The 51,621-nt window shown below is 42.4% G+C and overlaps 1 protein-coding gene across 1 annotated transcript; it reads left to right on the top strand.

The window, feature by feature from the left end:
* Positions 1 to 220: 220 nt before the first annotated feature.
* CACNG8 (calcium voltage-gated channel auxiliary subunit gamma 8) lies at positions 221 to 44,441 on the top strand. The gene is made up of 5 exons (XM_060780419.2): positions 221 to 670; positions 18,093 to 19,473; positions 26,629 to 26,712; positions 37,012 to 37,152; positions 42,996 to 44,441. The coding sequence occupies exons 2-5, from the start codon at positions 19,251 to 19,253 to the stop codon at positions 43,652 to 43,654; spliced, it is 1,107 nt and encodes a 368-aa protein (XP_060636402.2). The 5' UTR covers positions 221 to 670; positions 18,093 to 19,250; the 3' UTR covers positions 43,655 to 44,441.
* Positions 44,442 to 51,621: the final 7,180 nt, after the last annotated feature.

Below are 51,621 nucleotides of genomic sequence, written 5' to 3'. Positions count from 1 at the left end.
AAGAAGAGAAAGAGGGATGGAAAGTTGGCCACAGCAATGCGTGGCGGGTACAGCTATTATCTTGTAAAATGATAACTTTGGGGTTGGGGTTAGGGGCTGGAGCTCTGAAGAGCAAACGCTAACCACTGAACATCATGTTCACAAGAACACTTGAGTGACACCTCATTGTGTGCATGGAAACACATACACTCTGGATATAGCAATGCTTGAGAGATAGATCTGTACCACACACCGCTACCCATTCCAGGATGCTGTGGTGACCCAATGCAGAGAGAGAACGAGAGATACACACACACATAATGCCTAACAACGCTCTGGCATCACACAGCCCACCCCACCCCTCCTTCCCTACATACACACATCCCAACCCCATATGCCTCTCCGTTCCTTTAACCAGCCTCTTTCGTTTGCTGCTGCTTCCTTTTTTTCTCTCCTTCCTCCAATGGTTTCTCCCAATGACATAATAACAGCATGCTAGCATCTCTCTCCTATACAGCAAAATACCCCTCGATATAAAACGCCATTTCGCAGAATCTTCTCTGGCTGGTGCCATCAACAACCCACTGCCGGGTGGGGGGACAGCGAGAGAAGCCGTCTCTCACCTCCCCCAGTGTGTGACACCTTTGGGAAAGCAGACCTTTTTGATAGTAGTTGTTGTTATTGCTTTAAGGTAAGCCTGCTATCTCTCTCTCTCTCTCTCTCATGCTGCAAAAGATGTATGTGCAAGGCACTGGGGGCAATGTATTGGAGCAATGTGTGGTGTGTGTTGGGGGGGACTTGCCTGTGATTTATAAGAGAAGGTTTTTATAACTGTGTCAGGATTCACTATCTCAGGCACTAATAAATCCAACATACTAGATTTGCTAGAACGAATTCCTGCTTGCAGGTACTGCTTTTTTCGCCTTCGTTCAGGTGGCGATGGTGATGGTGACCACCTCCAAACTGTCTTTACTAAAGCCTGAATGCAACAGATCTATTAGCATACATATTTATATCCCTTCATGTGGATTTCCTCTCCTCCTTCTTCTTGTTCTGAATATATGTGGAATTCCCATTACCTTTAATGCTTTGCACACATGTTTGTATATGTATGGGGTCGGGGAGTATGGGGAGAGAAGACATTGATGGTGGATTAAATTAAATTGCATGCTGCTGGGCAGGTTTCTGCATTGGTTTTGCTTCCCTCCCAACCTTTCTCTCTTTTTCTCGTGGGGGCTTTTTTGTGAACCCAGGGGGATAAAAATGACACTCAGATTAGGAATGGCAGCATGGGTTGAGAAGACTTGTGGGGGTTCAGGGCTGGAGGAAATCTTCAACGATGCTGCAGGGGTTTTGGCCTGACTGAAGAGAACTGCTGGTTGGAGCAGCTGTTGAATGAATGGGGAATTCAGCAGGAAGGGAGGGAAGCAATCAAGCACAGGAGGGGAGATGCCCGAATGTGAGATTGAACTAGGCATGGAACTGCCAGTTGGATGCCCGTTCCGCCTGGTATTTTGTGTCCTGACAAGGAGGGATGTGCCTTAGTCCAGAAATGGGGGATCACAGCTCCCTCCACTTTTATAAAGAGTTTGGCAGCCAAAGTTAAGGCCCTATTCCACAAAAGAGTAATGCACCCAACAAGTTGTTTTGGCTTCCAAGGTTCAGACTCATCCCTGTCTGTCATTGACATATTTTTCTTTGAAAAAACTAATAAAATGTTGGGAGAATGGGGTAGGACTGCACCTGGAAGTACCTGGAAGGGCAGCTGTTTGCAAAAGGTAAATGAGGAATCATTCCTTGTTTATGATTCCTATAGGAAAAGAATGAAGACTGCTGTTGTAGATCAGGGATTCTTGGATTTTATAGGAAGGCAATAGAGCAATGTGTCTCAACCTTGGGGTCAGGGTCACAAGGGGGGTGTCAGAGGGGTCACCAAACACCATCAGAAAACACAGTATTTTCTGTTGGTCATGGGATTCTGTGTGAGAAGTTTGGCCCAATTCTATCGGTGGAGGGGTTCAGAATGCTTTTTGATTGTAGGTAAATTATAAATCCCAGCAACTACAACTCCCAGTTTCAAGGACTATTTTCCTCGAACTCCATCAGTGTTCACATTTGGGTATATTGATGACTCATGCCAAGTTTGGTCCAGATCCATCATTGTTTGAGTCCACAGTGCTCTCTGGATGTAGGTGAACTACAACTCCAAAACTTAAGGTCAATGCCCACCAAACCCTTCCAGTATTTTCTGTTGGTCATGGGAGTTCTGTGTGCCAAGTTTGGTTCAATTCCATCGTTGGTGAAGCTCAGAATGCTCTTTGATTGTAGGTGAACTATAAATCCTAGCAACTACAACTCCCAAATGACAAAATCAATCTGCCACCAATCCCACCAATATTCAAATTTGGGTGTATTGGGTATTTGTGCCAAGTTTAGTCCAATGAATGAAAATACATCCTGTATATCAGATATTTACAGTTATGAAGTAGCAACGAAAATAATTTTATGGTTGGGGATCACCACAACATGAGGAACTGTATTAAGGGGTCATGACATTAGGAAGATTGAGAACCACTGACATACACCCTAATGGTTTCTAACAGAGGGCCAGCAGGTTCTCCTGAAGAAGAAAAAACAGCAATATGCAGATTTTAGTCATGTAAAACTAAGGGCCAAACATCCCGGGTCTCCTGTTGTGTGAACTGCAGGACTTCTGGATTCTATTGGGATGCTTTATCATCCAGTCCAGAAGGCCAGAGATTGAGACACAACTGCTTAAGATGGGTTTCAATCCTCAATACTTTACAGATCCTCTATTCAAATGGGCACTCATGAATTGCTTTTGACTGCAGCATGTACGTCTGTCTGCTGATGCAATTGACACTAGAAAGTGGACGAGAAAGAGAAGGAAAAGAGCATGGGGTACCCTGTAAGATCTTTCTATTGGAAACCTGTAATACAAAGACCTGTAATACAAGGACCTGCATTGTATATACTTAAAATGAGGTTGGAGGAGTCTGGAAGGGGGTTTTGTGTGTCTAAAATTCTATTTCGACGTCTTGGTTCTTGTTGTGATTACAGTACTGATTTTACTCAGTGATTATCTTTTGGTCTGATTTGTCTGTATGCAGGAATATGTAAAAATTGTAATTTTCAGTTAAGAAAGGTATTTGAATTAATACCTGTGGTATGGAGACCTGCATTGTGTATACTTATAGATCAGGCATGGGCAAACTTTGGCCCTCCAGGTGTTTTGGACTTCAACTCCCACAATTCCTAACAGCCTACCGGCTGTTAGGAATTGTGGGAGTTGAAGTCCAAAACACCTGGAGGGCCAAAGTTTGCCCATGCCTGTTAGAGATGACCTCTAAAATGGATTAAGGAAATCTGTGGGTTTCTTTTTTGTCCAAAATCCTAGTTCAGTGACTTGGTTCTTGTGATTACAGCATTAATTTTACTCCTGAGATTGGCTGTGTATAGGAATATGTAAAAATTATAATAGGTCAGCAAATTATATTGTTATTGTTGTTAATGGTGATGTTGATGGTAGCTGGACACAGGGTAAAGGAAACACAGACAGCAAACAGATCTCACTTAAGTGTCCATTAGGACAAGACGGGATAATAAGGTCAATCAACTCTGTCCATGACTCACATACCCTCAAGTTAAATACATTCTATCACCCCATCTACTAATTAATAACTCTACATGCACCTTTTTAGGTAAACACATTCCTTATTTTCCCTCTGTGGATCTCCCTTTCCTAATCACGGTATCCATTCATTTTTTCCTATCTGTCCAGTCACTGTAAAACCTACACTTCATTCATTCATAAAGCCTCAGCTATCTATTTACCTATCTACCTTTTGCTCCTCCACAGAGTCTAATTCTTCCTTCGATTGCATCCGCTCTTTCATTGATGTGCAAATCTCCATCTGTCCTTCACTTTTCTCCTGTCTCCGTGGTTCACATCCAGATGTGAGCGGCTCATTCATTTAGCTTTTTCTTTTCCCAAGCAAAGTTTTCACTTATCAAACAAAATGGCTGAGCGGATTGTATGAAACAGCTGAAAAGAAATAAACAAAAACTGTCTAAAGGGAAATTCAGACTGGTCATAAAATGTAATTTTACCAGTCGATATTAGGTACGGTAAGTGAAACTACTGATCGCAAAGAAAAGATATAGATTTGTTATGAACCCTGTTAGGCCCTTTCCACACAGTTATATAAAAACACACATTATTTGCTTTGAACTGGGTTATGTGGTAGTGTGGACTCACATAAAAAGGTAAAGGTTTCCCCTGTCATTAAGTCTAGCCGTGTTCGACTCTGGGACGTGGTGCTCATCTCCATTTCTAAACTGAAGAGCTGGTGTTATCTGTAGACACCTCCAAGGTCATATAGCAAGCATGACTGCATGCAGCACCGCTACCTTCCTACAGAAACGGTACCTACTACTACTTAAATTTGCATGTTTTCAAACTGCTAGGTTGGTAGAAACTGGGGCCAACAGTGGAAGCTCACCTCATTCCCTGGATTTGAACCACCAACTTTTCAATCAGCAGGTTCAGCAGCTCAGCGGTTTAACCCACTGCACCACCAGCCCCCCCCCCCATTAAGTTAATTGAGTGCAAACTACTTTTGTGCTTAAACTCTGTTTGCAGCAATGAAAGCAAGCTGAGGACAAAGGGAAATAGTGGGAGAGAGAAACTGGAACATTTTAAAAGAAACTGAAAGAGTGGGGTGATAGAGAATTAATAGGGATTGTGTTGTTGTAGGTTTTTTGGGCTGTATGGCCATGTTCTAGAAGCATTCTCTCCTGACGTTTTGCCTGCATCTGTGGCAAGCATCCCCAGAGTTTGTGAGGTCTGACCTCACAACCTCTGAGGATGCTTGCCACATATGCGGGTGAAACGTCAGGAGAGAATGCTTCTAGATAGAGGTGGCCCTAGGTAATTTCAAACAGTATTTTGGTGCCCCCCCCCCCCCCAACCAATCACTGATATATATTTTCTGTTCGTCGTGGGAGTTCTGTGTGCCATATTTGGTTCAATTCCATCATTGATGGAGTTCAGAATGCTCTTTGATTGTAAGTGAACTATACATCCCAGTAACTACAACTCGCATATGTCAAGGCCTATTTCCCCCCAAGAGCACCTCAAGAATGCCCCTGGGCTAAATCAACTATACTGCAAATGCTTACTTTGTGTAACGGGTTGAGCCGCCCCTGCTTCTAGAACATGGCAATATAGCCCGAAAAACCTACAACAACTCAGTGATTCCCAGCCATGAAAGCCTTTGACAATAATTGGGATAGTCCCTTCTGATTTGGTCAGCAAATTCAGCAGCTCAGCAGTTTAACCCGCTATGCCAGCAGGTGGACTCAGATAACCCAGTTCAAAGTCAATATTGTTGATTATCTGCCTTGATATTCTGGGTTATATGGCTGTGTGGAAGGGCCCTCTAACAGCATCGGTATCTGAATGTCATGCACAATCTGAATCAGAACTGGTTATCCATCCATCATAACTGTAAAGTATACAGGCAGAATATTTTTGATTATCTTGTATGTTTCCGTCATCCACCGCAGAATGGTAGGTTCCCCATTTACAAATGTATCTCCAAGGTCATGAAAGATGGCATCAAACTGAAGTACTTTGGTTCATGCCTATCCTATTAATTTGCATCTCTACAAGCTGTTATTCTCTAGGCCTCAAGGCTCCTATTGATGGGAGGGGGGAAGAGAGAGAGAGAGAAAAGCTGGTACCAACATTTTATAAATGGTATCCATGGATACTGTTAAGACAAATTGCTTCCCACCCACCAGGGGCACTCTAGCAAAAGAACAGACACTGTGGGTGGGGGGCTACGAGCTGCAACTCTTGGCTTCCCGAGAGGCCGTGTGGAGCCGAAAACCGAAGAATAAAACCACAAAAAGGGTCCTTCAGAACCCCGACTTCTGAATTTTCTACCAAGCCACTGGGGGTTTTGTGTCCTTTTTGAAACAGGTGGTGTGAAGGTCAGGCCTCATCGATTTTCAGAAGAGGAATGAGGCACAGAGAGTAAAAAAAGCTTGATGATAAACCTTGAAGCTTTATACAGAATGAATATCCCTTATCCAAAATGCTCGCAACCAGAAGGATTTTGGATTTTCCCTTAGATTTTGGAATACCTGTGTTTGCACATATTGCAAAATCCTGGAGATGAGATACAAGTCTAAACACGACATTTATTTATGTATCGTGTACACCTTATATATCAGTTGTTCTCAACCTTCCTAATGCTGTGACCCCTTAATACAGTTGCTCATGTTGCGGTGACCCCCGATCATAAAATTATTTCCGTTGTTACTTCAAAACTGTAATTTTGCTACTAGCATGAATCGTAATGTAAATATCTGATATGCAGGATGTATTTTTATTCACTGCACCAAATTTGGCATAAATACTCAATATGCCCAAATTTGAATACTGGTGGAATTGGGGGGGGGGGGGTTGGTTTTGTCATTTGGGAGTTGTAGTTGCTGGGATTTATAGTTCACCTACAATCAAAGAGCATTCGGAACTCCACCAACAATGGAATTGAATCAAACTTGGCACATAAAACTCCCATGACCAAGAGAAAATACGGGAAGGGTTTGGTGGGCATTGACCTTGTGTTTTGGAGTTTGAGTTCACTTATATCCAGAGAGCAATGTGGACTCAATGATGGATCTGGACCAAACTTGGTACGGAGCATCAGTCTAGCTCAGGCATGGGCAAACTTCAGCCCTGCAAGTGTGTGTTGTGTGTTAAGGCTCTTCCAGCCCTTATGCCTTAGGTCAGTGGTTCTCAATCTTCCTAATGCTGCGATCCCTTAATAAAGATCCTCATTTTGTGGTGACCTTCAACAATAAAATTATTTGTGTTGCTACTTCATAACTGTAATTTTGCTACTGTTATAAATCATAATGTAAATATCTAATATGCAGGATGTATTTTCATTCGCTGGATGAAATTTGGCACAAATACCCAGTATGCCCAAATTTGCACACTGGTGGAGTTGAGGGGGATTGATTTTTGGGAATTGTAGATGCTGGGATTTATAGTTCGCCTACAATCAAAGAGCTTTCTGAACTCTACCAATGATGGAATTGGGAATTGTAGTTCACCTACATCCAGAGAGCACTGTGGACTCAAACAATGGTGGCTCTGGACCAAACTTGGCATAAATACTCAATATGGCCAAATATGAACACTGGTGGAGTTTGGGGAAAATAGACCTTGACATTTGCGAGTTGTAGTTGTTGGGATTTATAGTTCAAAAAGCATTCTGAACTCCACCAATGATGGAATTGAACCTAACTCGGTACACAGAACTCCCAGGATAACAGAAAATACTGGAAGGATTTGGTAGGCATTGACCTTGAGTTTTCGAATTGTAATTCACCTACATCCAGAGAGCACTGTGGACACAAACAATGATTGCACAAATACTCAATCTGCCCAAATGTGAACACTGGTGGAGTTTGGGGAAAATAGATCTTGACATTTGGGAGTTGTAGTTGCTAGGATTTAGAGTTCACCTACAATCAAAGAGCATTCTGAACCCCACCAATGATAGAATTGGGCCAAACTTCCCACAATGAACCCCTATGACCAACAGAAAATACTGTGATTTCTCTGACACTCTCCTTGTGACCACTCCCAGGGGTCCCGACCCCCAGTTTGAAAAACACTGTTATACATGTAGTCTGAAGGTAATTTTAAGCCCAACATTTTTAAAAAAATTGTGCAGACTAAACCTTTATCTACAAATAATTTCATTGAATTGTTCGAAGAGACCTCGTGGGCCATCCTGTCCAACCCCCTGCCAAGAAGCAGGTATATTGCATTCAAATCACCCCTGACAGATGGCCATCCAGCCTCTGTTTAAAAGCTTCCAAAGTAGGAGCCTCCACCATGCTGTGGGGCAGAGAGTTCCACTACTGAACAGCTCTCACAGTCAGGAAGTTCTTCCTCATGTTCAGATGGAATATCCTCTCTTGTAGTTTGAAGCCATTGTTCCGTGTCCTAGTCTCCAGGGCAGCAGAAAACAAGCTTGCTCCCTCCTCCCTGTGCAACTTACTTGTGAATGTAAGTCGCCCTGAGTCCCTTCGGGGAGATCGAGGCAGGGTATAAAAATAAAGTTATTATTATTATTATTATTATTATTATTATTATTATTACTTACATTCAAGTTTGTATCTTTCACAGATGTACAACATGTTCAATCTACACATAATAGGAAAATCTCTCTTTTTATCTTTCTGTCTTCCATAGAAATAAAATAATATGATGAGAAAGGGAATGGGTAGCCAAGGTGGATAGGGATATAGAAGGTTAAAGATGAGGAGACCAGGACTGGAGTAGATTTTGTATGTTTACTTTCCAGTTGAGCCGCAGGCTGTCTTTGGAAAAGTGTTCTCTTCTTAATCCATTAGTATTTCCTCGTTAAAACAACACAAAACAGGAAAACCACCCTCAGGTACTTTGTAAAGCTTTATCTGCCTTTGGGTCTCTTTTCTGACTTATTTTATATATTTCCAAAATAAAAACAGATTTGGGAAACACATAGATTTCATAGAATCATAGAGCTGGAAGAGACCTCATGGGTCATCCAGTCCAACCCCGGTTTATCCAGTTTTCCTTAAACTCATAATGTCTGATGACTTCATTTAATCAGGAAGGCAAACCAATTCTAGATTTTAGCTGGTACTTTAAAGGAGTTGTCCAGAGTGCTGAACTCCACCTTCAAAATAGGCTCAATATACAATCTTACGTAGAATCATAGAGTTGGAAGAGACCCCGTGGACCATCCAGTCCAACCCCCTGCCAAGAAGCAGGAACATTGCATTCAAAGAACCCAAGACAGGTGGTCATCCAGCCTCTGTTTAAAAGCCTCGAAAGAAGGAGCCTCCACCACACTTGAGGGCAGAGAGTTCCACTGCTGAACAGCTCTCACAGTTAGGAAGTTCTTCCTCATGTTCAGGTGGAATCTACTTGATGCCATTGTTTCATGTCCTAGTCTCCAGGGCAGCAGAAAACAAGCTTGTTCCCTCCTCCCTATGACTTCCCCTCACATATTTATACATGGCCCTCCATCATGTTTCCTCTCAGCCTTCTCTTCTGAAGGCTAAACCAGCCCAGCTCTTTAAGCTGCTCCTCATAGGGCTTGTTCTCCAGACCCTTGATCATTTTAGTCACCTTTCTCTGGACACATTCCAGCTTGTCAACATCTCCCTTCAATTCAGGTGCCCAGATTTGGAAACAGTATTCTTGGTCTGACCAAGCTAGAATAGAGGAGTAGCATGACTTCCCTGGATCTAGACACTATACTCCTATTTTGTGGGCCAAAATCCTATTGGCTTTTTAAGATGCTGCATCCCATTGTTGGCTCATGTTTAACTTGCCCGTGAAGATCTTTTTAAAACACATATACTCAGCAGGAAACACACACATGTAAACAAACTTTTAAAAAAAGATAATTTTGTATCACTGTGAAGAGAAAAGTAGCATGAACCTATTTTTTTAAAACTCTAGGCTGCCTTTGTCCTAGTCAATGCATGCAAACCCCTTTAAAGCCTCAGAAATGGTAACCATTGTAATAAATAAATAAAATTTGTCCTCATTCCCTTCCTGTTATGATTGCCAAATACTGAAAGAAAATATTCTGGAAGCAGGTTCTGGAGGTGAAGGTGGGGCTTTTGTTTTAGTTGATTTAATAGGTCTGAGGCAAAGCTCCATAGGGACGAGAGGCAGGGCCTTCACAACAGTGGCCCCCTGCTTATGGAACGCCCTCTCTAGAGATATCAGATTGTCCACCTCCCTCTTGTCTTTTAGAAGGAAAATCAAGACCTGGTTATGGGACCAAGCATTTGATCAGTGAGCAGCAAGTGGAAGAAGGTCACACAACTTATGGCAATGAATTGACCCGGACTAGTTTTTGGATTTCGATTTTAATGGATGTGTCTTAATTAATTGTTCTGATTTTTGTTTTAATTTTTAATATTTTGATTGTACTGTGGTTGTTTTTATGATGCTAGCATCGTATGATGCTTTCGTTAGGCCGCCCTGAGTCCCCTTTCGGGGGGAGAAGGGCGGGGTATAAATATAGGAAATCAATAAATAAAATAAATAAGATGGAGGCCAGGTCACTCAAAGAAAGGAAGAGTATCTCAGGCCCCTTGCACACAGCTGAATAAAATCCCACATGTATCTTTTTTGAAGTGGAATATATGGCAGTGCGGACCAACCGAGTAGCTGAGAGAGTGACACCTTTGCTTTAGGATGGTTCAATAAGCGCAAGCTTTGTTTCATGCACAAAATTATTGAAAGTATTACAGGCAGCCCCCAAGTTACAAATATCCGATGTACAAATGACTCATAATTAAGAATGGGGTGATACAACAGGAAATGGGAGAAATTACCCCTCACAAGGGAAATCCACTCCTGAAAGAGTTATCAGAGAAAAGGTGTCGCCACTGAAATATGATCACCAATTCTTGTTGCTGATACTGGTCAAAGGACATTTAATCAACTACCAAACTTGCAAATTTTGTGTTTTGTCTGTTTCTTTGTTTTGTTCCGTTAGAAATGTAATACAATTGACTGGTTGCCCTGACACGACAAATAAATACCAATTCTTGTTTCCACAACAAGCCAAATTTTCAAATTCCAATTATCACAGGGACAGAAAGTGAGGTGAAATCTTCTCAACAGGGGCACAGAAAGCAAAACAAACACTACAGGGGTGTTAACCCTTCCTTATGATATCCAAAGATTGAAAAATTATATATTTAGATAGAGCTTCACTTAAAAAAATGTACCTATTCTAATTTATATACAAATTCAACTTAAGAACAAACCTACAAAACCTATCTTGTTCAATGTATTGTCGAAGGTTTTCATGGCCAAAATCACTGGGTTGTTGTAGGTTTTTTTGGGCTATATGGCCATGTTCTAGAGGCATTCTCTCCTGACGTTTCGCCTGCATCTATGGCAAGCATCCTCAGCGGTAGTGAGGTCTGTTGGAACTAGGAAAATGGGTTTATATATCTGTGGAAAGACCAGGGTGGGACAAAGGACTCTTGTCTACTGGAGCTAGGTGTGAATGTTTCAACTGACCATCTTGATTAGCATTTGATGGCCTGGCAGTGCCTGGGGCAATCTTTTGTTGAGAGGTGATTAGATGTTGAGAGGTGATTAAAAATGAACAAAATCTGGCTACCAGTATTAAAAAAAACTCTAAAATTTCAACAGCAAAACAACAGAGAGGAAACAATCAAGGACATCTAATCACCTCTCAACAAAAGATTGCCCCAGGCACTTCCAGGCTATCAAATGCTAATCAAGGTGGTCAGTTGAAACATTCACACCTAGCTCCAGTAGACAAGAGTCCTTTGTCCCACCCTGGTCTTTCCACAGATATATAAACCCATTTTCCTAGTTCCAACAGACCTCACTACCGCTGAGGATGCTTGCCATAGATGCAGGCGAAACGGCAGGAGAGAATGCCTCTAGAACATGGCCATATAGCCCGAAAAAACCTACAACAACCTATCTTATTCGTAACTTGTGGACTGCCTGTATATGAAATTATCTTTCAGTCATGAGTTTCATGTTTAGACAGTGTTTCATGCACAAAAGTGTTTAAAAGGTTGTAGGAAACTACCACGCAGCCATGCGTGTAAGGTTTATATGAAACATAAATGAATTTCATATTTAGATTGGGTCCTCTCTGCAAGGTATCTCATTATGTTTAGAGATATGGCATACTCGACCTGTAAGGGCAAAGCAAATAAAGCCAGGAGAGGGTAGTGTGTGCAATGAGTGGGGAAAATATCTGGGAATTTCGATCATGGCTTCTTAAACTGTGGATCCCAACCCCAAATGGGATTCCCTTAACTCAATGTTGGGGGTCACAAAAGATTGGATACAGTAAAAGGTTTCTGAACGCATTCACACAAATCTGTTTGCAATAATGTGCGATGTTTTCAGTGGACTCTGCAGAAAAGGTTTCAGATGTTCCTCACAAAAAAGGAAAATTAGCAAGCTTTGCAAATGCAGATTTATTTTCAGTAACTTTTGACTTTGAAACCTAATTTTTATCCCTCTTTAATTGGAGTCACACAGACATTTCAGAGGTGGACAAGGGTCATGAGTGGAAAAAGTTTAAGAAGCTCTGATTTAGATTTTTTTTATCGTGTCAGAAGAGAGTTGAGAAACTGCAAGTCACTTCTGGTGTGAGAGAAATGGCCGTCTGCAGAGATGTTGCCCAGGGGACACCCGGATGCATTATCATCCTGTGAGAGGCTTCTCTCATGTCCCCGCACGGGAAGCTGGAGCTGACAGGCGGGAGCTTACCCTATCTTGTGGAGTCGAACTGCCGACCTTCAGGTCAGCAGTTCAGTCGGCACAAGGGTTTAACCCATTGTGCCACCATGGCTCTGATTTAAATGATATCCCTGATCTGTGCTCACATCAGCAAAAGACCCCTGTTCTGTGTTTCCAGCTTGGTGCTTAAACAAAATCTTTAGTTTGTAAAATCTGATCAAGATATCCCTTGTAGAGTTTGCTAGAATGACCTTGGAGCTAATCTATTCTTTTATTCAAGCAAGGAAATTGGTAGCTTGTTAAGTGCGTCCTAAAAACTAGTTTAAGTTGGTGTCCTGCAGAATTTTTCATCATTTCACTCATGAAAATGAGAAAATGCAGAGTCAAAACAACACAAAATATCAGTGAGAAAGAACACAAACTAGGGGCAATTTTCTTTCTGCCTGAATCCACACCAAAGAACAAGAGGTTTTCTTTTTCTCTCCTTCCTGTTGACTACAAACTACTTTTTCCACTCTGAACTCATTTTTCAGCCATGGAAATAAGATAAATTCTAAGGGGTGGAATGGAAGGAAGTCAACTTGTGCAATTCAGCTGGAGGCCGATCCGTTTTTAGTATCCAAATTTCATTGGGTACCCAGATCCAGAGTTTGGGAGCTTCCCGAAAATTGGCTAATAGAAACATCTGTTTATGGCTAGGCAGCCAAATATCCAGAAAGATCTGGTGCATTCGTGGGAATGGGGAACTGTTCCTGGAATCCTACCTTCCTTTCAAGGGAGTATGGGTTTGAAGAATAGGGTTAAGGAAGCATCCTTCCTGGGACTTCTTACTTTCCTCCTTTCAAGGGGGGTCTGGATTTGAAGAACGGGGTTAAGGAAGCATATTTCCTGGGACCACTTTCTTTCCTCCTTTCAAGGGGTCTAGATTTGAAGAACAGGGTTGAGGAAGCATCCTTCCTGGGAGCCTTTCCTATCTTCCTTTCAAGGGAGTCTTGGTTTGAAGAACGGAAGCATCCTTTCTGGGACCCTTTCATATATTTTTTCAAGGGGATCTGGGTTTGAAGAATGGGATTGAGTAAGCATACTTCCTGGGACCCTTTCTTGTCTTCCTTTCAAGGGAGTCTAGGTTTGGAGAATGGGATTGAGTAAGCATCCTTCCTGGGACTCTTTTCTTCTTCCCTTCAAGGGAGTCTGGGTTTGAAGAATGGGGTTGAGGAAGCATCCTTTTTGGGACCCTTTCCTATCTTCCTTTCAAGGGAGTCTGGATTTGAAGAAAGGGTAAATGAAGCATCCTTTTTGGGACCCTTTTCTTTCAAGAGAGCCTGAGTTTGAAGAATGGGGTTAAGGAAGCACCCCTCTTGGGACCCTTTCCTAGACACAGCTTGCATAAGACACATCACAGCATTCTTCTGTTCTGATTGGCCCAACAGGCAGTGCTCACAGGAAAGCCCTATGTGAGCAGCACATAACAGCCTCTTTGCGCGCCACGTAATGATGAATAGGGGAGGAGGAGCCATTATTGGCTGCAACGTGATCCCGTTACAGATGAAAAAATGTGATGGCTGGGCCCTTGCCATTACAGCTATCCAACCAAGCCGAAAAAGCCAGAATCCGTGCACAAGCCCAGAAGGAAGTGGGTTACACTGGGACATTTTAAAAGTATTTGAAAAAGTGGGATTAATTGGGACTGTTCCAGCCAAATCAGGGTAGCTGGAGAGTATGGTGCCAGAGACTAGTACCATATGTGTAACCATTAGCTACAATTATTTCTGGCATTAATGTGAGGTTCCTATGGACAAGCAACTGATAACTCATGCACCAACACAAGTCCATGGATTGCCACTTTGCTTAGTATAGGTTGACCACTCTTTATTCGGACTGTTCAAGAATCTACAATTGTCTAGGGTAGAGACACTTTTGCTTTCCAAAGTTTTAATATACTAAAGTTTTGTTATACACTCACAGTTATTTTAAAAATATTGTGTATAACATGACCCTCAGGCTACATAGACATTATATACATAGCTGATGGCCATTTTATACACACTGTTTTCAATGAAGGATCATGTGGTGTTTAGACTTGGATCCCAGCTCCAAGATATATGTAGGTATAAGTAAACACAAGTACTCCACAATCTGGAAAAAAAATCCAAAATCAAAAACACTTCTAGTCCCAGACATTTTGGATAAAGGATGCTCAACCTGTACTGACTTAATCCACTTTCACAGTCACCAGAAGCATACGTACCATTAAAAGTGACCACAGATAACCAGTTATTACAGTGGCTCTCAACCTTTGGGTCCCCAGATGTTTTGTCCTTCAACTCCCAGAAATCCTAACAGCTGGTAAACTGGCTGGGATTTCTGGGAGTTGTAGGCCAAAACACCTGGGGACCCACAGGTTGAGAACCACTGACTTATTAAATGATAACTACATTTTCTCCTAGTATCTGCTTAAAATACATTCCACTATCCAATATACTGATAGTAGGAGAAAGAAAGAGAAGGTATAAGATGATGATTCTCAACCTTTCCTTTGTGCTCCCTCCGTACCGTAAATGTGTGTCAGAGTTTCAAGGGAGGCGTGTGTGGTTTAAAAAACATATTTGGTATCATTTTAAACTTGGAAAACAGGAAAAAACCAATTATGTCTATTGTTTTCTTAGAACACAGATTACTGCATCATCCTATGACGCACAGTAAAACATCTATCATTTCCCCTTATCTCTGAATTACACTGCAGTGTAAAGTAGATTGTAGAATCATAAACATTGGAAGGGACCACAAGATGGAAGGTTTCACCTCTTTGCCATGTAGCAATACACAGCTAAAGCACGCGTAGGAAATGCCCATCCAATCTCTGTTTAAAGATCTCCAAAAATAGTGGTAGCGTTTATCTCCACTAAGTCGGCTATGCCCCTAGTGTCAAAAACAATATCCCAACCAAAAAAATGTTTTCCAAATGGAGAAATGTTTTCTTTTTTGTGCATTTGTTTTCTCATATGCAGGTCATGAACTGGTTCTTGTTGTGTGCCTTCGAAGTCATTTCTGCTTTATGATGACCCTAAGGAGAACCTATCACAGGGTTTTCTTAGCAAGATTTTTTTGGGGGTGCTTCTGTCTGAGGCTGAGAGAGTGTGACTTGCCTAAGGTAACTTGGCCAAGATCAGGCTATTGGTTTCCATGGATGAGTAAAGATTTGAGAGTTGTGGAGAAACACACCTCTACAGCTTTTATATTAGGACCTATAAAAGCCTATACATCCCATGTCTACACTCACTAAAGCAGTGGTTCTCAACTTGTGGGTCCCTAGGTGCTTTGGCCGACAACTCCCAGAAATCCCAGCCAGTTTACCAGCTGTTAGGATTTCTGGGAGTTGAAGATGAAAACATATGGGGACCCACAGGTTGAGAATCACTGCTCTAAAGAGAGAGAGTTCCCATATGAGCCTCCTTGAACTCTTAAGATCTTGCAGAAGGTCTTGCAGAAGGTCTCAGTCTTGCCCAGGAAATGATGGACTTCTCAGTGCCTGCTCCTAGATTGGGATTTGCTTCCTGGAGGAAAGGGTTGTTAGAATGAAAACTGGAGATGATTCCTGTATTTTAATAGCTGCAGGGGGGGGGGGGGGGATTTCAGCTGGCATTGTTTGTCACACATCAGGTAACAATTGGTACCTGCTGAAATGCCTCCTTCTACACAACCATTAAGTGCAAAAGTGCTGTTTCCAGTTTTCACTCTGACAATTTCTGTTTTAGGATTGTACTGTTTTTAATCTATGCCTTTAAAGTTTTACATGATCTTTTATTCTACAGATATTTTAATATCATTTTAATTGTGATGTTTCAAATGTTTTAGTTATGTGTGATTTTCCTCGTATTTCTTTTTATTCTGTAGCTCTTCTTTAACCCCACTTTGGGGAAAAGATGAAACATAAATAAAGCAATTGAGTGGTTGATTTCAGTGAATGAATTTCAAACAAAATTATGATTTGGATGATAAGTTCATTAAAAGGGAACTGTTTTTTAAAAGGTGGAGAAACATTGCTATACGATAAGTTTAAGGACCGCCCTGAGTCGCCTGCGGGCTGATATGGGCGGGATATAAGTGACGTAAATAAATAAATAAAATAAATAATAAGGAGAAAAGAGATTTATAGTGTAAGTGAAATAAGAAATTAAGCAACGTTTCTATATCCTCCACAGCTAGACAACAAGGATAGGATATGACCCAACATATTTACAAACCAGAGTGGAGATAGACCAGGCATGGGCAAACTTGGACCCTCCAGGTGTTTTGGACTTCATCTCCTACAATTCCTAACAACCTCAGGAAGGGGTTGAGGCTGTTAGGAAATGTGAGGGTTGGAGTCCAAAATACCTGAAGGGCTGGAGTTTACCCATGTCTGAGATAGACACACAGACACACAAAACTATAGTCAACCATCAAAGATGCATCTCATACTACAGGTTTCATACATTTGTGTATATGTTGACCTTATATATAGGTTGAGGGGAGGTTATGAGGCCAAAATTATGGATTTTGATATGACCCATGGATAAGTCGAGGGTCATTCTACAGAAAAGAGAAAGCACAGTTCCACTTCGAGGGACCAGCCACCCCTTCACCACTATTTTTCTCTTAAGTCATTCAGAAAGGCCAGATGAGTCAGAGTTTCTTTTAGGTTTCCCCAGGATGGGCTAAGCTCCCGTGGGCTAAGCTCTCGCTTTCTGCCATTCCAGTCAGAGAAGGCAATAGTTTCTTTTTAAAAATAAGAATTAAGGTGCAGTAATTACCCGTTAATAGGTTGGCTCACATTGTAGCTTTTGAGCAAAATTTCTAGACTTCTACCTGAAAATATTCAGTAAGTTTTGCATATTTTAATCAACCAAAACTTAAAACTTTTCCCCCATAAATCAAGACTCACAGGAGCCAGCCATTGTGTTTTTGTTTTTTGATTTTCTTTTCATGTCAGGAGTGACTTGAGAAACTGCAAGTTGTTTCTGGTGTGAGAGAATTGGCCGTCTGCAAGGACATTGCCAAAGGACACCCAGATGTTTTACCATCCTTGTAGGAGGCTTCTCTCATGTCCTCCCATGGGGAGCTGGAGCTGACAGAGGGAGGTCATCCACGCTCTCCCCAGATTCTGACCTGTCAGTCTTCAGTCCTGCCAGTGGAAGGGTTTAACCCCTTGTGCCACCAGAGGAATAGAGGAATTGTGTCTAGGAAATAACATATTGGTCTATGCTCAGAGGCCCTTACCTCTGGGCACCCAGTTTGTGAAATATAATTTGTTTCTCCTGAAGTGTGCTAGATTCCTCATGCCATGGTAGCTCAGTTATACACTTAATGCATAATAGTGCTGGAAATGTAACATTGCACTTGTAGACTGCATGCAATAGATGGGTCAGGAATCTATATGGTTGCCCAGTAGTAGGTACTTATATGCCAGCCAGAGACACTCCTTTTTAGTCTCATTTTATGCTGAAATGGGTTTTCAATACTGAGGCACACTAATGTAAACATATCCGTGTAAAATTCTTGTGAGAAACAGCAAAGTAGGAAAGGAAAACCTTTTTCTAAGAGCCAATAGGGTATAGAAATTTGAGTGTTCAAAGGATGCCTGTCTACAAGGACCTAATAATCCACACTCACTTTGCGGTCACGTCAGGGCATCAGGGAATCCTTGCCTTACATGTGTATTTTTTTTCTTAATCAATTCTTTTCTTCCCTGTCTCTCTTCCTGTTCTTTCTTTTACCTCAGGAATCACAGAGTCACACAACTAGTTGGGTCCTTGGCAAGCTGAGTAAAAAAGTTCAAGTGATTTCCATAAACCAATCTGTGCCTCAAGACTGAAGAGCAGCAGCTGAAACTCAAGATTTCTCAAGCAAAGAGAAATTTGGAAGATCCGAAAGAGAAACAGAAAACAGGCAAGCAAGAAAAAGAGGAAAAGAAACCAAGAAACTTGATCTGAAGATACTGAGAACGTCCCCAAGCATTCCTAAAAACTCACTGAAGTTGTGTAGATTCAGGGAGCAACAGTTTTCAGAAAACACAACAAAGTGTCTTTGAATGTTCTAGTCTTTCCACAGGACTTCCGCAGGTTCCTCGTCATCCATTCAGAAGATTAATACAAGCAATTTAGAGATCCTGTAGATTTTCCTATAGCTTCCATTGCTCAGCATCTCTCCAGAAAATCCCTACAAGCTTCCAGAAAATCTCCAGTAAATATCTAGATCTTTGATAGAGACCTTCTGCTGTCCTACTAGTAGGCATCTACGTGCCATACTGTAGTAGCCTTCCAAAGGATTGTCAACTAGCTTGTCAGGATTTCCACGTCAGAATAGACCTGCTGCTATTCCTGCCATTCCACAGCCTGCTAGTTGTCAATTCCTTCATTTTCCAGTTGTGTCCTCCACCATATTTTTCTGAATTGCTCTCAACAATTTCTATACAAATCACTTGTACGCTTTCTTCAAGTTCTCAATCATTCTCCAAAAATTCTGAATGTGATTTCTGCCACTTCTTTGGCAACCTCCTTTTTTAAAAAAAGGGACAATCCATTTATATTTTCCTGCTACATATTTGAAGAAGAGCTCCCAAGAGAACTAAGTATTCCAGAAGCAAACCAGAAGAACCTCTGCCAGTATTCCTCGCAGCATTCCCAAGATCTTACAAAGACAATCTTCCTCGCCTGTCCAATCCCAAGGCTCCTTCTACACGAAAGCTAAGTAAACAAAGGCAGTCCCCTGCTGTGATTTCTCAAAAGCCATCAGCATTCCAGATTCTGACTGAGAGGAAGCCAGCTGCAGTAGGCAAGTCCTCCATCCTCACCACTCTTAGTACCACTTGCATTCATTCGTGCTGGCTTCGTTTCTCACCGCCAAGCTGGAGTCACTTAAGCGCTGGAATGAGGAAAGGATGGTGTGGTGTGAGAAAGGTGTCCAGATTCTACTCACCACTGTGGGGGCCTTTGCGGCCTTTGGCCTCATGATCATTGCCATTGGCACAGATTATTGGCTGTACGCCCGTGCCTTCATCTGCAATACCACCAACATCTCTACTGAGGAAACTCCCCAGAAGGACAAGAAAGACCCTGGAGGACTTACCCATTCAGGCCTTTGGAGGATATGTTGCTTAGAAGGTGAGGAACCCAGTCCTTGGAAACCCAGGGGCCATTCAGATTGCATCATGATAATGCTATGATACCACTTTATTGGCCATGGCAACATGCTATGGAATCCTGGGGTTTGTAGTTTGGCAAGGGGCTGGATTAGTCTAGCTGAGAATTCTGAATACCCTTCCTTGCCATTCCCAGGATTCTATAGGGCAGTGGTTCTCAACCTTCCTAATGCCACAACCCCTTAATACAGTTCCTTATGTTGTGGTGACCCTCAACCATAATATTATTTTCATTGCTACTTCAGAACTGTAATTTGCTACTGTTATGAATCGTCATGTAAATATCTGATGTGCAGGATGTATTTTCATTCACTAGACCAAATTTGGCACAAATACCCAATACGCCCAAATTTGAATACTGGTAGGGATTAATTTTGTCATTTGGGAGTTGCAGTTGCTGGGATTTATAGTTAACCTACAATAAAAGAGCATTTTGAACTCCACCAATGATGGAATTGAACCAAATTTGGCACACAGAACTCCCATGACCAACAAAAATACTGGAAGGACTTGATGGGCCCTGATCTTGAGTTTTGGAGCTATAGTTCACCTACATCCAGAGAGCACTGTGGATTCAAACAATGCTGGATCTGGACCAAACTTCACACAAATACTCAGTATGCCCAAATGTAAACATTGGTGGAGTTTGAGGAAAATAGATTTGACATTTGGGAGTTGTAGTTGCTGGGATGTATATTTCACTTACAATCAAAGAGCATTCTGAACCCCACCAAGGATAGAATTGGGCCAAACTTCCCCCACAGAACGCCCATGACCAACAGAAAATACTGTGTTTTTTTATGGTCTTTGGCTACTCCTCTGACACCCCCTCATGATTCCCCAGAAGTCCCGACTTCCAGGTTGAGAAACACGGCCATAGGATGTTGCCATAGCAGTTAAAATGGGATAATACTTCTATAATTGTGATGTGTAAATGGGCCCCAATTCTACAGTATCCCACTATGTTCAGTTTGAACTGATAATATGGTCACTGCAGACTCATATAATGTTCATTGCAGTTCAATCTGAATTATGTGGGTCTACCCAGGCATGGGCAAACTTCGGTCCTTCAGGTGTTTTGGAATAGGGCATCAGTCAATAATGGAAAAGAACATTAATGCATTTTGTTGAGAAGGAAAATCTAGTGGGAAATAAATTTAGGGAGACAGAGGATGCAAATGACAAATGCTTGTAAGAAGAACAGTCCTTACTGTAGAAGACATCCAGTATCTATGCCTATATAGACTCTCATTTCTGGTGCAATGGAAGCAATGGAACATCACATCCAGGTTTGTTTACACCAGCTGCTGTTTTTCTTCATTCTTTAGGTATTTGAAACAGACTGGGTGAGGGCTCTATCACATTTCTGTGGCTGTTTGGGGTACATATTTTGGCTGGAAAATAATTTGTTTTAATTGAGAAGGATAGGAGGATTGAGGGTCTCTTGGGGGTTTCAGGGCACAAAACAGGCCCCATGGACACATTTACACCACTCTTGGGGCTAGGATCATTCTATAACAGGCATGGGCAAACTTGGGCCCCCCAGGTGTTTTATTTGACCACAATTCCTAACAGCCTCGGGGCTTTCCTTTCCCCCCTCAGCCGCTTAAGCCAAAGTTGGCCCATGCCTGTTCTAGAATGACCAATTAATCAAAGTTCCTCTGCAACATTAATTAGAAGCTTCCTCATTGCAGCTCCTGCCTCTAATTGCTACCTGTGCAGTGCAGCATCAGCATTACTGAAGACTCCTCTTCACTGCCTCTCAATTAGTCATGTTCCATGCCTCATTGAAATATTAATTTCCTTTCATCACAGTATTTAAATGCTGGATTCAGGACTGATGTAAATACCAAGGCATTTACATTTTGATTTCCGGTTTTATTTTATTTTTATTTGCAAAATAATATCAGTGATAACAGAAGGCAAAGAAGGAGAGGAAATTGGTAGTCAAATCTCCTTGCCCTGATAGGGAATGGAAGCTGACCAAGACTGAACCAGAGGCAATCAAAGGCAGAAACAACAAGGAGAATGCTTTTAATGAAACATGCAGCAGGTTATTATTTTTTTATTTATTCATATCAGGAGTGACTTGAGAAACTGCAAGTCGCTTCTGGTGTGAGAGAACTGGCCATCTGCAAGGACATTGCCCAGGAGACGCCTGGATGTTTGATGTTTTACCATCCTTGTGGGTGGCTTCTTTCATGCTGGAGCTGACAGAGGGAGCTCTCCCGAGATTCCAACCGCTGACCTCTCAGTCAGCAATCCTGCTGGCGCAAGGGTTTAAACCATTGCGGTACCAGTACCTTCTACAGTAGGCTATGGATAACTAATGTTTTCCTCGTCCATTTCAGACCAGTTGATACACTAATTATATCCAATTGCAAACAAACCTATATGCCACAATTTGGATCTGGAAAAGAGATAAGAAGATAAAAATTTAAAATGCTATGAAAGGAATACAATTGGTGATGGCACCAGCTAAATTCTCAATGAAACGTGACTGAATGAAAGATGGCAATGCTAGTGTAAATCCAGGAACCAGCTGTAGTGACACCGCTTCATGAGTGCTAAATGAGAGAGCCATCTAGAGAAACAAGCTGAATGAAAGACAGTTTGAGCAGCAGAAAAGCAAAAAAAAGTAAAACACGCACAAACTAAAATCTGGTTGCTAACATTTCTTCCTTTGTCCAAACATTATATCAAATTTCTGGTGGGATCAAGGGACATAAAACAACAATGAAGATGAGATAGTTCAGGCATGGGCAAACTTTGGCCCTCAGGTGTTTTGGATTTCAACTCCCACAATTCCTAATAGTCTACTGCCTGAAATAGTTGATGGCTGGCTTATATTATTGTACCAGGGGCAGGGTGTTAGTCCACATCACAGTAACAGCCTAGAGAGCACCTATTTACTTTATGTAAGCAGGGTTTTAAAAATCAGATATTTCAACTGTACATATCCCCTCTTACGCTACATAGATAAACAAAACATGCTTTACTACTTGCTGACACTCTTGGTTAGTGGCAGCTTCCTCACAAAAATCAGTACAGTAACCATTCATTTGTGAATCTATCTGAGTTCATTCACCAACGGGACAATCCAGTGTCTCATGTGGCAAAACAAATCCCAGCTCAGCATCATTTAAGCCATCCCTGCTGCCTCACCAAATTTATCCTGCCAAAATTGGCATCTCTCTAAAATTCAAATTCTCCTATTTTCCAAAAATATTATCTAACCCAGGTATAGGCAAACTTCAGCCCTCCAGGTGTTTTGGACATCAATTCCCACAATTCCTAACAGCCAGTAGGTAGGCAGGTAGATAGGTAGGTAGATGGATGGATGCTATTACCTCTCCATATAAGTTATATCCAAAGTTGGGGATGGTGACTCAGGTGCATGATTCTAGGAGTCTTCACTCTTTCCAAAGTAACTTTTCTTGCAAAAGCCATGCCATGCTAAAGGAGAAGGGGCCCAATAGCCATGTATAAACCTTTGGAAGGATAGTAATAGTAGTAGTAGTAGTAGTAGTAGTAATAATAATAATAATAATAATAATAATTTTATTTCTTACTTGCCTCTCCTCATGGCTTGAGGCGGGTTATAGAACACACAAGCACAGCAAAAACACCACCAGTACACATATTACAACATTTGTTGTTGTTCGTTTGTTCAGTCGTTTCCGACTTCGTGACTTCATGGACCAGTCCACGCCAGAGCTCCCTGTCAGCCCTCACCACCCCCAGCTCCTTCAAGGTCAATCCAATCACTTCAAGGATACATTACAACATTACCTCTATGAAAGTTAAACACCCAAGCATATCTCTATCAAATACATATTAATTTTGGAAGACCAGAATATCCATATCCTTTTGGAGAATTTTTTTTGGCATTCACAACCATTTGAATTGTGGGAGTTGAATTCCAACAACACCTGGACGGCTGAAGTTTGCACATGCATGACCTAACTCCTCTGTGTACTTTCCTCCAGGTGTGGAAGGGCCATGGGAGAGATGTAGCAGTTCCATAGTAACACCAAGGTTTGTGAATGGCAAGTAATAGTGTAGCTCCACATGCCAAACTTTCATGTTATATAGGATGCTATCCAACCGCAGATGTGCGGCACAGACAAATGTCACTTGTACATGAATAAACAGTTGCATTCACACATATGGCCAGAACTTAAAAGAGAGTTCTTGGGAATCTCTTCCACCTGTCTTTGTGGGGGATGATCAGGGATCCCCAGAGAAGGTTACTCCCATTCCCACCACCTTGGTGTAGGTGGGTTTGCTACAATCTACAAGCCAGCCTTCAACACAGACCGCCTGTCAAGACAAGCATTACCGAGGCTCTAAATAAATATATGTTATTAATATGAAGCAGTCTCTCACTCCTGAATTCCTCACCCTACCCACATACCCGCAAACAGGCTGCCACGTTGCCCACACAAGACTCAATCAGAGAACCCAGGTTTTCACCCGGAAACTGTGCCTTAAGGCTAAATGCTGTGAATGTCTTGAACAAGGCTGCAGACGCTGTGCCTCCTGTTCACATCCTCCTGCTCATCTCTGTACAGCCGGACAAATTCAGGCACTTTCACGTTGCGAGCTGTTTTCCGCAACACTGACATCCTTTCCCTCACTCAGTCTGACAACTAATGTGCTTCTCCCTCCAACCTTCAAGGCAGGACAGACTGCAAAACTCTGTCTCTATTTCTCAACTGCGGGCTATTAAATAGAGTATATGCTGGGTGTGTAGAAGCTCAACCTTACACCATGTAAGTGGAGAAGAATGGGTTGCTTCTCCAAAGCTTCTTGTTCTGACAAACACTCCATTACTTAAGGTGCATCTACACTGCAGAATTTGACACCACTTTAACTGCCATTGCTCAAGACTAGGGAATCATGGGAGTTATAGTTTTACAAGATCTTTAGCATTCTCTGCCTCTTGCCCGGGGGTTGGCCTGGATGGCCCATGAGGTCTCTTCCAAATCAACGATTCTATGATTCTATAAATAGTTCAGGTACCTCACCAAACTACAACTTTCAAGAGTTGCTGCTACGTTTGTATGTAGAGCACTGATAAATATTGGTGTTCCAGTGGGCAACATTAACATTTTTAGCTTTAACCCTTGTTGGAAAAAGTATGATAGCTAAAACTGTTAGTTTTAGCTATCATACTTTAGCTTCTTTTACCATAATTGCAGATAAGCATATCTGAAACTTGTGTTGCTACCCTGGACTGAAACTGACTCAAAATAAACAGGGCAGATAGTTCCTGGTTACAATCTTAGAAAAGGTTCACTAATGGCTTTTACATTTGCATATTATACATCCTAACAAGCTCAAGAAAAGGCTAGATAAGGCAAAGAGCTTAATTCTTAACTCAATCATATGGTTGATGGAGAAGTGAAGCATGGCTGAAGGAGAGGAAAGGAAGAAGAGTCTGAAAAGGAGATAGCATGGGGCTGGATCTACACTACTATATCCAGCTTGAACTGCATTATATGGTCAGTATCGATCGGGCATGGGCAAACTTGGGCCCCCCCATGTGTTCTAGACTTCAACTCCCACAATTCCTAACAACCTCAGGCCTTCAGCGGCTGAGGGGGAAAAGGAAAGGGCCTGAGGCTGTTAGGAAGGTGAAGTCCAAAACACCTGGAGGGCCCACGTTTGCCCATGCCTGGAATAGACCCATATAATGTTCAGTGCAGTTCAATATGAATTTTATTTATTTATTTATTTATTTATTTGTAGCATTTATATTCCGCCCTTCTCACCCTGAAGGGGACTCAGGTCAGAGCACAACATATACACAGCAAACATTCAATGCCAAAACATAAACATAAATACATAAACATTAAAATCAGTTATCCTACGTTAGAATCAACTGTTTAAAACCATTTCAACAATCCATATCGACTCCTGTCAACAGGGTAGGCTTTCCTATTATTACCTTATTGCACTGTCCCAAATGCTTGGTCCCACAGACAAGTTTTTACCATTTTTCAGAAGGACAGGAAAGAGAGGGCTGATCTAATCTTGCCAGGGAGAGAGTTCCATAGCCATGGGGCAATCACTGAAAAGGCCCTCTCTCTCATCCCTGGAGAGAGAGGGCCTGGAATATTGTGTCCAATTCTGGGCACCACAATTCAAGAGATATTGACAAGCTGGAATGTGTCCAGAGGAGGGCAACTAAAATGATCAAGGGTCTGGAGAACAAGCCCTATGAGGAGTGGCTTAAGGAGCTGGGCATGTTTAGCCTGAAGAAGAGAAGGCTGAGAAGAGATATGATAGCCATGTTTAAATATGTGAGAAGAAGCCACAGGGAGGAGGGAGCAAGCTTGTTTTCTGCTTCCTTGGAGACTAGGACGCGGAACAATGGCTTCAAACTACAAGAGAGGAGATTCCATCTGAACACGAGGAAGAACTTCCTGACTGTGAGAGCCATTCAGCAGTGGAACTCTCTGCCCCGGAGTGTGGTGGGGGCAGCTTCTTTGGAAGCTTTTAAACAGAGGCTGGATGGCCATCTGTCAGAGGTGATTCGAATGCAATATTCCTGCTTCTTGGGAGGGGGTTGGACTGGATGGCCCATGAGGTCTCTTCCAACTTTTGATTCTATGATTCTATGATCCCCGCCAATATGGGTCTACACTGACCATATAAGGTAATTCAAACTGCATTATATTTCAGTGTAGATCCAGCTTGGGATGAGTTATATGACCAATGGCCCTAGGAATTTTCTGAGATCACTGGTCTAGTTGTTTTAATATGGGAAAGGTATCAATGGCCCTGTATTTCAGTTGATAGGAAGAGTGAATTATGAGATTTAGATGAGGAAAAAGGGAAGGGTATTCAGCTGCAGAAAATTCTGTCTTATCTAAATCCAAATGGCTCTAACTGCAAGGAGTGTGTGAAAGAGAATATTGGAATTTTACAGCATGTATATTATAACATCACGGCAACCCCGAGGTCATGAGTGGGCGACTGCATGGGGGAAATCTGGCATGAAGGCTAAGTAGTTCTGAGCAACGCATCAGAATGTGGCTCTGAGCTAAAGCCATGTTCAAAGAACACTTTTGCATACCGGTAATTTTGATGTATTCTCTCTCAATTCTAGGGCTGAAGCGAGGTGTATGTGTAAAAATTAACCATTTTCCAGAGGACACAGACTACGATCACGACAGCGCGGAATACCTCCTACGTACGTATAAATAGGGGGCTTATTCATTCCCGTCTCTTGGCCTCAGCAGCAACGTGTCTCCACAGTTCTCTGTAACCAAGGGAAACGGTTGGGATACCGCGGAGCCTCTGTTTCAGGGGTTGCTAGGGCTGAGATGCAGAATCTGCCCTCGGGTTTTAGCTGGGGATGGACAGCAGCATCAACGTATTAAAGGGGATGGATGGATGAGATCTCAGATCTGGTGGTTTCCTGCCAATGCAAGGGGAGGGAGCACTGGAGAAGCAGTGGCCATGCTGCAAGGGACTGGCAATTGTTGCTCAGCATCTAGGCTTCTTCTGATGTGTCTGTCATATTGCGGAGTGGAAGTGTGCTTTCATTTTGTGTGTGTGTGTGTATGTGTGTGTGTATCTGTATATTTGTTAAGTAAAGTAATGTGTGTATGTGTGCGTGCGTGTGTATGTGTATATATATACATACGCACACGCGCACACATAAAAACACAATTATAGTAAATCATTAAAATAATCAGTTGTTCACATTAACACATCGTCCACACTATGATTTAAGCAGTAGCTGGATGGCCATCTGTCAAGGGTGCTTTGAATGCGATCTCCTGCTTCTTGGCAGAGGGTTGGACTGGATGGTCCACAAGGTCTCTTCCAGCTCTATGATTCTATATTATGGCAGTTTGGGAGAAGGTCCACAGGTTATCAGTTTCTCTGCCCAACCTGGACACAGCATATTATTTGAGAACATAGAAATGCTGGACCACTCTATCAACCACTATGTCAAACTACACAGAGAAGCCATTGAAATCAACAAACGTGGGCAATTTCAACAGAAAGGAAAAAAAAAACATGAAAATGAAAAAAAAAATCTGGCTACCAGTATTTAAAAAATGATAAAATCATAATAGTAAATAAAGAACAACACTCAAAAACTGGAGAACTCCAGACAAGAAACACCTACCTCCAACAGACAAGAGTTGGATGTTTTGATGTTTTACCATCATTGTGGGAGGCTTCTCTCATGTTCTCACATGGACATTGAATGTTTGCCATTTTTATTTGGAAGCCGCTCTGAGTCCCTTCAGGGAGAGAAGGCAGGTTGTTGTTGTTGTTGTTGTTTTTATTATTATTATTATTTGAAACACAACAAGATGAGTCCACAGCAGACAACATCACTCTGCTGGCTGTTGTATTGGATCACATGTCGGACACTTCCGAAGTGTTGTTGTTATTGTTGTTGTCATCATCATCATCATCATCATTATCATCATCAATGGGGAGAGAAGAAAAAGAAACATTTTTATTTTGTACAACTCCATACTCCAGTGTTGCTTTTAATTGGGGGCAAATACTGAACAATATAAGATTTATATTGGCTACTGAAGACTTGAAGTCCAAATGCAACTGGCTTCTGTTTAAATGAGGAATTGGTTGAGTCCTTGGGTCATTTTTTCCTTCAAAAATAATTTCCATCCTATCGATCTTCTCCCATACTTTTAATTTTAGCGTTGAATGTGTAGTATTAATTTGAATAATTGATTATTTTAGTGATTTATTATATTTGTTTTATGTTTTACACACATACACACACACATATATTTTATATTCATTTCCTATGTTGCTCAAGAACACAGCTTTGCGGTGAATACCAGACGAGTGCCAAAGCCATCATTATGCTAATTACTCTCTGACTCCGGCCAAACCAGGGCTCTGCAGTCATTTAATTGCCGTGAATGAACAAGATAGAAATAACAGAATTGACCATATTGTTGCTCCCTGCCCTGAATGCAATTCAAATTCCTTCAACAGCTCATAACAGAAATTCTGTACTTTGCTAATCAAAAGGGAAGGGCTAGTGATATTTGGTGATATTTGCAGAGGTTAGGAAAATTGAAATGCACACCAGCAGTCAGAAGGAGATGAGAAAGAAATCTAAGTTTATTTATTTACTTCATTTATACCCTGCCTTTCTCACCCCACAGTGGACTCAAGGCAGCTTACAAACTCTGGCAAAAATTCAATGCTACATCATAGACACAGGGGCAGCTCAACCCATTACGCAAAGCGAACACTTGCAGCAGGCATATAGCGGGGGGGGGGGGGGGGCTTGGGGGGCTTCAGCCCTCCCCCCCCCCCGAAATTCTCATGGTGGTCCGCGAGAAGGCCTTACTGGTACATTATTTAAACTGTTACGTTATTCATATCATGATCTGATCACCATGCTCAATATATCCCATATGCATTGGGGTATTGGGGTAACGATACAAAAGGTTTGCTAGGATAGACCCTCTTTCACTCAGCTCCCCCCAAAACAAAATCCTGGCTACGGGCCTGATTTGCAGTATAGTTGATTTTGCCCAGGGGCGCTCTTGAGGCGCTCTTGGGGGAAAATAGACCTTGACATATGTGAGTTGTAGTTACTGGGATGTATAGTTCACCTACAATCAAAGAGCATTCTGAACTCCACCAATGATGGAATTGAACCAAATATGGCACACAGAACTTCCATGATGAACAGAAAAAATATATATCAGTGATTGGTTGGGGGGGGGGAGGGGAATACTGTTTGCTTACGTTGAAAATTACCTAGGGCCGCCTCTGCATAAACATAACAATAAAACCAATATAACAATAAGCATACCCTATCAAACTATAAAACCGTCAAACATATGAGCAAATAAAACACATAATACAATAAAACAGATTAAAACACAAAACATATTAAAACCTAAAGTACCGAGTCTTGATTTTATACTTATTAGTTAGTCCGTAGTCATTAACCAGGGGAGCCCACAGCGGAGCAGTGGGTTAAACTGCTGAGCTGATGAACTTGTTGACCGAAAGGTCACAAGTTCGAATGCAGGGAGTGGCATGAGCTCCCGCTGTTAGCCCCAGCTTATGCCAACCTAGCAGTTCAAAAACATTCCAATGTGAGTAGATCAATAGGTACTGCTCCAGCAAGAAGTCATGTAGTCATGTCAGCCACATGACCTTGGAGGTGTCTACGGACAATGCCAGCTCTTTGGCTTAGAAATGGAGATGAGCACCAACCCCCAGATTCAAACATGACTGGACTTAATGTCAGGGGAAAACCTTTACCTTTACCTAGTCATTAATCAAACTGTTGTGGTCAAATTCCGATTTAGCCTATTCTCCAAATTCCAGCATACAGAGCCAAGTTTTTAGCTTTCTTCAGAAGACCAGGAGGTATGGGGCCTGCCCGATGTCACTAAAAAGGGGCTACAACTGAGGGGCCACCACTGAGTAGACCCTGTCTCTTGTTCCCACCAGTCACGCTTGTGAAGGAGGTGGGACCAAGAGCAGGGCCTCCCCAGCCATCTTAAAGCACTTGTTGGCTCATAAAGGGAGATGTGTCCAAATAGGTAAGTGGGACCAGAAGCATTTAGGGCTTTCTAGGCTAAAGGCAGCACTTTGAATTGAGCCCAGTAGCAGACTGGCAGCCAGTGGAGCTGACGCTCCCTGTACACCATCTTCAGACTATTGGCATATGGTTCATATGATTCATCAATGAATTTTACATTTAAGCTTGGGTCACATCTCCAAGATATGTATGCATATGCAAATGCAGGAATTTCAAAATCTAGGGGGAAATCCAAAATACTTCTGGCCCTAAGCATTTTAGATAAGGGATACTCAAGCTGTATACTTGCATATATTTGATTCAAGGTTTAAGGAGGTCATCCTTATAAGAAGGTTAGACATTTCAAGAAGTTAAGGCTATGAGTCATGACAGCATCCTTCAAAGGCAGAGGCAAAATCACTTAGATTTCCAGATGCTAGGAAAAAGTGGAAAGAATTGGTTGTTTATATCTCTTTTATTTTCCAGAATTTGCTTTGTGGTAGTTTGAAGGGCAAATTTTCTCCACTCTGTATTTATAAATACATTTTTCTTAGCGTGTTCTAGTCAAAAGACCATGTCACTAATGTATCGTAAAGGTAAAGGCTTCCCTTGACATTAAGTCTAGTCATGCCTGACTCTGGGGTTGGTGCTCAACTCCATTTCTAAGTTGAAGAGCCGGTGTTGTCAGTAGACACCTCCAAGGTCATGTGGCTAGCATGACTGCATGAAGCACCGTTACCTTCCCACATAAGTGGTGCCTATTGATGTACTCACATTTGCATGTGAGTACATCAATAGGCACCACTTATGTGGGAAGGTTGGCAGAAGCTGGGCCTAACAGCGGGAGCTCACCACTCCCTGGATTCGAACTGCTGATCTTTCAGTCAGCAAGTTCAGCAGCTGAGCTGTTTAATCCCACTGCGCCATCAAGGATGTATGGGTGCACTATAATTGTAAAAATGTTTTTAAGGCGAAAAGAAGGGAAAGATACTTTAAAAATTCTGATATGCCTTGGAATTAAAAAGAAACCCCCTTGTGGGTAGGACTAAAATGTTTCACTGGTGCCGTGAATTGCCAGAAAATAGCCTAAGATAACAGAAACACCATTTGCATGTTCACAGGAGCCCAGGGAAATTCAGCAACAAATACCAGGACCTCCAGCCAGCTGTTGACACATTTGCCCTGTCTAGAAAAATCCGACAAGAAAGTGATTTATGCTGAAATGCCCTGCTGAAAAATCAGCAAGGGTTTTTGCCTCCTTCCAGAGGATGAAGAAATAGACACATCCTCTCTTCCCACCCTTGTCAATTCCTCCATGGTTTGCCCAAAAAGCTTCCATGACAAATCAGCCGCTTTCAGTTTGGTTAAGCCAGTGTTTCTCAACCATCATAATGCTGCGACCCCTTAATACAGTTCCTCGTGTTGTGGTGACCCCCAACCATAACATTATTTTAGTTGCTACTTCATAACTGTCATTTTACTACTCTTATGAATTGTAATGTAAATATCTGATATGCAGGATGTATTTTCATTCATCACTTCCTAATGCCACGGCCCCTTAATACAGTTCCTCACATTGTGGTGACCTACCATAATATTATTATTTTTGTTGGTACTTCACAACCGTAATTTTGCTACTGTTATGAATCATAATATAAATATCTGATATACTGGATGTAATTTCATTCACTGGACCAAATTTGGCACAAATACCTGATACGCCCAAATCTGAATACTTGTGAGGTTGTGAGGAGGGGATTGATTTTGTCATTTGGGAGTTGTGGTTGCTGGGATTTATAGTTCACCTACAATCAAAGAGCATTTGGAACTCTACCAATTATGGAATTGAACCAAATTTGGCCCACAAAACTCCCATGTCTGACAGAAAATACTGGAAGGGTTTGGTGGGCATTGCCCTTGAATTTGGGAGTTGTAGTTCACCTACATCCAGAGAGCACTGCGGACTCAAATGGTGGATCTGGACCAAACTTTGTGCCAAATTTGATCCAGTCAATGAAAATATTCAATATGCCCAAATGTGAACACTGATGGAGTTTGGGGAAAATAGACTGTGACATTTGGGAGTTGCTTGGATTTATAGTTCAGCTACAATCGAAGAGCATTCATAGAATTGGGCCAAACTTCCTACACAGAAGCCCCGTGACCAAAAGAAAATACTGTGTTTTCTGATGGTCTTCGGTGACCCCTCTGACACCCCCTCGCAACCCTCCAGGGGTACCGACCCCCAGGTTGAGAAACGCAGAGGAGAGAAGGACAAAATTGAGAGGAGAGGACAAAAGTATTGAGAATTTTTAAAAAATGTGCTACTACATTTTAAAAGAAATAATTGTGAGATTTGCCATTCTCCAAAAGCAGCATTTATACCCCATGGCATTGTGTGTAAAGCCTGTGTGTTATATGGAGAGATGGGGCCAGTCAAGAACAGTTTCATGGCCAAATAATGAATTTATCTCAGGGTCATGCTATCAAAAAAGTGGGGTTGGAAATAATCCAATTCAGTGAGTTCATTTTTTTTTTGTTTAGCCAAAGGCCAAAGCAAACAGAAAAAAGAAGGGAAGATTCCTCATATTTCTTTATTTATCTTAAATGTCTGTTTCTTGTTGTTATGTGCCTTGCAGTTGACTCTGATTTATGGTGACTCTATCCTGAGGGTTTCCTTGCTAAGTTTTTTTTCAGAGGATGTTATTGCTTTTCTCTAAGGCTGAGAGAGAATGACTTGACTACTATGTTTCCACAGCTGAGTGTAGATTTATATCTTGGTCTCTAAATGCAAGACTAAAGCACTACACCAGGCATGAGCAAACTTTGGCCCTCCAGGTGTTTTGGACTTCAACTCTCACAATTCCTAACAGCCGGTAGAAACTGCATCCCCCTAAATTTCTGTATCATCTCGCAGTTCAAAATGCCTGGGGCAAAGACACCTGTAAAATACCTGACTAAAAACTTTGATCCAAAGTTTAAAAGCTTGGGCAAGTCTTTGGCCAGATTCATCCTGCCATAATTATGAGTGTATCTGCATGAAAGTCAAGATACATAACTCCCAGGATGTATCTGCACTGTTTATTTATTTTTATTTTGTATCAAAAGCATTGCATAAATTAGTATAAAACTGATAAAAATAGAAGGAGCACAAGTGGCTAAATATATTTTGACCAAAAACGGGCAACAGCAACCGCATTGTCTGTAGCCTCCAACAATTCTTCTTCTGTACACAAGGCAGGACATTGCAGAGAAGCATACAGGTGCATTGTTGTTTGTTCTGCTCCACAGTCACACAAGGTGAAAGATTCTTTTAGGTAGGGCCATTTTGCCAGGTTGTCTTTTGATCTGCTCACTCCACTTTTGAGGCTCTCCAGGGACTTCCAAGTTGCTCCTGAAGGAAGACCCTCATGGGGGGACGGCCAGTTGGAATGGCCTGGTTTAGCTGCCCAGAAGGATACTCTTGCTATTGCTGGGGGAATGTTAAGAGGAGCGGTGGTTCTCATGAAGCTGTTCCTTGATTTGAGTCTACTGGGAGGAGGCCGATAGCCATCTGCACTATTAAATGAACGCTGTTTGACACCATTGCTATGGAATCAAGGTGTTTTTTGTTTGGTTAGGCACCAGCACTCTTTGGCAGAGAAGCTTAAAGATCCTGTAAAACAGGGGTCCTCAAACTTTTTAAACAGAGGGCCAGGCCACAGTCCCTCAAACTGTTGGAGGACCGGATTATAATTTGAAAAAAAAAAAAGACTGAATTCCTATGCACACTGCACATATCTTATTTGTAGTGCCAAAAAAACCACACTTAAAAACAATAGAATAATTAAAATGAAGAACAATTTTAACAAATATAAACTTATTCGTTTTTCAATGGGAAGTGTGGGCCTGCTTTTGGCTGATGAGATCGGATGGTTACTGTTGTTGTTGTGTGCTTTCAAGTCGTTTCAAGCTTAGGCTGACCCTAAGAGAGGGCCGGGTAAATGACCTTGGAGGGCCGTATGCAGCCCCCGGGCCTTAATTTGGGGACCCTTGCTGTAAAACAACAACTCCAATTTATTTATTTATTTATTTATCGTGTCAGAAATGAATTAAGAATACAGTTATAATGTATAGAAAAACCACAAACAAAATTAAACACTTGGCATTATACTAAATTTTCTTTGACCAGAAGCTGGCCTCTGGTATCACTGTGAGAAGGTCCTCCATCATGCATGTGGCAGGGCTCAGACCGCATTGTGGTAGATGGATGAGCTGGAGATGTCAATGCCTTGGTCCTTTCATACAGACTGCTACTTTCCGACGGATATCACGTGGCGCAATACCAGCTAAACAGTATAATTTATCTAGCGGTGTAGGGCATAGACATCCTGTGATAATGAGGCATGTCTCATTAAGAGCCACATCCACTGTTTTAACATGGTGAGATGCATTCCACACTGGGCATGTGTATTCAGCAGCAGAGTAGCAAAGCGCAAGAGCAGATGTCTTCATTGTTTCTGGTTGTGATTCCCCAGGTTGTAACAGTCAGTTTTCGTATGACAGCTCCAATGATTATATAGCATTTAGCTATGGCAATTAAAGTGGTATCAAACTGCATTCATTCTATATTGTAGACACATACTATGTTGACACAATTGGTGGAGGCTGAAAGATTAAGGCCATGGGTTGAGCAACCATGGAGGAAGCATACATACACCTCTGTCCAAAGTCTACACAAGTTGCAGGAGCCCCGGTGGTGAAATGGGTTAAACCCTTGTGCAACCAGGACTGAAGACTGATAGGTCAGAGTTTCAAATCCAGGGACATGGCAGAAGAGCTCCCTCTGTTAGCTCTAACTCCCCATGCGGGGACATGAGAGAAGCCTCCCACAAGGATGATAAAACATCAAAACATTCGGCCATCCTTTAGGCAACGTCATTGCAGACAACCAATTCTCTCACACTAGAAGCGACTTGCAGTTTCTCAAGTCGCTCCTGACATGGAAAAAAAAACAAGCAAAAATTAATTAAACTCTGCAAACTGTTGCGAGCTGCTGGTCTCCTGTCAGAACTGGATGTTTGAACAAAGCTCTTTCCTGGAGTTCAGCCCTCATCCCTCAAACACTGCAGTTTCCTCAGGGCCAGCTTCTGAGATCCACCAACCCTACTATTCACAGAAAGGTTCCTTGCTTGATTTGCAGGACACTGACTCCCACTGGAAAGAGGAGATGAGGAAGCCCACTTCCATCAACCCAATTGCTGCACACCAAAATCTGGATCCGTCCCTTAATCTTTTTGCCTCAACAATAAAGGGCTTAACCTTATCCCAAAAGCTAAATACATCTTAGCATATATATTTTTTACTTCCACTCACTTCTTTTTAATTAAAGGTTGACCGGCCAAGGATTTATGAATTAAAATAATTTTCTGGCCAGCAGCTCTCATAATAGTTCTTCTTCTCCAAAATCCTCATTTTCCTGTAAATCACTTCCCTCTGCCCTTCGCCTTTGGGCATTTATAATTATATAATGTCGACAAAATGTTCCTGGCATTTTTCAAAAGAGCTATGGGAGGAAAAGGAAAGGAAGTAGTTGTACTTCCCCCTTCTTAAACATACACACACACTGACAACTGTGAAACCGTGCTGTTTTTGCTTTCCCCTTTTCCAATGCATGTGTACTGTTGAGACAAGGAAGTCCACATTTTGGAATCAACGAGAGCCCTGGAGGCAGGAGAGTTCTTTGGTTGTCCCTGCAAAAAATCCATTCTGATTTGGTTGAGTTAGGATTAAGTCGTTCAGGCATAATACGTAAATCTACTTTTCCACCCTAGAAATTTCTCTCATATGTTCCAACTGTCCCTGCTTAAAAGGCAGAGAGAGTTGCTGTTTCACGGTCCATGCCTCATCCACAGCACAGTTAAATAGCATTAGTCAGGAGTAGGACCTACGAGACCCAAAAATCACATATAGGCCCTTGGGAGGTTCATTTTGACCTCCATAGACCTCCCAATGGAAAAAAAAATGTTTATTAGGAGGCTGAAATATCTGAAACAGTCTTTCTCAACCTGAGGGTCGGGACCCCTGGGGTGTCAGATGGGTTGCCAAAGATCATGAGAAAAAACAGTATGTTCTGTGGTCATGGGGGTTCTGTGTGGGAAGTTTGGCCCAATTCTATCATTGGTAGGATTCAGAATGCTCTTTGATTGTAGGTGAACTATCTATCCCAGCAACTACAACTCCCAAATGTCAAGGTCTATTTTTCCCAAACTCTACCAGTGTTCACATTTGGGCATATTGAGTATCTGTGCCATGTTTGGTCCAGATCCATCATTGTTTGAGTCTACGGTCCTCTCTGGATGTAGGTGAACTATAACTCCAAAACTCAAGGTCAATGCCCACCAAACCCTTCCAGTATTTTCTGTTGGTCATGGGAGTTCTGTGTGCCAAGGTTGGTTCAAGTCCATCATTGGAGGAGTTCCGAATGCTCTTTGATTGGGTGTCCAGACCCTTTAGAAAAGCCATTACAGGCTTTGGCCAGCTCTCCCGACGCGTAGAAATGACGCACCAGGAGCGCCGGGGGGTGCACATTTTCTGGGATGGGTGTGAACAACCTCCCAGAAACATCTGTGTTATTTAAACGTGGATGCTTCTGGAATAAAAGGCTGTTTGGATCTGCCCCTAGCTGCTAGCTGTTAACAGTAGACTGAAGGGAATTTTACACAATTTCTCGGTAGCAGATTCCTCATTTAGATTACAAATTTGTAACTGCAGGACTGAAAGCCAGGCATTATTTGATGTTAGATGTCTCTGTTTACTTATTGGTTTATTATTCTCAACACAGAAATCTAGCCTATCAGGAAGAAAGGCTAGAAACCTTGCCAGAGACCTTGCTAGTACACTAACAAAAATTTCTGATCCTAGGTGTTTGCTATCTTTTCCTTTGTAACTGTGGGCATGTGTCTCCCACAGGTGTGGTACGGGCCTCAAGCATCTTCCCGATTCTAAGTGCTATCTTGCTGTTACTGGGAGGATTCTGCGTAGCTGCAAGCCGTGTCTACAAATCCAAGCGCAACATTATCCTCGGTGCTGGCATCCTATTTGTTGCTGCAGGTGAGTGGTGTAGCAAAGCTGGAAGAATCCCTCTCGGGTCATGTTGTTTATTTGATCAGTCCCTTCCGACTCTTTGTGACCTCATGGATCAGCCCACGCCAGAGCTCCCACACTCTGGTCTTGAATGTGGCTGCAATTGAAATGTCCACTCACAATCCGTTTCTGGTCATTTCAGTTATAGAGAAACTGCTCTTCTATTCCTCTATTTATCATTGTCCATTTTCTTCTTCATGGATCGCAACTTCAGCTTCATATCCATTTACTTCTGACTTACCACCCTTTCTATTTGTTACATTCTGTTCCATGGTATTTTCTAGGAAGAGACAGAAGTGTGTAGGATCACATGTTTAGTATATGAAAGGTTCCAGGTTCCTGGATTCGCCAGAGCAGCGTTTCTCAACCTGGGGGTTACAAGGGGATGTCAGAGGGATCTCCAAAGACCACCAGAAAATACAGTATTTTTGGTTGGTTATGGGGGTTCTGTGTGGGTAGTTTGGCCCAATTCTATTGTTGGTGGGATTCAAAATGCTTTTTGATTGTAGGTGAACTATAAATCCCAGAAACTACAACTCCTAATGGTAAAGGCCTATTGCCCCCAAACTCCACCAGTGTTCACATTTGGGCATATTGAGTATCCGTGCCAAATTTGGTCCAGACCCATCTTTGTTTGAGTCCACAGTGCTTTCTGGGTGTAGGTGAACTACAACTTCCAAATTCAAGGTCAATGCCCACCAGACCCTTCCAGTATTTTCTGTTGTTCATGGGAGTTCTGTGTGCCAAGTCTGGTTCAATTCCATCATTGGTGGAGTTCAGAATGCTCTTTGATTGTAGGTGAACTATAAATCCCAGCAATTACAACTCCCAAATGACAAAATCAATCCCCAAAATCCAAGCCCACCAGTATTCAAATTTGGGCATATTGGGTATTTGTGCCAAATTTGGTCCAGTGAATGAAAATACATCCTGCATATCAGATATTTACATCACAATTCATAAGAGTAGCAAAATTACAGTTATGGAGTAGCAACAAAATAATTTTATGGTTGGGGAACTGTATTAAGGGGTCGTGGTATTAGGAAGGTTGAGAAACACTGCACTAGACTCTCAGAGATCCTCCTGGTCAGTTGAAAGGCCAAACAGGGTATAGGGTTACAGCCTGTGCTGGATGGGGTTACACTTCCCCTGAAGACTCAGGCTCGCAGCTTAGGAGTGATCCTGGATTCATTGTTGAGCCTGGAACCACAGGTTCCAGCAGTGGCCAGGGGAGCTTTTGCACAACTAAAACTTGTGTGCCAGCTGTGCCCATATCTCGGGAAGTCAGACTTGGCCACGGTGGTCCATGCTCTTGTTACCTCCTGTATGGATTACTACAACATGCTCTACGTGGGGTTGCCTTTGAAGACTGTTCAGAAGCTTCGAATGGTCAAAAGGGCAGCAACCAGATTGTTCACTGGAGCAGAGCACAGAGAGCACACAACCTCCCTTTTACACCAGTTATGAAGTAGCAATGAAAATAATGTTATGTTTTGGGGTCACCACAATATGAGGAACTGTATGAAGGGGCCGTGGCATTTGGAAGTTTGAGAACCACTGCTCTAGATACAATATCTTCAGTCAAGGTGGGGAGATGTAGCATGCAGTTGAAGGAAAAGAATGTTTGAAATGGATAATGTTTTTGCATAGTAGATAAGAACAAGGGGACTTTTGTGTAGGAATTTATGTAGCTGGAATAGCTGATTTGAAAAGGAACCTCTGATAGAGACCTCCCTTATTGCTATAGCCCAGTAAACACCACTCATTGATACTCATTGAAGAAACTCTTGTAGCCATTAGGAACAACTGAGCTAGTTCTGGGCTGTGTTGCTGCCAGTCAGAGTGGGCTAAATATAGTGGCCTAATTCACACAAAAGGAGGTGGGTTCATTTATACCATGATTTATGCTTACATTTATTCAAACATGCCATACCTTCATCTATCTTCTTCCATCCTTTCTGCATCCTTCCACCCATCTTATTTCCTATCTCTCCAGAATTGTCCATCTCTCACATTATACCACTCCTTGCATGTATACATCTATGGATCTCTCCTTATGAATCTTTCTCTCTTTCTTCTTCTTCCCATCACCATATGCATTCAGACCTGTATTCTGGTATCAGACAACCAATGGAATAGTTGGAAGGACTTAGACCCTAATAATAATAATAATAATAATAATAATAATAATAATAATAATAATGCATCATACAGTCCTAGATACTTGGGAAGTGTCTGATGTGTGATCAAATACAAAAGCCAGCTTAGTGATTTTGTTCGCTATGTACTAATCTGGTAAGATATGTAATTATTATTATTATTATTATTATTATTATGACACGATATGTGGATTTAAAGATCGAACTGCAAAGACTCTGGCACAAGCCAGTCAAAGTGGTCCCAGTGGTGATCAGCACACTGGGTGCAGTGCCTAAAGACCTTGGCCTGCACTTAAACACAATCAGCACTGACAAAATTACCATCTGCCAGCTGTAGAAGGCCACCTCACTGGGATCTGCACGCATTATTTGCCAATACATCACACAGTCCTAGACACTTGTGAAGTGTATTATTGAAGGCTTTCATGGCCAGAATCACTGGGTTGTTGTAGGTTTTTTCGGGCTATATGGCCATGGTCTAGAGGAGAGAATGCCTCTAGACCATGGCCATATAGCCCAAAAAAACCTACAACAACCCACTTGTGAAGTGTCCGACACGCGATCCAATACAACAGCCTTCTGCCCTAGGGGACTCAGATCAGATTACAGCATGGACATACATAGGCAAACATTCAATGCCTTTACAATAATATACAATGAGACACAAACACAAACAAAGGCAGAGGCTTCTCCCTTTCATTTCCGGTTTCTGGAAGCTCTAGGGACATGCTCTCCTCCATTTTTCAAGCCTAGGAGCCTGCACTGTGATCTCATGGCTGTGTGCCCAACAATATTGCTTGGAGCATCTTTTTGCCAAAGACAGTCAAAAGAAAATTACGGCTAGTCCAAAATGAGGAAGGCAGATTGTTGTCAGGTATGCATCTTATGGACCATATAATCGTGAACTGCATGGGCTTCTCCTGTGCTTCCACACAAGACGTTGGCTCTTACTTGCAAAGAACTAAATGTCTATGGCTAACATATTGAGAGTAGATTTGCTTTTGCTTTTGTCTGAAGCTAAGAGTATCACATACCTAAGAACATGCAGTAGGTTTCCATGGCCAGAAAGGATTCGAACCCTGGTCTCTGTAGTCATAGTCCAGTGCTCAAACCACTACACCACACTGCCTCTTCGAAGTCAGGCTAACTACATCCCTTTTGAGTTTCCAACAGGCAGCAAAATTCTTGAAATTGCCTTTGTTCTTGAAACTGCTGGAGTTTTTTTTAGTCTGTTTGAAACAGTTTTTTTTGTCATTCATATTTAACATTGTTTTTGTCCATTGCATATCATCTCTTTGGAAGTTGAGAACCGATGTACACAAGCTATAAATAAGTAAGAATGAAATACTGGCAAAATTGTAATCATTTGTGCAGAATTTCAGCCGGGGGGAGACGAGGGACTATAGTTCTTGTTGAGCAGGATTTGGGCAGGAGGAATCAAGGATTAGCTAGGGTTGGGATAGACAAACTGTCCTCCATTTGTTTGGGACTACAACTCCCATAATCCCTAAGTACCAGTGCTGCTAGATGGGGCTAATTGGAGTTATTGCAGATATCTAGAAGGTATGAACTTGCCTCGCTCTAGTATAGAGCATTAACACAGAACTCCAGTCCTAGATTATAGATCTATGTAGTTTCAATTCTGCTCTTCAAGCTTGTTAAGCTGTTAATATGAAGGCTCTGGATGATGTTAATATAACTATGAATTCAGGTCTGCAAGCTAGAAAGCTGCTGCATGAAAATGAACACTAGACTGCAGATCAAGGAGGAGAAATAGAAAAGTCTCCGAGATGTGGGATGCTTATATCGCTCCCTAAACCCTCATCATTAAAATGAAAATACTTAAAGAGATCTACTGTGCTATAGGGGATGCCACTGCACTATGGGTGGGGGTTGCAATTTTGCTAAGTACCATATATACTTGAGTCTAAGCCGACCCGAATATAAGCCGAGACAACTAATTTTACCACAGAAAACTGGGGAAACTTATTGATCCAGGTATAAGCCGGGGTGGGAAATGCAGCAGCTACTGGTCAATTTCAAAATAAAAATAGATACCAATAAAATTACATTAGTTGAGGCATCAGTAGGTTAAATGTTTTTAAATACTTACCGTATTTCAAAGAAACACAGTAAACTAGCTCTAAGTGGAAAAGTAGGCTCAACAAAAACAATATGGTATCAACAATAACATAATAATAATAATAATAATAATAATAATAATAATAATAACTTCATTTGTATCCTGCACTATCTCCCCATGGGGACTCATGCTGGCTTCCAACATAATAACAGGCAAACATTCAATGCCTATATAAACAATGCAGAGCTAGATATAGATCTATAATTATATATACTAATTTCAAATATGCATTTCCCCTGAAACATTTCCAAATCTTCTCTCTATACGTGTGCATTTCCCTCCTGCAATATATGCAAACCCTATATATCTATGTTTATATCTATCTAGCCATCTCTCTCTCTCTCTCCCTCCCTCCCTATCTATCTATCTATCTATCTATCTAATCTATAGGACTTGCAAAGGCCAGTGAACACTTCCAAGGGAACAAAAATGTGTGTGTGTATTAACACATTTAGATACAGAGAAATCGGGCTTGCAAAAGATTTCAGGGGAAATGCATATATAAGATTAATATGCATATAGATATATATATGGATAACACAGAGCTTGCAAAGATTTATAGGGGGGAAATCTATATATTATTTACAAGCTTTGGGGCATTCCCTTCTCTCTTTTTAATAATAATAATAATAATAATAATAATAATAATAATAATAATAATAGATCTTGCAGATTTGCCAGAGTTTTTCTGTCTTTTTCTTCCCCTCCCAACCATGCAATCTTTCCCCTCTTTTCCCTTTTTCTTCCCCTCCCAACCATGCAATCTTTCCCCTCTTTTCCCTTTTTTCTTCCCCTCCCAACCATGCAATCTTTCCCCTCTTTTCCCTTTTCAAAGCATTCTCTTCCCTTCTTTCTCTCTCTCTCTTCCCCAACCCCCTCCTAAATAAATAAGAGTTTCCAAAATGGGCAACACTAGCCTGGGAGGAGAAGCGGAGTGAGGGAGGCTTTGGAAAACAAAAACACTGTTAAGGGAGGAGATAGAAATATATCATATATTGCAAGCAATGGCTCGGAGCCTTGACCCCATTATGAGCTGATTGGAGGCTTTTTCAGCTGAAAAAAGGGCTGAAAAACTCAGCATTTGTGGTATTTTGGGGGGAGTGATTATGACTCAAGAGGACTCCCCCTCCCCAACATTACTTTGGGGGAACAAGTCCCCTGACTTAAAAAAATGCTAATGAAATTGCCTTCCATGTCCACTATGCAAAGTGCTGCTCAAATTGGTGGTCTCTGGACCAGTGTTGGTTCCAGAGCCAATTTCTAACTACATTTGTACCTCATGGGCACAAATATACCAGACAGATACATGTGGCTTGTACATGGTTCTTCTCGCATTCCATTTCTAGAGATATACTTTAACCTGAAACTGTGAAAACACAGAACATAGATTGGAACCACTGAACATCTGTCATCTTTTTCCAATATGTCTTTACCTATAGACCTCTTCCTTTTTTCTCCCTCTCCCCACCCCAATCTCTCCATTACTGCCCTTCATCCCCACACCTCAGGTCTCAGTAACATCATCGGTGTTATCGTTTACATCTCCGCCAACGCTGGGGACCCCGGCACAAAACGGGATGATGAGAAGAAGAGCCACTACTCTTACGGCTGGTCCTTTTACTTCGGTGGCCTTTCCTTCATCCTGGCAGAGATGATTGGAGTCTTAGCCGTCAACATCTACATTGAGAAGAACCGTGAGGCCCACTGCAAGAGCCGCACGGAGCTGCTGAAGAACCCTTCCTCTTCCTCTTCGGCCATCTTGCGCCTACCCAGCTACCGTTTCCGATACCGCCGCCGGTCGCGCTCCAGTTCCCGCTCTACCGAACCCTCGCAGTCTCGAGAAACCTCACCAGTAGGCCTCAAAGGGTTCCCTTCCACCGACATCTCCATGTATACACTGTCGAGGGACCCCTCCAAGGCCAACATCAGCTCCCTCTATGGCGGTGCCAGTGAAACGGCCTCCACGGGGGCGGCGGCAGCACCACCACCGTCAGGGGCAACGGGTACAGGCGGTGGTGGGTTCTTACAGTTGCACAACACCTTCCCCAAGGACCCTGGCGTCACTGTCACTGTAACCGGGCCCAACGTAGCGGGGGCAACAGGCACCTTGGGTAAAGATGCCTCTTCCAACACCAACACCCTCAACAGGAAGACAACTCCAGTGTAAGGAAGGAGCAAAGCGAGGAGAGGGTATAGAAAGGGTAAGAGGTGAAGGCAAGACACAGCTCAAAGGATGTTGGGGGTGTCAGAATGTTCTGAAGCGAGAAAACAATCCATTCTACAGTTCCTTCCTTCCCTTTTCTCGTTTCGTCCTCCTTTCCTTCCACTCTTTCCTTTCAACCTCTGTCTCTTTGGTCTTCCCTCCATCTCCCTGCCCTGAACTTCCGTCACCTTTTTTGACCTACCAGTGGGACCTAAGATTACATCTCACATCTTGTGGAAGAGAAGGAGTACTTTCACCAAGGGGCTTTCTGTGAAAATAAATAAAAAACAAATACGAGGCAGACTTCAACCATTTCTACTACCAGGTTTAGGAGAAATAACTCAAACATCACTGTCCTTACAATCAGGCACCTCGAGGATAACCGGGACGGATGCTTTTGACACAGACTACAGAAGGAGGGAGCCCGTGACTGCGGCTCCGTGGCTCTCGGAGAAGTGTCATTCCTCATGCACACTTGGTTGACTTTTCTACTGGACAGCCAAGAGGGCCTGAAAGTGGTGTGGATAGGGATTGGAAGTGGTGTGGGTATGGATTGAAAGCCCGGTCTCCCCTGTTCACAAGCTGTGTACAAGATAGCTTCCACAATGTACTGTGCCAAAATCTGGGGCTGCAGTGCGGATCAAGAGGGTGTTTTGTTCCTCGCGGAGTATAAGGGATCCCTCTTTTCTCCTTCACTGCAGCTTTACTAAGGGCTGACAAAAGTTTGTGCCAAAACACAGTGCCATGGGGTTGGGGGAGGGATAAAGTATGGGGGGGGGGGGGAGAAGATTTTGGGAAATCTAAAAGGACTGACTGCCCCTTAGTGGTTGCCAGAGGTATTTCTAATCCACTAGACTTTTGACAAATCTCTTCTAATCTAATCTTTGACTCTTTTCTGTTTTTGGCCCATCTGTAAGTCACGACTGAGCCATAGCTCTTCCTGAGATGAAGCTGTCTTTGGGGAGGAGGGAGGGTGTCCCTGCTCTTTATACAGATATCCCTCACCCATTTTCTTTTTCGAAATGATAATTAATTCAATTATAATTGATTTCATTTGTTTGCCTTGTCCATCGGGTAGGTAGAGTTTTAAGAGTCCTCAGCCTTGCATCTTCTTTTCGATATCTGGACGAAGAGCTTGACAAATGAATCCAGAGTTCATGGAGATGGATAGATCGGCTCCACTCATCCCTACCCAAATCCCCTGAATCAGCTTCTTAGGGAGAATTTTTACATGTATTATAGTTATATAAATATATAAGTAAATAAATAAATATATAGACAGACACAAAGAGACATATATGGGGAAACTAACAACATGATTGTGATGTTTCTTAGGACTTGGTTAATTATTTGGGGCGCGCAGGGGTCAATAGTGACTTTCTTCTCAGTGGATTTTTTTTCCACTTGGAAGCTGTTTTATAAAACAGGATATTTCTGATCCTGGTGTTTTCTCCCCCTGAATCATGCTAGGCTTATTTTATTTTTACTGTGTGCACGCAGGCGCAGATCTGCAGATCCTCACTGCCAATCCAGGTGGATTCCCTTTATTCTCTATGTTGAGCAGGGATCCCATGTTGACCAATGCAGCATTTATATATACACGATCCCTGACCATTATAGACCTTTTTCTCTTGGTTTAGTTATTGCTCTGTTTAGTGCTTCTCCTGGGGTTGTAACCTGGATCTGGAACAAGATGAAAAGTGGAGCCCCCTCAGCTCTAGGATTATGAGGACCTGTTTTATGTATATTATCTGGAAATATATTACCAAATCAGTTCTATCTTTTTCATTTACTTTATAGTGAACATAATATAGACTCAGGATGGGCTTATACACCCAAAATGGTGTCATTCGCAAATGTATTCATAGGGACTGAGCCCAAGAAGGAAGAAAAAAGCAGAGTTGTGGAACAGTAGTTCAGCAGAATGAAGTCCTTCTCAAATTTAAGAAGGATTTGCTTACCTTATTTTGAAGGAAGTAATCCAGAATGCATTTTGCCATTTTTTTCCATGCCAGGAGTGACTTAAGAAACTGCAAGTCGCTTCTGGTGTGAGAGAACTGGCCGCCTTCAAGGACGTTGCCCAAGGGACGCCTGGATGTTTTACCATCCTGTGGGAGGCTTCTCTCTTATCCCCGCATAAGAAGCTGGAGCTGACAAACAGGAGCTCACCCCGCTCCTGGATTCAAACTGCTGACCTTTCAGTCAGCAGTTCTGCTGGCACAAGGGTTTAACCCATTGCGCCACTGGGGGCTCCATATTGACATTTAAATATATCCTCCAACTGTCCCAATTAATCCTCTGTCATCCTATGTTCAAGGGTCCTAATTTCTCTCTTAGCCTCCCACTTTCCTCTTCAGCATACTTCCATAGCTGCAAACTGAGTCCAAAGTGCCAAAGTAGTATGTGCTTAGCTGACAGCAAGGGGAGAGGAAAGGAGGAGGCAGAATCTGAACCTTCCCAATGGGTTTGGGCAAAAGCAAACTGCTGCAGCCTCTCCTATTTTGTGTATTCCTGGTTAATACCTCTTCCCATGTTGACTACTTGACTGATGTTGCTTGGCCATGTGTGTCCCCGTTTTCATCTGCAAGAGTGGCGAGCAGAACAGCAAAAGGCCATAACAAACATTGTATAAAATTACCTAACTGGATCACCGATCAGCAATCCACTTTGTCTTTTATGAAGGAGGGGAGGAAAACTTTGCAAAAGAATGCTTTACATTCTGCAGAAATGCATTCATATAAACTGAGTGCCTTTCTGCATTCAGTTGATATGGATGCAGAAATGGGGAAATTGTACAACCAAACTTGGGTTTTTACAACCTTAGTCACACTTTGTAGAGAGTAGGTACTGTTCGATACTTTAGAAATTAGTGCTGATTGACAGAATTCTGGTTGCAGACAAAATGTGTTTGCTCAGAAGTAATCCCACTGTAGTTCGCTGAGGCTCACATCCTAGTAAGTCTGTTTGAGACTTCAGTTCCAGGAAGAACTGATGCAGAATTGCAGACCTCCAGAATGCAGTAGGATTTGACTCAGGGTGCATCTACACTACAAATTAAAGCAGTTTGACACCACTTTATATGCTATGGGTCAATGCTATGGAATCTTGAGAAGTCTAGTTTCCCAATGCCATCTCTCATGATTTCATATTATTGTAGCCATGGCAATTGAAGATAGCTCTCCATCAGGCATGGGCAAACTTTGGCCCTTCAGGCGTTTTGGACTTTTAACTTCCAGAATTCATAACAGCCTCAGGCCTCTTCCTTTTCCGCCTCAGCCACTTAAGCTGTTAAAAATTGTGGGAGTTGAAGTCCAAAATACCTGGAGAGCCAAAGTTTGCCCATACTTGTTCTACACTGACTATATAAAGCAGTTTGAATTGCATTTAATTGTATTATATGGTCAGTATAGAACGAGCCTAAGTAATGTCAAACTGCATTGACTTAGCAATGTCGATGCACTCTTAGCTATCTGGCAATGGAGAATATTTAAAATATTGAAATGGTTATGAGTCTGGATAACAGAAATGCTGCTCACCAAAATGTTAACTAGCTAATGCCTGAAAACCAGTTAGAAACTGTGACTGTCTCCTAAGAAATATTGGTCAGAATCCTTTATTTGAGTTGTATCTCCATAAGTGAACTTATGTGTGCAGGAATTTGGGTGGTTTCATTACATCCAGGTCCAATGGAGTGCTGTTGTATTTCTATGTAGCTACGCTGGCAAAGTGACTAATGGGCAAAGGGACCAGTATGTGCTGGGTACCAATGCGCATCGATGATCTTGCCAAAATGTTTCTCCGCAATTCACTAACAGGGTTTCTTAGTGCCTCTGCTACATAGCTAAGTAAGTATACATCAAATTACGTAACTGGGGCTGGATCTACACTACTATACAATGTCCCAGAATACTTGTTGGATGTCAGAACAAACACAAAGCAATCTATGTAAGGAGAAAGTAGAATATCCAAAGAGCATACAGTATATAATTTTATAAAAATTCCCAATATACAGCTCAATACAGTGACATAAAGCAAAGTGAAAAGGAGCAACCGCTCTTAAACACAACAGTTCTAAGGCTGATAGATTCCCTTATACAGGCCCGTAGTCAGGATTTTGATTGGGGGGGGGGGGTTGGGTTTGATTGGGGGGGCTGAGTTTGTTTCGGGGGCTGAGTTTGATTCAGGGGGCCTTAGTTTGATTCGGGGGGACTGAGTTTGATTTGAGGGGGGCTGAGTTTGATTTGAGGGGGGCTGAGTTTGATTCGGGGGGCTGAGTTTGATTTGGGGGGGCTGAGTTTGATTTGCGGGGGCTGAGTTTGATTCGGGGGGCTGAGTTTGATTTGTGGGGGCTGAGTTTGATTTGTGGGGGCTGAGTTTGATTCAGAGGGGCTGAGTTTGATTCGGGAGGGATGAGTTTGATTTGGGGGGCTGAGTTTGATTTGCGGGGGCTGAGTTTGATTCAAAGGGGCTGAGTTTGATTCAGGGGGCTGAATTTGATTGGGGGGCTGTTTGATTTGAAGGGGCTGAGTTTGATTTGGGGGGCTGAGTTTGATTTAGGGGGCTGAGTCTGATTCAGGGGGGCAGTTTGTTTGGTGGCTGTTTGATTTGTGGGGGCTGAGTTTGATTTGGGGGGGGGGGTGAGTTTGATTCAGGGGGGCTGAGTTTGATTCGGGAGGCTGAGTTTGATTCGGGGGGCTGAGTTTGATTCGGGGGGGCTGAATTTGATTTGGGGGGGGTGAGTTTGATTCGGGGGGGGGGGGCTGAGGATCTACCCTAGCAAAACCTTTGTATCATTATCCCAATACCCCCATCCATATGGGATATATTGAGTATGGTGATCAGATCATGATATGAATAAACAGAACAGTTTAAATAATGTACCAGTAAGGCCTTTTCGCAGACCACCCTGAGAATTTCGGGGGGGGGGGGGAACTGAACCCCCTTAAGCGCCCCCCCCCCCCAGCTACATGCCTGGCCATATATATATAGGCTTCAGGGATATGTGTTCAATGAAGAAACCTTCCAAAGTAAACAGACAATGAGTCATGAAGTCCAAAAGTCTTTCACTTTGCTTTATACCACTTTATTGATCTGTATATTGGAAATTTTGATAAAGTTATATACTGTATACTCTTTGGATATTATACTTTCTCATTACATAGATTGCTTTGTGTTTGCTGGATCTCCACTGCCATATAATGCCGCTTGGAACTGCATTGCATGCAGACCAAAATTATGCAGTTTAACTGCACTGAACTGCATGATATAGATGTAGATCCAGCCATAGACAGTGATATAGGATTCTGGCCCGTATTTTTTTTTCTCGCTTGTTTTTAATGAAAGTGTACAATGTTTTTGAGTGGGGGGAGATAAAGAATTACATAGGAAAGGTGGGACTTTTCTTCCTTCCTTCCTTCTTTCCTTTTTTTTTTTGTGGCAGTGAGAGGACCGGACATATTTTGAACTCAAATATCACTAGAGAGAAGTATTGGTTTGAAAATGTGCAGAGAGAGAAAGAGGTCAGTATGGAACAGGAAAGGGCAAACTTGGGCTGTCCAGGTGTTTTGGACTTCAACTCCCACCATTCCTAACAGCCTCAGGCCCCTTGCTTTTCCCCCTCAGCCACTTAAGCGGCTGAGGGGGAAAAGCAAAGGGCCTGAGGCTGTTAGGAATGGTGGGAGTTGAAGTCCAAAACACCTGGAGAGCCCAAGTTTGCCCATGCTTGGTATCGCAGCACTGTTTTTTGTGTGTAAAGTCAATTCCATATTTTATAAACAAGAGAAAGTATTTAAAAATATAGTTTGAAATATGATTTTTGGTTTTTAAAAAAGCCAGTGATTGTGCTATTTTCTGGAACGAAGGGGAAAAAAGGCAATGCATATGGAGAGGAACCGTACAAACAAGTGAACAGCAACAGTAGTCTGTCATAATAGCAACAACAACAACAGAAATGCATGGATTTTTACTGGAATCTACCTTTCAAATAAAGTCCTATGAAAATACTTTCAAGGGAGGTTTGTTATTAAAGGGAAATGGGAACAAGGGAGATAATGCATCTGCATCACCCAGCAGGAATATCCAAGGGAACGTTTTCACTAGAATTAGTGCAGTTACACACCACTAACAGCCATGGTTGAATGCTATGGAATCATGGGAGCTGTAGTTTGGTGAGGCACCAGTCCGCTTTGGCAGAGAAGACCGAGTCCTTGTAAAATGACAACTCCTATGATTGCATAGCATGCAGCCATGGTAGTTAAAGAAATGTCAACTGCATCCATTTCACCCCAGGAGGTATTCTGGCCATTTTGGGAAAAATACATTTCTCTGTGAGATTTCCAGGCTGTATGGCTATGTTCCTGAAGCATTCTCTCCTGACATTTCACCCACATCTATGGCAGGCATGCTCAGAGGTTAAGAGGTCTGTTGCTAACTAGGCAAATGGGGTTTATATATCTGTGGAATGTTCAGGGTGGGAGAAAGAACTCTTGTCTGCCCGAGGCAAGTGTGAATGCTGCAATTGAACATTCCACAGATATATAAACAGACAGAAAACAATCAGGGCCAGCTAACACTCCCAACAAAGGATTTCCCTCAGGAAGGAAGCAGCCAGGCTTTGAAGCTGCAAGGCCATTCAATACTAATCAAGGTGGCCAATTGCAACATTCACACGTTTCTCCCACCCTGGACATTCCACAGATATATATCTAAATTGCTTAATTTCCAACAGACCTCACAAGTTCTGAGGATGCCTGCTATAGATGTGGGTGAAACGTCAGGAGAGAATGCTTCTGGAATATAGCCACACAGCCTAGAAAGCTCTTAGCAACCCAGTTATTCTGGCCATGAAAGCCTTCAACAACACATTTCTCCATCTTTGGGCTTGTGTGAATATGAGCTACAAGATACACAGGACAGCTTTCTTTCCTGCAAATTCAAAAAAAAAAAACCTGAATGCCAGCAGGTAATGATGCACATATTATAGCACTGCCCTAGAGCAATCCTACTCAAAATAAATAGGTGCTAGTCAGGCCCGTAGCCAGGATTTCGATTCGGGGGGGGGGGGGCTGAGTTTTTTTCAGGGGGGGTCTCGGGGGGGCTGAGTCTGAGTGAAAGCGGGGTCTACCCTAGCAAACCTTTTGTATCATTACCCCAATACCCCCATGCATATGGGATATATTGAGTATGGTGATCAGATCATGATATGAATAAACATAACAGTTTAAATAATGCACCAGTAAGGCCTTTTCGCGAACCACCATGAGAATTTCGGAGGGGGGGCTGAAGCCCCTCAAGCCCCCCCCCCCCCCCCGGCTACATGCCTGGTGCTAGTACTTAACCTTAATGGAAAGTTTCCCAAAAAACTGTAGTGGGCGCAAATATGGTGCCAATCCCTGGCACACTAGAATGGGAAGAGTTGGTATCCTACTTCAGATACCTGAAGAAGCACTGCCCTAGAGGAGCTGTTTAAAATGCAGGAAAATAACTATAGACATATTGTGTAAAGGTAAAGGTTTTCCCTGACATTAAGTCTAGTTATGTCCAATTCTGGCAGGTGGTGCTCCTCTCAATTTCTAAGCCAAAGAGCCAGCGTTGTCCACAGACCCCTCCAAGGTCATGTGGTCAGCATGACTGCATGGAGTGCCGTTACCTTCCCACAGAAGCAGTACCTATTGATCTACTCACATTTGCATGTTTTAGAATTGCTAGGTTGGCAAAAGCTAGGCCTAACAGCAGGAGCTCACTCCACCCCCCGGATTCGAACCACCAACCTTTCAGTCAGCAAGTTCAGCAGCTCAGCGGTTTAACCCGCTGTGCCACATCAGATAACTCAGCAGGATATGCTGGAGAAAAGAGTGCAAACCTTTTGGCTTTCCAGATATCCAGATTATTCCCCTGAATATAAACTCCTCTCTCCTTAGATGGCATCCGCT

This window comes from Anolis sagrei, chromosome 6, assembly GCF_037176765.1.
Source record: "Anolis sagrei isolate rAnoSag1 chromosome 6, rAnoSag1.mat, whole genome shotgun sequence".
In the NCBI taxonomy this organism is placed as follows: domain Eukaryota; kingdom Metazoa; phylum Chordata; class Lepidosauria; order Squamata; family Dactyloidae; genus Anolis; species Anolis sagrei.
The sequence above is the reverse complement of the archived record's forward strand: the minus strand, read 5'-3'. Positions and strand labels throughout refer to the sequence as shown.

Excerpts from the sequence above, each read along its gene's own strand:
- CACNG8 (XM_060780419.2), top strand. The coding sequence starts at position 19,251 with ATGGTGTGGTGTGAGAAAGGTGTCCAGATTCTACTCACCACTGTGGGG. Across the intron at positions 26,713-37,011 it reads CAGCGCGGAATACCTCCTAC|GTGTGGTACGGGCCTCAAGC; the intron begins GTACGTATAAAT and ends TGTCTCCCACAG. Across the intron at positions 37,153-42,995 it reads CATCCTATTTGTTGCTGCAG|GTCTCAGTAACATCATCGGT; the intron begins GTGAGTGGTGTA and ends CCCACACCTCAG.